This window comes from Hirundo rustica, chromosome 30 (genome assembly GCF_015227805.2).
Source record: "Hirundo rustica isolate bHirRus1 chromosome 30, bHirRus1.pri.v3, whole genome shotgun sequence".
Classification (NCBI taxonomy): domain Eukaryota; kingdom Metazoa; phylum Chordata; class Aves; order Passeriformes; family Hirundinidae; genus Hirundo; species Hirundo rustica.
In genome coordinates this window covers 381,695-438,259 of record NC_053479.1, presented here as the reverse complement: position 1 = coordinate 438,259, position 56,565 = coordinate 381,695, and the positions used below count along the sequence as shown (strand labels likewise).

Below are 56,565 nucleotides of genomic sequence, written 5' to 3'. Positions count from 1 at the left end.
TCCTCAGCGACTTCTGAGCCTCCGGGAGAGGTTTGGGACGGCGAGGAGCGGCTTGGACACGGAGCAGGAGCCCCTCCCGGAGCTCCCTGGCTGTCCGTCTGTCCGCGCAGGGGCTTTTCCTGCTGGCTTTTCCTCCCCCATCGCCGCTGGCTCTATGGGGAGGGAGGGGAAGGGTCCGGAGCCCTCCGCGGGGTCCCAGCCTTTGTCACTTTGTGCCGTGTCACCTCCTCAGCTCGGTTGTCCCTGCGGGAAGAGCCCGGCTGAGCCTCCCGGGAGCTCCCAGCCTCTCCAGGGCTTTTGGGGTTTGGGTTCCGCGGGGTGCGGGCGGCAGCGGGGCAGCTCCCGGGGTTGGGAATGCTGCTGGCAGGGCTCGGGGTAGAAAGGAGCGGGATCCCATAAACGCAGTGTTCAACGCTTGAGCTTGCAGCAGCGGCTGTGTGGGGGAAAAGGTGCGTGTGGGGAGCGGCCTGACCTGCCTGAGCCTCGGGGAGAGGAGGGGAAAAAAACGGGGAAAAATGTTTTTGTGGAAGCAGGAGCGGAGGGGAGGGGACAGGGGCTGCTGAGGTGGGCCCAGGGATCCATCCAGGGGCACCTTTGGGGTGAGGCTGTGACCTGCTGGAGTCCCTAATCCAGCCCCCGGGCCGTGCTCTAGCCCTGGAGTTCCCACCCCACATCCCAGCTTTTTAAAGGATCCCGTGTGTAAATATTCCCTCTGTTTTTACGTGGATGCCTCCTGCTTCACGCCTGGGGGTGCCGGGGTCGGTGCCACCCTCGCTGTCACCCTGTGCCACCGCAAATACAGCCCTCCCTCACCAGCCTGGCTGCTCTGGAATTCCCTGGGGAGCCCTGGGATCCAGGGGGGATGGCAGGGAACGGCACGGCGCCTTTTGAGGTGCTGGGGAGTGTTTAACGCCTCGCTTCCTCATCCGCAGCCACGCTGGGGTGGCTTTTCCCCTCACAAATCCCTTGGGATTCGGGGATTTCAGCCCAGAGGGGGTGCTGGGGAAGTGGTGGTGGTTTTCCATCCCTTTTCCCTGGAAGCAGGCAAGGGGCAGGGGGCTTCGGGGGGGCTGTGGGGCCAGCCCTGAGCCAGTTCCCGTTCCCAGCCCCATCCCAGTCCCACCACTGAGCGTGGGGTGGGGTCCAGGGGAGGGGACACCCTGGGGACACATTGGGGACACTGAGGACACATTGGGGACACATTAGGGACACACCAGGGACACTCGGGGACACTGGGGACACATTGGGGACACCCCGGGGACACATTGGGGACACCCGGGGACACTGGGGACACACTGGGGACACTGGGGACACACTGGGGACACTGAGGACACATTGGGGACACATTAGGGACACACCAGGGACACCCAGGGACACTGGGGACACATTGGGGACACCCGGGGACACTCTGGGGACACCCGGGGACACTGGCGACACATTGGGGACACCCAGGGACACTGGGGACACATTGGGGACACCCGGGGACACACTGGGGACACTTTGTGGACACCCGGGGACACTTTGGGGGACACCCGGGGACACACTGGGGACACATTGGGGACACCCCGGGGACGCATTGGGGACACTTTGGGGACACTCGGGGACACATTGGGGACAGTGGGGACACACTGGGGACACCCCGGGGACACCCCGGGTGCAGGGCCCGCAGGAGCCACCAGAGGGCGGCAGTGGCACAGCCCGGGCTTGGGGGGAGCGCGAGCGGGACCCCAAAAACACCGGGGGCACCCCAAAACCACACTGGGACACCCCAAAACCTCCTGGGACACCCCAAAACCACCCGGGACATCCCCAAAGCCGGGACATCCCCGTGCCCCGGGGCCAGCGAGGAGCTCAGCGTGGCCCTGCAGGGGTGACCCCAGTCCCCCCAGGAACCCAGCCCTGGGTGAGGTCTCGCTCCGAGGGAAGGATCCCAGCTGGAATTCCCGGCCCCTGGCACCGGGACGGGAGAGGACAGATGTCCTGGTGGCTCCAAACACTTCCCAGGAGACTCAAATCCGTCCCAGGAGACTCAAATCCGTCCCTCGCCCTGACCCCTTCTGTCCCCTCAGCCCCCACAAAGTCCCGGCCACCCCATCCCATTCTCCAGCTGCACCAGCCTTTTCCCAGCCCCATCTTTCATGGAATTGCCCATTTTTTTCCCCCCATGCAGCATTCCTTGCTCCCTGGTGCTGGGCGGCCTGAGGAATCTTCAGGAACTGGGGAGCCTCTGCTGGATTTTGGGGGTGTTCTGATGCTGGAGCAGGGCCCCCACTGTCACCAGCACCCCACTGGGGGGGACTCTGCCCCTCCCCGGGGTCCGGCCGCGGCCCCAATCCCGCTTTTCCCGCCCGTGGAGGGGTTCAAAGGCACCCGAAGGAAAACCACAGCCTTTTTGCATTTTCCCAATCTGCGCTCAAGATGTGGCGAGGGCGGAAGCGGCGCCTCAAAGGCTCCGGATGATCCCGGTGGGGCCGGGGACCCTGCAGGTGGCTTTGGGATGGGGACGTGCCGGGGACACTCTGGGGGTGTCCCTCACCTCTGGGCCTGGTCCCGGCGCTTCCAGAGGGTCCCACGGGTGGTGCTGGCCTTGGGGACAGAGCCGGAGGGACCTGCAGGAGGGTGACAGGTCCCCGTTCCCAGGGGAATCCTTCCCGTGGAAGTCCGGGCCGTTCCCTAGGAATGGGGGCCGGGAAAACGCTGGGCACGGGCACGGAGCGTGTCCCCAAGGCTGGCAGGACACGGGGATGTCACCACCCTGCTCCCTGCATCCGCCTGGCTCGGCCTGGAGTTGCCCTTTGTCCCCTGGCTGGGAAAAATCAGAAAATCCCCAAAATTCCACCTCGCTCCTGGCTTCCTGAGGGTCTGGAAAGGAGGGAGAGGGGTGGGGAAGAGTCCCTGAGGAAGAGCTTGGGTGGAAAAATCAGAAAATCCCCAAAATCCCACCTCGCTCCTGGCTTCCTGAGGGTCTGGAAAGGAGGGAGAGGGGTGAGGAAGAGTCCCTGAGGAAGAGCTTGGGGCTGGAGCCAGGAATCCCAAGGAGTGTCCTGGCTCCCAGGGGTCACGTCCAGCTGGACACACGGACACGAGCCCAGTCCTGCCGCCGTTCCCGAGGGAATGCTCGTGCTCCAGCCACGGGTTTGGGTGAGAAGCAGCTCTGGGATTAAAGATCCCCAGCCGAGCAGTTTTGGAGTCGGGATGAACTCACCGGAGCTGGGGGAGCTGGGCCGGAGCCAGGGGCTGGGAGAGGGGGGAGAACATCACACACAGAACTGGGAATGGTTATTTTTAGGACAATTCTCAGCTTGGAGAGCAACCAAGGGAATAAAACGGTTCAATATGGGCCGAGTGCTTAACGAGGAGGCTGAAAATCCCCAGGCTGGGATATCTGGGAAGAGCCTTCGGGATGAGCTTTGTGGAGAGCCCGAAGGGGCCAGGGCGCAGCTCGGGGTCATCGGGGGGTCCCGGCCCCTCCGGGGGTCCCTCTGCTCCCTGGAGCTGGGCTGGAGCCACTTCCCATGGCAGGGCCATTGCTTCCCTTCCTCCTCAGCCGGGAATGGGAGAGAGGGACAGGGCTGGGAGGCCAGGAATGGGCTGGAATAACGGCCGGGAATGGGAGAGAAGGACGGGGCTGGGAGGCCAGGAATGGGCTGGAATAACGGCCGGGAATGGGAGAGAAGGACGGGGCTGGGAGGCCGGGAATGGGCTGGAATAAACCCCCAAATTCAGCTGCACGGCCCCGAAATCCCGGGAGCTTTGAGCTGGTTCACGATCCCCATAAAGCCCGGCCCGGCCCGGCCTCCCCCCGCCCGCTCCGTGCACATCAAACGCTTTTTAATCGGAATAGAATTTCCTGGGACGAAATGAGGAAAATCTGTCGCTCGCATCCGCCCGCCAGCCGCTCCCCCACCCCGGGCTGGTCCTGAAGGAGCTTTTTCCCTCCCGGTCCCGCTGCTCCTCATCGTCCCCAGCCCACCGAGCATCCCGGGAAGCCCCTCGGGGAGCCCGGAGCCCTCTGGGGCCGCGGCCACGCCGGGAATCCGCTGCGAAATCCCTCTGGAAAGGCGGCGCAGGAAATGGGCCCCCGCAGCCCCGCTCCCGAGCACCGGGAACTCGTTCCAGCCGCCGAGGGAGAGTTTTCCTTTCATCTCCGGCCAGGAGTTGAGCCGGGCCTTTCGTCTCTCCCCAGACACGGCTTTGAAGGCTCCGGGGGGGTCCCAGATGTGCTGCGGGCAGCTCTGGCATCGGGAAAGCTCGGGGAGAGCGGGATCCTTCCCTCTGGGGCAGCCGGGGGTCCCTGCCGGGCACCCCCACCCTGGGGACACCCGGGCCTGGGGACACCCGGGCCTGGGGACACCCACGGGCAGTGGCTCTGGGCGTGCTTTGAGGCTCCAGGGGCTTTTCCGAGCCCACTTTCCGCTCCAGTTCGGCCCAGCAGAGAGGCAGGAGCCGGAGTCAGCTCCTAGGGATCCCAGAGCTGCTCCCAGAAAAATAACTGAGCGTTCCCTGGGATGTGGTTCCATCCATCCCTCCATCCATCCACCCATCCATCCATCCATCCATCCATCCATCCATCCATCCCTCCATCCATCATCCCTCCATCATCCGCGGCCTTGGACACTCCCAGGGGTTTTGATTCGCTCCTGAGCTGTGGGACAGAGGCTCCCGCTCCCTCCTCCCGGTTTCATTCCTGGCCTGCGAAGTCCCCTCGCTCCCATTTCCCGGGAATCCTCGTTTGTCACCTCCTGCACCCGGGGACCCTCCCGGGGTGGCTCCAAAGCCCTTGGGAGGGGAGACCTGGGGGAAAGGGGAAAAGCTCGTGGGCACCTTTGATCCCGAGCAGGATCCTGAGGGATCGATGCAGATCCAAGAGCAGCTCTGGGGGCCGGGAGGGGCCGAGCAGGGACTCACCCCAGCATTCCCAACATTCCCAACATTCCCAACATTCCCAACATTCCCAACATTCCCAGCATTCCCAACATTCCCAACATTCCCAACATTCCCAGCTCCGTGCTGGGAAAACTCGGGACAGCTCCAGCACCCCGATCCCGGCTCCTGGCTGCTTTGACGGCCAGATGGGAGCAGATGGGGAAGAAAAGGGGGGAAGAAACTTCCACGTGCCGGAATTAAATGGAACAGGATGGGCCCAGCCCGGGGGGATGGCCGCACCCTCGGGGTCCCTCCCGTGCCTCATCCCTCGGGAAAACGCCGGGATCGCTCCCGATCCCCCCAGGGCCGCGCTTCGCCTCCGTCTCCGAGCTCTGACGGATCCCGGCGCGTTCCAGGAGCGTGAGGTCACCGGGCCGGGGAAAAAGGATCGCGGGTCCATCCGTCAGCCCGGGATCAAAGCCCCCCGCGGGTTCCCGCTGCCAGCCCGATCCCCGCGCCCCAAATTCCCCGCGGTTGCCGCGGCAACCACACGCGGCGCGGATGCTCCGCGTTTTTTGGCCGCCCCGCAGCTGTTTCCACTCGAAGCCGCCGTAACTGGAAAAACCTGCGGGTCCCAAGGCGCTTCCCGGCCTCCAGGAGCAGCGGCTATTCCCGGCTCCCTTTCATGTTTCCCATTTATCAGCGTTATCCTTTTTTTTTAGTTTCTTTTTTTTTTTTTCCTTCACGCGAGATGAAACGGGGATTATTTTTGTCCTCCGGAACAAAGAAAAGGAACTCGGGAGGAAAAAAAAAAAATCCCGAAATGAAACAAAACCCTCTGAGGGCACCAAACGCTTCCCCGGCTCTGCCAAGGCCACCTCTGACCGTGTCCCCAAGTGCCACCTCCTCCTTTAAATCCCTGCAGGGACGGGGACTCCACCCCTGCCCTGGGGGAATTTTCCCAATATCCAACCTAAACCTTTGGTGGCTGTTTCCTTCTGTCCCGTCCCTTGTCCCCTGGGAGGAGATTCCCCCCAAAATCCTCCTGGGGGTGGTGGATGTGAGGAGGGGGGGGGAACATATCCAGAGGGGCCGGGAATTGGTGGGAATCGGGAATTCAAATCTCCCATCCGGTGGCTTCTCCCTGAGTCAAGTGAGCTGGGCTTGGCTGAGTCGGTTTTTATTTTCCTTAAGGCCTGAAATTTTCCCCGATGTGTCAAAAGCAGCACCAGAAAAAACCCCCAGCGAGCTGGAGGAGCTGTCGAAACCGCTCTGGTGCCTCGTGACCTTTCCATGAAAAGTTTGGATGAACATCCTCCCGAAAGGGAAAAAAAAAAAAAAAAATCCACTCACTGAAAGAACAAATTGAAATGTTTGAGGGAGAAGCCGCAAACCCTCCAAATGTGGGGACAAAAGCCCCTTGGGGTGTGGGGCTGCTCCTTCCTGCACTTCAAAGCTCATTGTGTTCCTCCCTTTGCTCCGGGATCCCAGCCCCGATCCCAAACCTCCCCTCCCCCGGCCAGAACCCCTCTCCCAGCGAAATTCAATTCCATTTTATTTTCTTTTAAAAGGAAAACAATAATAATAAGGGGAAAAAAAAAAAAAAAAAGAGAGGGAATTAATCAGGGAATAAAGGCCAGGCGCAGCCCGAGCCTCGGCAGCTCCCCAGCCCTCGGCGGCGCTGCTGGAGCGGAGGGCTCTGGATCCGGCCCCAATCCCGTCCTCCTGCGGGATTCTCAGCCCCGGAGAGCAGAGAGGTCCTGTCCTTCCCCTTCCCCTTCTTCCTGTTCCTCTTCCATTCCCTCCTCTTCTTCCTCTTCCGCCCAGGCGCGGCTGGATTTAATTGACAGGAGTTTGGTGATGGGTGAGGGTGATGAGGGCGTTGTGGGATGTCGGGAATGGAGGCAGGGGAGGGATGGATGGATGGAGGGATGGAGGGATGGATGGATGGAGGGATGGATGGATGGAGGGATGGAGGGATGGATGGAGGGATGGATGGAGGGAGGGATGGATGGAGGGAGGGATGGATGGATGGATGGAGGGATGGATGGATGGAGGGATGGATGGATGGAGGGAGGGATGGACAAATGGACTGGACACAAACTCAAGCTCATTTTGACTGAAGCCTTTCCTCAAGAGCCCTACAGATGCCGACCTCCCTTTGGCTGCCTCTTCCTTTGGATTTTGGGAGTTCCTGACTCGCTCCTGCGGCTCCACATCCCCGCCTGGGTCCCTCACAGGTGAAAGTCTCCTCCTCCACCCCAAACAACATTTCTTTGTGGGGTCAACTGGGTTGAAAAACAATTTAAAAAAAAAACCCCCAAAGCCACGGCTGAGCTCCATGGCTGGGGCTCCCTTGGCACCGGGAACGTATCCCGACATCCGGGCGGCAGCCGGAGCATCTGTGCCGGAGGGCTCGGGGTGGCGGTGGGGAGGGAGAGAGGAAATCTGGAACCCATAAGCTCCAGAGCCGCTGGCGTTCCCCTGCATTGGTCTGCGCCTGGTCCGCCCCCGCCCCGCTCGCCCTATCAGCAGGAGCCGCTCCCGAAGTCATCCCGGCGCCCTCCTCTCCTGGCCCAAAGGAAAAGCCAAGGAGCTCCTTGGAGGGAGCTTGGGGCGCCCGGGGGAGCCCCGAGGGCGAATGCTCCGGGCCTGGCCTGGGGAGCCACCGCCGGCTCCTCCTCGTCCCAACCGGCCGAGGAGATGAAGGAGGAAAACCTTTCCCCGGAGTCGCCCGAAGGCAGCGCGGCCACCAGCGAGGACGAGGCCGAGCGGGCGCCCAGGAAAAGCGTCCGCAAGCGCGGGCAGGGTCCCGGCGGAGCCCCCTCGCCGCAGGGCAAGCGCAGCCGGCGCAGCCCGGCCCCGCAGCCCCCCGAGGACGCCCACGCCCAGCGCGTCATCGCCAACGTGCGGGAGCGCCAGCGCACCCAGTCCCTCAACGACGCCTTCGCCGAGCTGCGCAAGATCATCCCCACGCTGCCCTCGGACAAGCTCAGCAAGATCCAGACGCTGAAGCTGGCCGCTCGCTACATCGATTTCCTGTGCCAGGTGCTGCAGAGCGACGAGCTGGACCACAAGGTGGCCAGCAGCTGCAACTTCCTGGCCCACGAGAGGCTCAGCTACGCCTTCTCCGTGTGGAGGATGGAGGGCGCCTGGTCCATGTCGGCGTCGCACTGAGACGGGTACGTGCGGCGGTGTCACCGCTGTGTCACACCGGGTCAGGTACGTGTGGCAGTGTCAGGTACGTGTGGCAGTGTCAGGTACGTGTGGCAGTGTCAGGTACGTGCGGCGGTGTCACCGCTGTGTCACACCGGGTCAGGTACGTGTGGCAGTGTCAGGTACGTGTGGTGGTGTCACCTCCGTGTCACTCTGGGCCGGGTACATGTGGCGGTGTCACGTAAGTGTGGCGGTGTCACGTAAGTGTGGCAGTGTCACCTCTGTGTCACACTGGTTTGGGTACATGTGGCAGTGTCACCACCGTGTCCCAGCTCGATCCTGCTGGGAGTCGCGGCCGCCCCTCCTGGCACTCCAGGGATGGGGGATTTGTAACCCAGAGCGGGAGGAGGTGGCGGTTCCCGAGCTGCCCCCGAGTGATGGATTCCCCTCCCGAGCTGCCCCGGAGCTATGGATTCCCCTCCCGAGCTGCTCTGGAGCGATGGATTCCCCTCCCGAGCTGCCCCGGAGCGATGGATTCCCCTCCCGAGCTGCCCCGGAGCGATGGATTCCCCTCCCGAGCTGCCCCGGAGCGATGGATTCCCCTCCCGAGCTGCCCCGGAGCGATGGATTCCCCTCCCGAGCTGCCCCGGAGCGATGGATTCCCCTCCCGAGCTGCCCCGGAGCGATGGATTCCCCTCCCGAGCTGCCCCGGAGCGATGGATTCCCCTCCCAAGCTGCTCTGGAGCGATGGATTCCCCTCCCGAGCTGCTCTGGAGCGATGGATTCCCCTCCCGAGCTGCCCCGGAGCGATGGATTCCCCTCCCGAGCTGTCCTGGAGCGATGGATCCCGCTCCGCAGGGGTGGGAAAGGTTTAAAAGGGGATTTTAATATTCCGATTTGTTCCCAAATGCTGTCCTGGCCTTGCTGGGGCTGCCCAGGTGTCGAACCCGCCCTGCCCCGGGGTGGCCTCGTGTCCTCCAGCCTGCCTGGCTTCCCGCTGTTCCTCTCCCGGAGCTCCACAGACAGGATGGGATCCGTGATCCCGTCGGATCCGCGGGAATCCTGCGCTGCGTGGGGAAGTCTGATGGACTCAGCTCCATCCAGCCACCACCTGGGCATCCCCGAGAGGGGAATAATCCGATTTTCAGAGTTTCGGGGCTGGGAGGAATCGGGAACGGGAGGAGTGGGGTCGATGAGGCGCTGGCGCTTCCAGCAGAGCAGGAGCAGAAAGTTCCAGAGGACATTCCCAAGCCAGGAGCTCGGTTCCCTTTCCCAGACAGGACCAGGGCTCCTCCCGGCTCCCCCTGGGCACTGAGCAGCCCCAAATTCGAGGCCGTGGAGGCGCCAGCGCTGGCTCAGGGTGCTGAGCCTCTCCCAAGGGGTTTTATTTAAGGGTGAACCACCCTGAGACTCCCTTTCCCAGCCAGATCCCTCCCAACCAGCAGGAAATTTCTGCTCCCTCTGCGCCGAACCCGGCGCGGCTCCGGGGCCGGCACCGACTCCCGGAGCTGTTTGTTTAAGCCGAGTTCCTGGCAGGAGCTGCTCTCCCGGGATGAACAGGGATTGAAGACCCCTCCAGTCACTTTGGAGAGCTCCCGTGAGCGCAGAGGGATCAGCATTCCCGTCAAAATTGATCCCGAGCGTGCATCCCCCAGCTGGGCAGGGAATCGCCCTCCCCGGGGCAGCCTGCGGCGTTTTCATCCCGGGGCAGGGAGGGAGAGGGAGGAGGATTCTCCCGGCAAAGCCCCAAAAGCAGGGAAGAGCCGCCAGGGAAGCGGTGCCGGGCTGGGAAGGCTCCGTCTCCCTCCCGGGGCTGAGATTCCCTAATGGAAAGCAGCCCCCGGATAGCGGAGCTCAGCCTGTTAAATATCAGACGGGGCTGGGGTAGCTGGATGTGGATGTGCCCCCGATAACCGGGAGACACCGGCCGGGGAAAGGGCGATGGAGCCCTCAGGCAACAGAAATCACGTTTGAAGTTCCCCCAGCTCCTCTCGGCAGAGTCTTGAGCGCATTAAAATGGTTTCTTTCCCTGCTGGAGGAGAAAATGAGGCTGGAAGCTGGAAGTGCCGGGGGGAGAGGCTGAGGGCTGATGTTCCTCGCCCTTCATTTGTCTCCCTGGATTTATCGCCTCTCTCGCGTTGCCCTCACTTAATTGTGTCTCCTGGAAGACCTTGGATAAATCTTCCCTTTGGGGACGGTTGCTCTCGCCTGGAATCGGCTTTGTCTGGCGGCTGCTTCATTTGCTTTTATTTATAAACACCGCTGGCTGCTCCGGGGCACTGGGGGAGCTCGGGAACAGCTCCCATCCCTGTTCCCTGTTCCCTATTCCCTGTTCCCTATTCCCTATTCCCTATTGCCTATTCCCTATTCCCTATTCCCTATTCCCTATTCCCTATTCCCCATTCCCTATTTCCCATTCCTCATTCCCCATTCCCCATTCCCTATTTCACATTCCCTATTTCCCATTCCTCATTCCCTATTCCCCATTCCTCATTCCCCATTCCCTATTTCTCAATTCCCATTCCCCCATTCCCATTCCCCATTCCCCATTCCCTATTTCCCATTCCCTATTTCCCATTCCCTATCCCCTATTCCCTATTCCCTATTCCCCATTCCCCATTCCCCATTCCCTATTTCCCATTCCCCATTCCCCATTCCCCATTCCCCATTCCCCATTCCCCATTCCCCCATTCCCCATTCCCCATTCCCTTTTCCCTATTATTTCCCTGCCCAGGAAATCCATCTCGAGCTCCTTTCGGGTCTCCCAGGTCCCTCTGCATCCCGGCAGGACAGCAGGATCCCTTCCCATCCCAAACCAGCCCTGGGTTAACTGGCCAGGGTGGTCCGGGACCCCCAGTTTGGGGCTGGCTTCTCAGGAGAGGCGAGGAGCTGCCGAAATCCCGGGAAATGTTTCGGGGCGATTTGGTGCTCCTGGGATTTTCCCCTGGAACAGAGTAGGGTTCCCCAAAATCTGCTTTTCCCGGAGCTGCTGGTTTTGCTGGGGATCAAAGGGGAGATGTTGGAGGGGCAGGAGGAGCCGCCCTGGTGAGGGATTTTTTTGGGGACATTCCCAAAAATCCCGGGCTGCCCGCAGGGAATTGTCACAGGCACGACCGGAGCCGCTGGATTCATTTTTCCAGCAAGAAACCTCCACATTTTCATTAAAAAGGAGAAAAAAAAAAAACCAACAACCACCCAGGGGGACCGAGCTGCTCTCCGTGGCACCGCTCAGGATGAGTTAAAATTAATCCAGACATAAAATCACGGATCCGGCCCTCGGGAATGTGGAAATATCTGCGGGTTTATGGCCCCTGCAAGGAACCGGAGCTCGCCGGAGCTGCCTGGGCCCCGGGAATGCCGCTGGAGCGAGCTCGTTTTTCATCCCGGCTGTCAGCGGGAGCGAGGAGCTGCGGGAGCGCTCGGGGAACGCTCGTGCCCGGCATCAGCTCCCGTTCCTGGGGTGAACAAAGGCTGAGGGTGCGGACGGGCCCGGGAGCTCCGTCAGCTTCCCCGTCCCAAATCCTGCTCCCCCGGCGGCTCCCGCAGCCCTCAGGCAGCCCCGAAATCCCCCCGAGAGGATTTTGGGGTGTTCATCCCTGTCCGAGCCGCCGGGAGCTCCGTTTTCGGGATCAGCCCTCGCTGGGCTCAGGGAGCGAGGGGAGCTGATCCGTTTTTCCATGGGCTGGGTTCCACGACTCCGGGATTTCGCTGCCCGTTGTCCTCGAGCCCCTGGATGCGCCCATCATCCGTCCCGAGGGCTCGGCCATGGCTCACATCGGCCCTTGGGGGATTTTCCCTGGATTTTCGCCCCTGTCCCCCACCCCTGGAATGACCTCAGCCCTTCCCGGCGGTGAATTCCTGGAGGATTTGATTTATCCCTCCCCAGGCTCCTCTCCAGACAGGGAAAGGCCTCGGCGAGGAGGAAACAGCCCGAGGCAAAGCGGGAGGGGATGGAATAGAGCTGGAATAAGCCCTGGGGGTGCTGGGATCCCCCCGGGATGGATCCCGGGGCTGCCGGAGCCGATTCCCTGCTCCATCCTGCAGCCCGGCTCCTGCCCGGCCCCGGCTCCGGGAGCGCTCCCGAGGTCGGATCTGCGGAAAAAGCCGGGATCTGCGCGGTTTTAACCCCCGGCCTCAGGTGTGGGGACGTTTCCCGGCACATCCCTCGCGGCCCCTGGGAAATCCGGGAATGCCAAGCTCCAGAGGCAGCGGCCCGGGGCGCCGCTTCCCCCGCTGGCTCCCAGGGGACGGATTCGCGGGATTTCGGGAAGCCGAGCCCGACCTGACCCCGCTGTCTCCCCCCAGGTCTCCGCCTCGATGGAAGCAGCTCCAGCATCCCAAAAAACCGCAGGAGCCTCCCCGGAGAGAGGAGGGAACGATCCCCAAGCCCCCCGGGAGCCCCAAAAACTTCAGGAATGGGCCCGAGGGAGCGGCAGCGGGAGCTGCTTTGGGTCGGTTCTGGCGCTGCCGGAGGAACTCGGGGCTGGGATTTATTGTGGGCTCGCAGGTAAGGAACGATCCCGGATCCCTGGAATCCTTCCCGGAGCCTCCTGGAGCTGCCTGGAGCCGGGACCGGGCAGGACAATTAAAGTTCCTCTGGGATGAGGGAAAGGGGAAGGGCTGGAGCCCCCGGCGCTGGCTCCGAGGACCTCGGGGATCCCCGCGCTTTTATCCCGCTCCGAAGGCTCTGCTGGGATTCCCATGGATTACTGTGTTCCCATGGATTACTGTGTTCCCATGGATTACTGTGTTCCCATGGATTACTGTGTTCCCATGGATTGTGCTCCCATGGACTGTGCTCCCATGGATGAATGAGCGTGGTGAGGATCCGGGGGGATTTGGGGGCTGCTCATCTCCCCCCCACTCCTCAAACTCCCCCCAAAATCCCTCGGAATTCATCGGAAATGGGGGATTTCGGGAACTCGGAGGGGGCTTGGGCTCTTCTGGGGGTGGGGAAGGGACGAGGGAGGCGTCGGGGTGCCCAAAACCACCCCAGCAAAGCCCAGGGGGAATTTCCAGGGCTCGATCCTGGCGATTCCGAGGGAAGCGGCGCTGCCGGGTTCCCCCTGCGCCTCCCTCGCCCGGGCCGCTGCCACCGGAATCAGGCCAAGGAAAACCGGGATTGTTTCTTTGCCTGTTAGGGCAGAAAAAGAAGGGGAAAATCCCTTCCAGGGAGGCTGCAGCCGCCTGAGCCCCCAAACATCCCACGGGAGAGGGCTGTGATCAGATTTGGGGCGCAGCAGAGAATCCACGGAGGAGCCGCAGGAAAGCCCAGAGTGACTCTTTGTACCCAGTTCCCAATTTTTGCGTGCGGAGGGAGCGGATTCCCTGCTCCGGGGAGTGGACTGCAGCCTTTGAAAAAATCTGGAGGTGCTTAAAAAAAATAAATAAAATCAAAACTGGGTTAAAAAGGGGGCGGGGGCATCGCTCGGCGCCTCTCGGGAAGGATTTCACAGCTGAGAAACAAAATCGGCGTCGGAAATTGAAATCTTCTTTCGAAAAATAATAAATTCTGCTTGAAAAATAAAGGGTGAAAACCTATCCGTGGAGTGAGAGTCCGGCTTCCAACCAATTAAAAAAAAAAAAAAAAAGAAAAAGGCTGAAATATATTTTTTAAAAAAATATTTTCAAGTATTTTGGTGCGTCATTAAAAAAAGAAAAAAAAATCCCTGCATTTTAAATGAGGAGAACACCCTTAAAATGAGAAAAAAAAACCTTAAAATGAGAAAAAAAACCTTAAAATGAGAAAAAAAAAACCTTAAAATGAGCAAAACTTTATCCTAATGATTCTTCTGACCTCTTTCTTTTGCGGGGGAAAAGCCCCTAGAAAGTCTGTGCACGGTGGATTCCTCGCTGTAAAATCCAGCAGGATGAGGCTTGGGAGGTCCCTCTGTCCCCCCCGGGACCCCCACCCCGGGACCCCCACCCCGGGACCCCCACCCCGGGTGACACCAAGGCTTTTGACTCCTCCAGAAGCATTTTTTTTTTTTTTTTTAATTTGTCCTCTTTTTTTGTTGTTTGTTGTTTTGTTTTGTGTTTTTGTTTGTTACAAAATCTCCCCCTGCAGCCGGAGCCGTCCCCACGCCCAGCTCAGCCGTGTCCCCTCCTGTCCCCAAAGCCCCGGGACATCGCTGGAAGCTCTCGGGGCGCTGCCCTGGGCAACGGGAAAAGGCAAAATCGGGATGGAGCCCTGGGCTCGGAGGCTCTGGCTCTGCCCAGGACAGGGACAGGAGGGGCCCGAGGGGCTTTGGGGACCTGGGCTGGGCAGGGGGCTGCAGGGACCCAAACCCCCACCCGGGGCTGGAGGCACCCGGGCAAAGAGCGGCACGGATCCCGGAATTCCCCGGGAAGAGGAGCCGGGCTCACATCGGCGCTGTCGGGGTCCATAGTGCAAATCGGAGCCCGGAGCGACCCCCGGGCACTGCCCGCGCTCTGCCCTCGCCGGGGACGCTCCAAAGCTTCTCTGGGATGCTCCAAACCCTCCTCAGGATGCTCCAAAACTTCCTCGGGACGCTCCGAACCTTCCTCAGGACGCTCTGAGCATTCCTCAGGATGCTCCAAACATTCCTCGGGATGCTCCTCGGGATGCTCCACACGTTCCTCTGAACCCTCCCGTGCCCAGCCAGCTCCCGGCCCCGTCCCTGCCGCCCCTGTTGCCCAGCAGGGCGAGGGCGGCCAGGGAACCTCTGGAGAGGTCGTGGAGATCCCGTCCCGACCGAGGAAATCCCGGGATCCTCCTCCCAGGCACGGGGGGAGCTCCGGGAGCCGTCCCCAGGGCGGTCCGAGCGTCCATCCCAACGTCCGGCCCTCCCCGGTGAGGAAGGGAATCCTGCCCGGGATCGGGGGGCCCGTGCCGCAGGGCTGGGGCGTTCCCGGGATCGGGGAGCGGCTGCGGGCACGGTGCGGGCTCGGGGCTCTCCGTGCTCCCGGCTGCTTGGATGGGGAATGTCCTTTCCAGGAGCCCAGGGAATGTCCTTTCCAGGAGCCCAGGGAATGTCCTTTCCAGGAGCCCAGGGAATGTCCTTTCCAGGGGTCCATGGACTGTCCCTTCCAGGAGCTCAGGATTGTCCCTTCCAGGAGCCCAGGGAATGTCCCAGGAGTGCAGGGAATGTCCCTTCCATGGAATGTCCCGTCCAGGGGTCCAGGGAATGTCCCTTCCAGGAGTGCAGTAATGTCCCTTCCGTGGAATGTCCCTTCCAGGAGCCCAGGGAATGTCCCAGGAGCGCAGGGAATGTCCCTTCCATGGAATGTCCCTTCCGTGGAATGTCCCTTCCGTGGAATGTCCCTTCCGTGGAATGTCCCTTCCAGGGGTCCAGGGCCGCGCCCCGGGGCCGAGGGGGACACACGGGAGCCGGACCCCGGCCTGTCACTGGTTCATGGGCTCCTCCTGCTCCATGGGCTCCTCCTGCGCCCTGCGGCGGGAACGGGACGCGTGAGGGGCTGCGGGTCACGGCGCGCCGCCGCGGGGACAGCGCCGGGAGGGAGGGGACCCTGCTGGCAGCAGCCGACACCCCCAGCCACAGGCAGGAGGATTTGGCCGGGATTTCATCGGGGAAGAGCCCGGCACGGAATTCCCAGGGTCCCACCCAGGCCCCGAGCTCCGGAACCTCGTGCAGGGTCGGGGGGACGCGGCGCCGCCACCCCCCGGGAGCGTCACCTCTTCTCCACCATGACGGCCACCGAGAGCGACGCCAGGGCCGTGACCGTCTCCACCTCGTCGGCCTCGTGGTGCTGAGCCTCCAGGAAGGAGCAGCCCAGCGTGGAGGCGCAGCGCTGCACGGCCACCCAGTATTTACCTGCGGGAGCGAGGGGACAGCGGCGCTGCGGGGGACACCGGGACACGGGGCACCGGGACACGGGGCACCGGGATTGTGGTGGCCCGGGACAGGGGGTGGCCCAGGATAGGGATATCCCAGGATAGGGGTGTCCCGGGATAGGGGTGTCCCAGGACAGGGGGGGCCCAGGATAGGGGTGTCTGAGGTTAGGGATATCCCAGGATAGGGGTGTCCCAGGATAGGGATATCTCAGGATAGGGATATTCCAGGATAGAGGCGTCCCAGGATAGGGGTGTCCCGGGACAGGGGGGGCCCGGGATGGGGGTGGCCCAGGGCAGGGGTGTCCCGGGATAGGGGTGGCCCAGGACAGGGGGGGCCCGGGATGGGGGTGGCCCAGGTCAGGGGTGGCCCAGGATAGGGGTGTCTGAGGTTAGGGATATCCCAGGATAGGGGTGTCCCGGGACAGGGGGGACCCGGGATAGGGGTGTCCCAGGATAGGGATGTCCAAGGATAGGGATATCCTAGGATAGGGATATCTCAGGGCAGGGGTATGTGTCCCAGGGCAGGGGTGCCCAGGGCAGGGATATCCCAGGATAAGGATATTCCGGGATAGGGGTGTCCCAGATTTGGGGTGTCCCAGGTCAGGGCTCTCCCAGGTTTCTGGGCTCCCACTGCAGTGAGTGCACACTTGAGGCACCCCCCTCCCGTGAGGATGATGATGATAATGATGATGATGATGATGATGATGATGATGATGACGGGGACCCCCCCCAGGCGGTCCCCAGCAGTGTCCCCCCCTCCCCGTGCCTGGGTCACTCACTCTGGACCTGGATCACGGCTTCCAGGGAGCGCACGGCGTTGGCGTTGGGCTTCTGCCTCACGCTCTCCTCCGGGAGCGGCTCCGGCTGCGGGGACACGGGGGGACACAGGGGGACACGGGGGGGACACGGGGGGACATGGAGGGACACGGGGGGACATGGGGGTTCATGGGGAGTGGTGGCACCAAGGGACATTGGGAGCTCCCAGTGGCTGTCCCCAGGATGGATTGGTGGCACTGGGGGCTCACAGGGGACATTGGGGGCTCACAGGGGACACTGGGGGCTCACAGTGGCTGTCCCCAGGGGACATTGGGGGCTCACAGTGGCTGTCCCCAGGATGGATCGCTGTCCCCTGGTGCCAGCCCAGCCCTGCCCCTCACCTCGTGGCCCAGCAGGACGGACACGCAGGCCTCGGACGCGTCACAGATGGCCGTGAGGTCGTGGCCCCCCTCCAGCGCCAGCACCACGGCTCCCCCCGCCAGGCTCATCAGCTGCTTGGTCATGTAGCCAAAACCTGCGGGGAGCCGGCGGCGTCACCTCCCCCTGCCCAAACCCAACCCCAAAACCTCCGGAACTCCCCCAGAGAGGACACTCCTCGGTGGGTAAATATCAAACCCAACCCCAAAACCTCCCGTGTGCCCCCGGAGAGGACACTCCTCAGTGGGCAAACATCAAACACAACCCCAAAATCTCTCAAACTCCCCCAAAGAGGACACTCCTCGGTGGGCAAACATCAAACCCAACCCCAAAATCTCTCAAACTCCCCCAGAGAGGACAATCCTCGGTGGGTAAATATCAAACCCAACCCCAAAACCTCCTGTGCTGCCCCCAGAGAGAACACTCCTCGGTGGGTAAACATCAAACCCAACCCCAAAACCTCCTGTGCTCCCCCAGAGAGGACACTCCTCGGTGGGCAAATACCAAACCCAACCCCAAAATCTCTCAAACTCCCCCAAAGAGGACACTCCTCAGTGTGCAAACATCAAACCCAACCCCAAAACCTCCCGTGCTGCCCCCGGAGCAGCCGCCCCTCAGTGGGCAGATATGGAACCGTGCAGGGGCTATCGAATGTTCAGCCTCACAAAACACAGCCGCCATCAGCTTCCTTTTACATAAATGTAGTTGTAAAAAAAAAAAAAAAATTAAAAAAAACCCTGTTGTATGAATTTGTCTAACCAAAGTCCGTCCGCAAACAACTTCCGAAGAGAAGAGATTTAACAAATCAAATTAAAACAAACAATAAATCACAAGAGGGGACGTCCCGCCCCGAGCCACCTCCTTACACTTGGCAGAGACTCTGTAGCCGCCCAGGGGGGCCGGGTGGCCCTCGGCCGCGTCGAACCCCGCCGACACCAGCACCAGGTCGGGACAGAACTCGTGGGCGATCGGCATCACCACGGTCCTGAGGGGAAAAGGGGACGGGGAGAGGGGTCAGGAGGGGATGGGGAATGGGGAAAAGGGGAAAAGGGGAAAAGGGGAAAAGGGGAAAAGGGGAAAAGGGGAAAAGGGAAAAGGGGAAAAGGGGATGGGGAATGGGGTCAGCCCCACACAGGGATAAGGGGATGGGGAGCAGGGTGAGCCCCTCACAGACCATGGGACATGGGGACGGTACCTGAAGGCAGCCAGGTACTCGGGGTCCCCCATGGGGGGGTCGAGGCCCCCAGCCCAGGCCACGTTGACGTTGAAGCCCTCGCCGGGGCCGGCGCCCACCTGGGAGGAAGCAAAAGGACAGGGTGAGGCCGGGATGTGTCCCCAGGGGGGTCCCCGGGCCTGGGGGAGGCGGGTGGGGGTCCCAACCCCTGTCCTGTGCCATGGGGGGTGTTTGGGGGTCCCTCCCCGTGTCCTGCTGTCCCCTCCATCCCCTCCGTCCCCTCCGTCCCCCTCCCACCTCGTCGGCGGCTCCGCTCCCCGGGAAGAAGTTCCCGTCGTCGTGGCGGTGCAGGGAGATGTAGAGAACCTCGGGGTCCCTGTAGAAAATCTGCTGGGTCCCGTTGCCGTGGTGAACGTCCTGCAGGGAGGGAGGAGGCCTTTCCTTCAGCCTTTTTATTGGATTTTATTTTATTTTATTTTATTTTATTTTAAATTTAGGGCACTCTCTTTTTCACCCTTAATTTCCAAGCAAATCTTTTGGCAGATTCCTTTTTCATGCTTTTTTGCAGAGGATTTTGGCAGCTGCGGCGTGGCCCCAGAACCCCAGGGAGCCCAGAGCAGCCGGGTCTGGATCCCCCAGCCCAGGATCCGCTCCTGCTCCCCCATCCCGACAACCCCAGGCGGCTCCGGCCGCGCTCCCACGAGGAGCTGGAGCGGGAATTGTCCCCGGGATGTGCTGGGGACACGCGGGGACTCACCCAGTCCACGATGAGGATCTTGCTGAGCTTCCCCTTCTGCTGCAGCTGCCTGGCAGCGATGGCCACCGAGTTAAAGAAGCAGAATCCCCTGGGAAGAGGGGTGGGAGTCACCTCGGGGCCCCTCCGGAGCGCCCAGCCCTGCCCCGGGACAGGCTCCGGGGGGTCGGGGGGGGTTGAGGCACGGAGCTGCATTTTGGGGCTCCCCAAAAGGGAGGGGAGGGGTCTCACATGGCCGTGGAAGGATCCGCGTGGTGTCCGGGCGGCCGCACCACGGCAAAGCCGTTCTGGGGACACAGCAAAGGTCAGGGGTCAGAGCAAAGGTCAGGGGGCAGAGATGCCACCGCCGGGGTGACACACAGCCCGTGTCCCCGGTGTCACACGCAGCCTGTGACCCCAGTGTCACACACAGCCAGTGTCACACACAGCCAGTGTCACACACAGCCTGTGACGCCAGCGTCACACAGCCCATGTCCCCAGTGTCACACACAGCCAGTGTCACACACACCCTGTGACCCCAGTGTCACACACAGCCAGTGTCACACACAGCCAGTGTCACACACAGCCTGTGACCCCAGTGTAACACAGCCCATGTCCCCAGTGTCACACACAGCCAGTGTCACACACATTGTGTCCAGTGTCACACGGCCACACAGCCCCGGGACCCCTGGCCATGGGGTGACATTACCCTGGGACCCCCCAGCTGTGGGGTGACATTACCCTGGGACCCCTGGCCATGGGGTGACACCACCCTGTCCCCCCCCAAGCCACCACCTACCTTCAGCTCCCTGGTGGCCACCTTGAAGGCCAGCTCGGTGACACTGCCAGCGGCCCAGCGGGCAGCGTTGGACGAGTGCAGCTCGTTCCAGATGGTGTCACTGTCCACCTGGGACGGGGACATCGGTCACACGGGGTCACACGGGGTCACACGGGGTCACAGCGCCAGGGGACACCCCTGGGAGCCACGGCCTCACCCCTCGGGGCTGGACACTGGACACTGTGCCAGCCCAAGGTGACGCTGTGCCAGCCCAAGGTGACGCTGTGCCACCCTAGGTGACACTGTGCCAGCCCAAGGTGACGCTGTGCCAGCCCAGGTGACGCTGTGCCACCCCAGGTGACGCTGTGCCAGCCCAGGTGACGCTGTGCCACCCCAGGTGACGCTGTGCCAGCCCAGGTGACGCTGTGCCACCCTAGGTGACACTGTGCCAGCCCAAGGTGACGCTGTGCCAGCCCAGGTGACGCTGTGCCACCCTAGGTGACGCTGTGCCAGCCCAGGTGACACTGTGCCACCCCAGGTGACGCTGTGCCAGCCCAGGTGACACTGTGCCAGCCCAAGGTGACACTGTGCCACCCCAGGTGATGCTGTGCCAGCCCAAGGTGACGCTGTGCCACCCTAGGTGACGCTGTGCCAGCCCAAGGTGACACTGTGCCAGCCCAAGGTCACAATGTGCCACCCCACGTTCTCCTCCTGCCCGCCTTTACCTGGTGTGATTTTAGCCTTTAACCAAACATCCCGGTTTGCTCAGCACTCAGAGGTCTCTTCTGACGGGGGCGGTGAGCCCGGAGCCCCCCGCGCCCCGAGGGGCGGCTGCACCCCGGGAGCAGAGCAGGGAAAGGGGGCAGAGCAGGGAAAGCAGAGCTGGAGCCCAGCGCGGGCCGCAAGGAGAGGAGCAGAACCAGAAGAGGCAGCAGGAAGGCGCCGAGGGAGCCCCTTCCTGAAAGAGAGAGACAGGACAGGGACAGGGACAGGGACAGGGACAGGGACAGGAGGAGAGGAGGAGGCAGTGAACGCAGAGAAACCAGGAAGGAAAGCTGCGAATGGAGAGGGCTCGGAAGGGCTGGAGAGGAGGGGTGAGCTGCTGTCCCCGTGTCACCGCTGCCCACCCTCAGTGGGGACCCCCGTGCTGCCAGCCCCTCCTGCTGCCCTCGGGGGCTCTGGATCCAGGATCCATTCCAGAGCAGGATCCCCTTCCCCTCGGGGGGCTCTGGATCCAGGATCCATTCCAGAGCAGGATCCCCTTCCCCTCAGGGGGCTCTGGATCCAGGATCCCATTCCAGAGCAGGATCCCCTTCCCCTCGGGGAGCTCTGGATCCAGGATCCATTCCAGAGCAGGATCCCCTTCCCCTCGGGGAGCTCTGGATCCAGGATCCATTCCAGAGCAGGATCCCCTTCCCCTCGGGGAGCTCTGGATCCAGGATCCATTCCAGAGCAGGATCCCCTTCCCCTCAGGGGGCTCTGGATCCAGGATCCATTCCAGAGCGCTGCTCAGACCTCCCCAAGGACCGGGAGCAGCTCGGATCCAACAGCTCCATCAAACAGCCCCAGCCGGGCAGCCCAGAGGCTTCGGGAGCTGCCCTGAGACCCCCGAGGGGCCAAAAAGGAACGGCCCTGCCCAAAACCTGGAGCAGGGATGGAGCAGTGACCCCAAAACCCAGAGCAGGGATGGAGCAGTGACCCCAAAACCTGGAGCAGGGATGGAGCAGTGACCTCAATCCCCCAAAACCTAAAGCAAGGATGGGGAACTCACCCCTACCCCTCCCAAACCCCAGAGCAGGGACGGAGAACTCACCCCAACCCCTCCGCAGGGCAGCATCACAAACGTCCTCTGGGACAGGATCCCTGTGGAGAGAGGGGACAGGGCTGGGAAAACGGGGCCGGGCTGCGCCCTGCACCCCGAGGAGCCGGCGGGAGCCCTCCCCAGGGTGGGGTGGCAGGGGGCAGGTGGCAGGGGGCAGGGGGCAGGGCGGGGACCCCACCTGCCAGCTTCCCGTTGTCCAGTTTGAGGCGGTTGAGGGGGTTGGTGCCGTAGAGCAGCACGTGGCGCTCGCTGTGCACGCACTGCAGCTCCTCCAGGGTGGCCTTGCGGCCCCGCAGGCACTGTGGGACACGGGGGGGGTCGGGATTCCGGCACCCCCAGAGCGCGGCCGCGGCTCCGGAGCCCGGAGAGGGGTTTCACCGGGCTGGAGCTGGCGGTGGGCTGGTGAAACCCCAGCTGGTGAAACCCCCCCGGTTTGGAGGGAGCAGCCTCTCCCCGTGCCCAGCTCCCGGCACGGCCAAAATCCCGGGTGGGGATCGGCAGAGCAGGAAAAGGGGGGATGAACAGGTGAGGAGGGGTGGGATCAGGGGGGATGGAATGGGATCGGGGGATGGAATGGGATCAGGAGAGACAGAATGGGATTGGGAGGGACAGAATGGGATCAGAAGGGATGGAATGGGATCAGGAGGGGTGGAATAGGATTGGGAGGGATGGAGATGGGATCAGGGGGGATGGAAAGGGATCAGGAAGGGCGGGGTGGGATCAGGAGGGATGGCATGGCATGGGGTGGGATGGAGGTGGGATCAGGAGGGACAGAGTGGGATCAGGAGGGATGAAATAGGATCAGGAGGGACAGAATGGGATCAGGAGGGATGAAATAGGATCAGGAGGGACAGAATGGGATCAGGAGGGATGAAATAGGATCAGGAGGGACAGAATGGGATCGGGGGGATGCAGACGGGCCCAGCCCCTCGCAGCTCACCTCGCAGCGGCTGCGCAGGCCCCGCTCCTGCAGCCGGGACCAGATGCTCTGGATCCTGCCGGCGTGCTCGGGGTGGTTGCTGTTGTCCCCGCAGGAGCATTGGTGCTTCAGCATCACCGAGTCGTACACCAGCCCTGCCAGGCACCGCCAGAGCTGCAGAGCTGCTCCCTCAGCTCCCCTGCAGGGGCTCCGAGACCCCAGATATTGACGAAAACCCCTCCCAAACCTGCGAGATCCTGCCCCAAACCTGGGAGGAGATCCTGCCCCAAACCTGCGAGATCCTGCCCCAAACCCAAGAGATCTTGCCCGAAACCCGAGAGATCCTGCCCCAAACCCCCAGGGCCTCTCTCCCACACCTGCTGGAAGCTCCCCGTGCCTTGCATCCCCAGGAGAGGTGTCCCAGGAATGCAGCCAGGGGCCAGGTGGGCAAACCCTGCCTGGAAAAGCCCCCTGAGCTAAGGAGAAGTGTCCCCTCACCCCCGGCTCTCTCCCAGCGCTCCCAAGAGTCCGGGAACGACCAGGATCGATGTGGAGCTGCCCCAGGACATCCCCGGGTCCCCTCCTGCCCCCAGCCCCTCGGGTGTGGCCGTACCTGTGGTGAAGTGCGGCTTGGGCGGCTGCTCCTGCACGGGCAGGGCCAGCGCCTTGGCGTCCTGGGCAGGGAGGGACACGGTGGCCGTGGCCGGGGACGACTGGGCCCTGGACAGGGGCCGGTGGCCGGGGGGCACCACGGGGGGGTCGGCCAGGGGCTGGCGCTTGAGGAGCTGCTGCTGCACCCGCTGGAAGGAGTCCCAGAGAAAGGCCTGGGGGGACAGGACACCGTGAGGGGTGAGGGGAGAGGGGCCTGGGCACGGTCACAGCTCCTTGGGCATGGTCACAACCCCCTGGACATTGTCACAGCTCCCCGGGCACTGTCACATCTCCCCAGGCACTGTCACATCTCCCCGGGCACTGTCACAGCCCCCCGGGCACTGTCACATCTCCCTGGGCACTGCCACATCTCCCCGGGCACTGTCACACCTCCCTGGCTGTGCTCTCCCTCCCGCCTCCCTCAGACCCATCCCCACTAAACCCCGCTGGTTCTCTTGTGACAATGACATCGGAGGCGCGGGTGGCACCGAGCTCGGGGACACTTCCCAAGGGCCAAGAGTCCCCAGGGTGGAGCAGCAGGGGACAGGGACAGGGGACAGGGACAGGGACAGGGGACAGGGGACAGGGGACAGGGGACAGGGACAGGGGACAGGGACAGGGGACAGGGGACAGGGGACAGGGGACAGGGGACAGGGACAGGGGACAGGGGACAGGGGACAGGGCCCTATTCGGCATGTCCAGAGCCGGATCCAGCGGCTGCTCCGGGCTCAGAGCAGGGACGGGACAGGACGGGACAGGACGGGACAGGACGGGACAGGACGGGACTGTCCCAGCATCTGCTGCTCCCTGCCGGCTCAGCCCCGCAGTGACAGCAGCGATGGCACAGAGCCGGCAATCTGGGGACAAACCCGGCAATTTGGGGACAAAAACCCGGCAATTTGGGGACATAACTCGGCAATCTGGGGACAAACCCGGCAATCTGGGGACAGAGCCGGGCAATTTGGGGACAAAACCCGGTAATGTGGGGACAAAACTCGGCAATTTGGGGACAGAGCCCGGCAATTTGGGGACAAAAACCCGGCAATTTGGGGACAAAACTCGGCAATGTGGGGACAAAGCCCGGCAATTTGGGGACAAAAACCCGGCAATCTGGGGACAAACCCGGCAATCTGGGGACAAAACCCGGCAATCTGGGGACAGAGCCCGGCAATCTGGGGACAGAGCCCGGCAATCTGGGGACAGAGCCCGGCAATGTGGGGACAAAACTCAGCAATCTGGGGACAAAGCCCGGCAATCTGGGGACAGAGCCCGGCAATTTGGGGACAAAACTCAGCAATCTGGGGACAAAACCCGGCAATCTGGGGACAAAGCCCGGCAATCTGGGGACAGAGCCCGGCAATCTGGGGACAAAACTCAGCAATCTGGGGACAAAGCCCGGCAATCGGGGGACAGAGCCCGGCAATTTGGGGACAAAACTCAGCAATCTGGGGACAAAGCCCGGCAATCTGGGGACAGAGCCGGCAATCGGGGGACAGAGCCCGGCAATGTGGGGACAAAAACCCGGCAATCGGGGGACAAAGCCCGGCAATCTGGGGACAGCACCCAGCTGCGCTGACACCAGGGGCGTCCCTGTGAGCTGCAGCGGTGGCACAGACGCTGTCCCCGTGTCCCCACCCGTGACAGCGTGTACCTGCTGCAGCACCAGCTCCTCCTGCGCCTGCCCCATCCTCGGCGTCCTCTCGGGCTCCTTCCCGCTGCTGCCGGGCCGCGGCGGCTCCGCCCGCGTCCTGCCGGGGTCCCCGGGCTCGGCCGCGACCCCCGGCAGCGGCCCCTCGGCGTCCATGTCCTCCGAGGACGGGATCTGCCGCAGCCGGGGCTTCTCGCTGGACTTGGCCATGCGCTGCAGCCGAGGGGACAGCGACAGGGGAGGTGGCAGGGTGCGCACACCCGAGGTACGCTCACACCTGAGGCTGTGCACACCTGAGCCTGCGCACACCTGAGGTACGCTCACACCTGAGGTACACTCACACCTGAGCCTGCGCACACCTGAGCCTGCGCACACCTGAGCCTGCGCACACCTGAGGTATGCTCACACCTGAGGCTGTGCACACCTGAGGTACGCTCACACCTGAGGCTGCGCACACCTGAGCCTGTGCACACCTGAGGTACGCTCACACCTGAGGTATGCTCACACCTGAGGTGCGCACACCTGAGGCTGCGCACACCTGAGCCTGCACACACCTGAGGTATGCTCACACCTGAGGTATGCTCACACCTGAGGCTGTGCACACCTGAGGCTGCGCACACCTGAGGTACGCTCACACCTGAGGCTGTGCACACCTGAGGAATGCTCACACCTGAGCCTGTGCACACCTGAGCCTGCGCACACCTGAGGCTGTGCACACCTGAGGCTGCGCACACCTGAGGTACGCTCACACCTGAGGTATGCTCACACCTGAGGTATGCTCACACCTGAGGCTGTGCACCCCTGAGGTATGCTCACACCTGAGGTATGCTCACACCTGAGGCTGCGCACACCTGAGGCTGCGCACACCTGAGCCTGTGCACACCTGAGGCTGCGCACACCTGAGGTATGCTCACACCTGAGGCTGTGCACCCCTGAGGTATGCTCACACCTGAGGTATGCTCACACCTGAGATTTGCTCACACCTAAGGTTTGCTCACATCTAAAATTTACTCACATCTAAAATTTACTCACATCTAACGTTAACTCACACCTGAGGTTTGCTCACATCTAAAATTTACTCACATCTAAGGTTTGGTCACATCAAATTTACATCTAAAATTTGCTCACATCTAAAATTTACTCACATCTAAAATTTGCTCACATCTAAGGTTAACTCACACCTAAGGTTTGCTCACATCTAAAATCTGCTCACACCTGAAATTTGCTCACACCTAAGGTTTGCTCACACCTAAATAAACAACGTAGATGTCACCGCACCTAAGATCAACTCCTCGCTCGGTTTAGGGAATGAGCATTTTGGGTTAAGCACAAGCAGAGGTTTTTATCTGACCTCTGTTTGCTTTTCCAAAATCCTCCGCTCCCCTCTTTTACACAAGGGGAGGAAAGGCGGTAACGAGGAGTTTTTTTGCTGGTAGGAAATGGTAACTGTGTTATTTCTTTGTAGCAGTAAAGAGGAAGCGTGAAAATAAAATATCGTGATTATAAAGGGATTTTTTAAGGAAAAAAACCAAAGGGAATTTTTGTTGCGATCACAAAAGGAATATTTCAGGTGAGTCTGGTGTCAAAGTTTATCTGACATTTACTGGGTCACCTGGCAGCGGTGGCAGCGTCACCCTGCACCCCCAGCGCGGGGTTCTGGTATTTTGGATTATTCCTTACTGCTCCAAGTTCCTAACATTGTTCTATCCTGACGTTCCCTCCATACTCGTAACAAAAGACATGCATCCCATTAAAAAAAAAACCAAAAAACCCAAAAAGAAGGGGAATTTAACACCTTAGAAACATTCAAATAACTCCTACATCAAAGACCAAGACAATAAACCAATTCGAAGGAGGCGATATATTCCCACTTAAAATTCGGGACAAAAAGAAGACGGTTAAACCTAAACCCCAATCAAAAGTGCGCCAGGGCACAGCCGGATTTGGCGATTGGGGGCCGTCGGGCACCTCCCGGGGTCGCGCCTCACCTTGCCCAGGTGCGTCTGCTGCTTGAGGCGCTCCAGGAAGTGCGCGTGGTGCTGCTGGAAGAGCAGGTGCTGCTGCACGGCGCCGGGGCTCTGCGGCAGCGGCTCCGAGCGCGTCCTGCCCAGCGGCTTGTGCGGGCCGGGCAGCGCCAGGCGCTCCGCGGGCACCAGCGACGGCGCGAAGGAGAAGGGCACGGCGCCCAGGCCCGGCACTGCGGGGACAGGCCACGGGTGAGGGCTGGGGCTGCGCGCGTGTGTGAGCGCGTTTTCTGCTCGGTATCAAGTGTTTGGGACGGGGCTTTGGGTCTGGAGTTGGGCGTTTATTAATTATTGTTTATATTACTTATATTGTTATTTGTAATTATTTATTATTATTTATATATTATTATTCATCTATTAAATATATTATTTCTATTATTTGTTTTTTCTATATTATTATATATTATTTCTATAATTTTCTATATAATTCTATATTATTATATATTATTTTTATATTAATCTATAGTATTTTTATATTATTTCTATATTTCTATATTATTCTATATTATTTCTATATTATTCTATGATGTCTATATTATTCTATAGCATTTCTATATATTCTATAGTATTTTTAATTATTCTATATTATTTTATAGTAGTCTATATTATTTTTATAGTATTAATATTATTTATAGTCATTATTAATATTATTAATATTATTTATATTATTTTCATTACAGCTATTATTTCTATTATTATTTATTATTAAGAATTATTTTGTGTTATTATTTTATATAATTATCTACGTTATTTATCCTATTCATATTCTTTATTATTTTTATATAAGATTCTTTATATTCTTTATTATCTATTATCATTTATTATTTTTGTATATGACTTTATTATGATTTATTACTTCATAATGTTATTTATATTATTAATAATATTGATACTATTTATTTTTGTATATTATCGTCTATATTACTTATATAATATATATTATTATTTATGATTATTTTCCAATTGGGTGATATTGGTCGGCATTGCTGAGCTTGGGCGGTCATTCTTGGGTTAAAAGCATAAATAATAAAGGTGTCACCTCATTATTAGGTAATTAGCACTTAAAGGACTTTGGGAAGAGTCACAGCTGCTGGACTTTTCCACCTCACAGCCAGAGCTCAGGGCTGGTGAGAGCGTAATGCGGGCAAGAATTAACAAATCAAATTAACAAACTCCGAATGCCAAACCGCGCTCATCCCGCGCCTTAACCCCGGCTCCAGCGGGAGGAGAAGATTGAACCCCAAACCCCAAACCCCAAACCCCAAACCCCGAACCCCGAGGCTGACCTGCCACCAGCGGCGCGTGCGTGCCCGAGGGCTCGAGGATGATGACGGGCTGCAGGCGCGGGGGCGGCGCGCCGCCGGGCTCGCGCTGCTCCAGGCCGGCCGGGATGAAGACGGGCGAGTGCGCGGCCGGCAGCACGCGGTGAGCCAGGCCCGGCAGCGCCCGGCGCTCGGCCTCGCCCTGCGGGCACGGGCACGGCGTCAGGGACGCGGCCCCGGGGCCGGCCCCGACGACTGGAGGGGGGCTCCTCCAGGGAAGGAGAGAACCCTGGAGAAAATGCCTTGGGAAGCTCAGGAAGCAATAAGCGAGGAGCTTGTTCGGGCGTGAAAGCGACACTGGAGGGTTCCTGGGTCTCTGCGTTATCCCGAGTTGATTTTTTAGCGCAGGGATTTTAACATTCCCCTCCCTCAGAGCCCACCTTAGCTCCCACCCAGGTCTGACCCTGGCCTCCTGCCTTTTGCCCCTTGTCGTCGCCTCGTTCCAGTTTGACCCAACACAGCCGACGCCTCATCCTTTGTTATTTTTGTATTATTAAGATTCCAGACGACTGGATCCAGGCTGCCATCGGGGCAGAGCCCCGAGGAAACTCAGAAGCTCTGAGCTCGGAGCCCCAGAAGTTTCCCTGCCACGCCCGTGGGCAGCACCGGGAGCCCCAAACCCCAGGGAAAACCCCGCGGGAGAGGGAAGGAGCCCCCGGCACCTACCCTGGCGCTGGTGGTGGCCGGCAGCCCCAGGGTGATGGCCGGCAGCGAGGCCGCGCTCTGCAGGGCGAACTGCGCCAGGGAGCTCTCCTGCATCATCAGCCGCTGGGCCAGAGGCGTCTGCACCGAAAACCGGCATCAGGGACACGCGTGGGGACAGCACGGGGACACCCACGGGACAGCGCGGGGACAGCCTGGGGACAGCGCGGGGACACCCACGGGACAGCCTGGGGACAGCGGGGACAGCCCGGGGAGAGCCTGGGGACAGTGGGGACAGTGGGGGAACAGCCCAGGGACAGCGGAGGCAGCCCGGGGAGAGCCTTGGGGACACCCTGGGGACACCCACAGGACAGCCTGGGGACAGTGGGAACAGCCGAGGGACAGCCCGGGGACAGCCCAGGGACACCCACAGGACAGCCTGGGGACAGCCCGGGGACACCCATGGGACAGCCCAGGGACACCCACAGGACAGCCCAGGGACACCCACAGGACAGCCCGGGGACAGCCCGGGGACAGCCCAGGGACGGCGGCGCTCACCTCGTGCGCCGCGGCGGGCAGCGCGCCGTGCTCGGCAGGCAGGCTGTCGTTGGGAGAGCTGCAGCCCGACACCGGCGTGCTGCTGCTGCTGGGGGACGAGTCTGGGACGGACGGACGGACAGACGGACACCGGGGAGGGGATGGACGGACACCGGGGAGGGGATGGACGGACACAGGGTGAGGGGATGGACAGACACCGGGGAGGGGATGGATGGACACGGGGTGAGGGGATGGATGGACACGGGGTGAGGGGACAGTCACAGGGTGAGGGGACAGACAGACACCCACTTTACTTCTCTCCTCATCCTACCTCACAACAAAACCCTAACGAACACCCAAATGTTAAATTCAACAAACAAAAACCAAACCAACAGAAAGCTGTGATGCCCAGGGATGCGGTATCAGAGCAGAGGGGACACAGGGACCCAGGCAGAGGGGACACAGGGACCCGGGCAGAGGGGACACAGGGACCCGGGCAGAGGGGACACAGGGATCTGAGCAGAGGGGACACAGGACCCCGGGCAGAGGGGACACAGACCCCAGGCAGAGGGGACACAGGACCCCGGGCAGAGGGGACACAGACCCCAGGCAGAGGGGACACAGACCCCAGGCAGAGGGGACACAGGACCCCGGGCAGAGGGGACGCAGACCCCGAGGTCCCTGCAAGCCCCTCCAGGCGCTGCCCTCACCGATGGCCTCGGGCGGGCGCCTCTTGAGCGACGGGGGCGCGCTCTCCTTGCGGGTCAGGGGGTTCTTGCGCCGGTCCAGGCACTTCCTGGGCTTGCACCGCACCTTCAGGTTGGGCTCGGACGCTGCCGGGACGGGGGAAGAGTCCTGAGCCCACCTGGACGGGCTCCGTGCCGCCAGCGCCCAGCTCCGGGCAGGCATCGGGGACACGGGGACATTCCCGAGGTTTGAGGGACACGGGGACATTCCCGAGGTTTGAGGGACACGGGGACATTCCCGAGGTTTGAGGGACACGGGGACATTCCCCAGCCCTTACCTGTTTTCCGCAGTGGAAAATGCTCGGGTGGGTCGAGAGAAGCACAGGGGGACAGGAATGTGCTGAGCACGGCAGGGGAGGGACCCTCGGGCTCCAGAAGCTCCTGAGACCTGCGGGGAGAAGCCAGAGCCTCTTCCCAGCTGCTCCTGTGCGGGGACGGGGACAGGGACAGGGACAGGGACAGGGACACAGGGACAGGGACATGGGGACAGGGACACAGGGACGGGGACAGGGACAGGGACAGGGACAGGGGACAGAACAGGGACAGGGACAGGGACAGGGACAAGGACAGGGGACAGAACAGGGACAGGGACAAGGACAGGGACAGGGGGTGCCAATGCTTTACCTGTAGGGCAGGGCAGCAGCCGGGGCGTTGCTGGTCCTCTCCAGAGCCGCCTGCTGCTTCTTCAGGATGACCTCGGCCAACTTCTGCTTCACCACCGTGCTGGCCACAGCACCTGCGTGGTGACCGCGGTGACCACGGTGACCCCAGGGACCCCCACGACCCCAGGGACCCCAGTGGCCCCGCGGGGCTCACCGCCGCTCCGAGGGGTCCCTGCAGGCACCGTCCCGACCCCGGGGCTCCAGGAGTGACAGCAGGACGGCTGGAGCCCCCCGAGAGGCTCGGCAGGGTCCGTCCCCATCCCATTCCCGATTTCTCTGGCCCAGCAGGAATGCCCCACGGTCGCCCCACGGATCTGCACCAGCGTTCGGTGCCCTCGAGCACGAGTTGATTAATGAATGAATCATTAATTAGGTGCGATGCTGAGCCGTGTGCATCCCAAATTCGGGAGCGAGACCCCGGCAGCTCCTCGAGCGCCGGCACCAGAGGGCGCCGGGAGATCGCGGCTGGGTGCGGGCTGCAAACCCAGCCCGGGGGGCTGCAAACCCAGCCCGGGGGTCCCGCAGGGGTCTGGAGGATGGGTGGGGGCTGCAAACCCAGCCCGGGGGTCTGCAAACCCAGCCCGGGGGTCCCACAGGGGTCTGGAGGATGGGTGGGGGCTGCAAACCCAGCCCGGGGATCTGAAATCCCGATCTGGGGGTCCCAGCAGCGTCTGTCACCTGAGTGGGGTCTGTAACCCAGCCCGGGGGTCCCAGTGGGGTCTGCACATGCTCTCCCAGCCGTTTCCCCCACAGGAAGGCAGAGCTCAGCCCGGGGAAGGGCGGAACCCCCCAAGCCCCCTCCCAAAAGCCCCTCTGGTCCCCCCCGGGTCCCCCCTTACTCCGCTTGCTCTTGTCCTTGTTGAGGATCTGCCGCAGCTCCTGCTCCTGCTGCCCCGGCTCAGCCTCGCGGTGCGGGGACTCCATGGCCACCTGCGGGACCAGGACGTGGGCACAGGACCCCAGCCCCGCCCGAGCCCCCCGACCCCTCCCAAGGCAGGGGCAGACGGCAGAGCACGTTTGGGACGGTCCCTGGTGTCCCTCGGGCTGGTGGCAGCGTGTGAAGTCGCTCCATCACAACAAACAGGACACGTTTTGGTCTCCAGGGACGCTGCGCTCTCCCCGGGGACATCGTAAAACCCAAAACCTGTCTGTTCCCACCCGCTGCCTCCTCTCAGGGTGTTGGGACACATCCCGGCCGTGTTGCAAAACAAAAATCTTTGTTGAGTAGTAGGGAAGGGCGGAAAAAAGGAAAAAAGTGTCTGTGGTAGGAGGGAGATCCCAATTGATCCGTGGGACTGAATCCTGCCCTGAGCCTGGAGCAGCCCTGGGGAGGCAGGGGGATCTCGGTGCCTGAATATGGTCACAGCACTCTGGGCATGGTCACAGCTCCCTGGAAATGGTCACAGCACTCTGGGCATGGTCACAGCTCCCTGGAAATGGTCACAGCACTCTGGGCATGGTCACAGCTCCCTGGAAATGGTCACAACCCCCTTGACATGTTCACAGCTCCCTGGACACAGTCACAACTCCCTGGACACAGTCACAACTCCCTGGACATGGTCACAACCCCCTGGACATGGTCACAGCACTCTGGACATGGTCACAGCTCCCTGGACACTGTCACAACCCCCTGGACACTGTCACATCTCCCTGGGCACTGTCACATCTCCCCGGGCACTGTCACATCTCCCCAGGCACTGTCACAACCCCCCGGGCACTGTCACATCTCCCCAGGCACTGTCACATCTCCCCGGACACTGTCACAGCTCCCCGGGCACTGTCACAACCCCCCGGACACTGCCACATCTCCCCAGGCACTGTCACAACCCCCCGGGCACTGCCACATCTCCCCGGGCACTGTCACATCTCCCCAGGCACTGTCACATCTCCCCGGGCACTGTCACATCTCCCTGGCTGTGCTCTCCCTCCCGCCTCCCTCGGAGCCATCCCCACTAAACCCCGCTGGTTCTCTTGTGACAATGACATCGGAGGCGCGGGTGGCACCGAGCTCGGGGACACTTCCCAAGGGCCAAGGAGGGGCAGCTCCCGGCCCGCGGGGATCCCCCGCACACGGAGCACGGCCGGACACCCTGGGAGGCTCCAGCCCCCCCCCGGCCTCGGCAGGACCGGGATTTGGGCTGGAATTCCAGCCCCCCACCTGCCTCCCCAGCAGCCTCCTTGCGTCACAGAGGTCCCTGGGCTGGCTGGAAACCCCTCCAGATGTTCCAGCTCAGGGAAAAGCAGGAATTCACCTGGGAGTGTTATTTTGGCACTGGGATTTCCAGCCTTTTCCTCTGAATCCCTGCCCGGAGAGGGGAACTCAAAGCCAGCCCCGATTCTGCTGGACTGCTGCGCGTTCCAGGGGGGGAAAATTCACCCTCCGGAGCGCCCAATCCCGCCCCAAACCGTGCCAAAAGCCGGGCGTGGGGCTCCCCCCGCCCCAAACCGTACCCTGACGTGCTGGTGGGCGAGCTGCTCCACTTGCTGCTGGTGCAGGCTGGCCAGGAAGAGCTGGTGCTGCAGCTGCTGCTGCTTCAGGGCCAGCAGCGCCGTGTCCTGGGGCTTGACCACGCGCTGCCCGATCCGCAGGTCCATGGGGACGGCCTGGGGCACCCGCGGGGAGGTGCACGGGGTCACGGCAGCTGTGGGGACACCAAGGGACACGGCTCGGTCACGGGGAGGGCACCGAGGAGGGTCAGGGACGGCAGGGACCTGCCCTGCCCACCGAGGGGGATTTGCCAGGGAACATCCTGCAGAGCCTCCCCTCTCAGCTGGGGAAGGAGATTCCTGTAAATCCCACTCCTCTGGAGAGGCTCCAGGGGCGCCTCTGCCTGACACCGTGGTGGGAGGAGGGCTCTGGAGTGAAGGTGTTCCCTGCACAAGCTCCCTGAGGGGTGAAACCCGGCCCCTGGGGCACCAAAACAGAGCCAGTTACACACCAAAAACAGTGCCAGTTACACACTGAAATAATCCATTACACCCCCAAAACAGTGCCAGTTACACACTGAAATAATCCATTACACCCTCAAAACGGTGCCAGTTACACACCAAAAACAGTGCCAGTTACACACTGAAATAATCCATTACACCTCAAAACAGTGCCAGTTACACACTGAAATAATCCATTGCACCCCAAAACAGAGCCAGTTACACCCCAAAACAGTGCCAGTTACACACTGAAATAATCCATTACACCCCAAAACAGTGCCAGTTACACACTGAAATAATCCATTACACCTCAAAACAGTGCCAGTTACACACCAAAAACAGTGCCAGTTACACACTGAAATAATCCATTGCACCCCAAAACAGAGCCAGTTACACCCTCAAAACAGTGCCAGTTACACAATGAAATAATCCATTACACCCCCAAAACAGTGCCAATTACACCCCTGAAACAATCCATTACACCCTCAAAACAGTGCCAGTTACACATTGAAATAATCCATTGCACCCTCAAAATAGTCCCAGTTACACCCTCAAAACAGCCCGAATCACACACCTGAAACCAGCCCAAAACAGTGCCATTTACACCCCTGAAATTGTCCAATATACCCCCAAAACTGTGCCAGTTACCCCTGAAATTGTCCCTTACCCCTAAACCCACCCCATTTTCACCCATCACGGAGCTCCCGCTGCCTCAGAGGATTTTTCCACCCCCAGCTCCCAGAGCTCTGCTGAATTTACAGAAACACGACATTCCCAGGAAACCCCAGCAGAGTTTGGGATCGGGATGCAGAGTTAGGGATCAGGATGCAGTTTGGGATCGGGGTCACAGTTTGGGATTGGGATGCACAGTTTGGGATCGGGATGCACAGTTTGGGATTGGGGTCACAGTTTGGGATTGGGATGCACAGTTTGGGATCGGGATGCAGTTTGGCACTGGGAGAGCCGTGGGGCCAGCAGCCCGTTGCCCAAACTGTGCCCGGGCCGGCAGCTGCAGGTCCGGCCCGTGGCTCCTCCACGGGAAGGGGAGGCTGTGACACGGAGTCTCCCTGCGGTGCTCGGGCAGAGCAGCGGCCGCGGATGAATGAGGGCTCTGTGCTCCAGCCCCGGCACGCGTTACCAGCATTTTCCAGGCTCCCGGCACAGAACGGAGCAGGGAGCGCAGCCGAGGGGCCACGGGCTGAGCCACGAGGTGGGACAGACACAGAGACAGACAGACACACAGACAGACAGACACAGAGACACAGAGACACAGAGACACACAGACACAGAGATGCACAGACACACAGACAGAGACGCACAGACACACAGACACACAGACACACAGACACACAGACACAGACGCACAGACACACAGACACACAGACACACAGACACACAGACACACAGACACACAGCTGTGGGACAGCCCGGGGCAGCGTGGGGAGCCCCGCTTGGCACCGCAGCACCTCCCCGAATCCCGAGGAGCTTCGGCACAGGGTGAATCCTGGTGGCAGCCAGCTCCCCGGGCTGGGGTGGCAGCGCTGGGCCCGTGTCACTCGGGCCACCAGCGGTCATGCTGCTCCCAGCCAGACAGCCGTCCCGGAAAAGAAAAGAAAAGAAAAAAAAAAATCCAGCACAGAAATCTTTGCTTTGGCATTTCCTGATTGTTTTTAAAGAGGCAAATCAGTCGTCAGCAGAGCTGGGCTTATATAAGAGGGGAACAAAGCAAGAGGCGAATGAAGCGGGGCAGGGAGATTATTGAGGAGCAAAGCAGCGGCATCCCAGCTCTGCTGTTCTGTGCATCCCTGCCTGCATCCCTGCCTGTATCCCTGCCTGAATCCCTGCCTGAATCCCTCTCTGAAACCCTGCCTGCATCCCTGCCTGCATCCCTCACTGAAATCCTGCCTGCATCCCTGCCTGTATCCCTGCCTGCATTCCTGCCTGTATCCCTGCCTGAATCCCTGCCTGCATCCCTGCCTGCATCCCTGCCTGTATCCCTGCCTGAATCCCTGCCTGAATCCCTGCCTGTATCCCTGCGTGTATCCCTGCCTGAATCCCTGCCTGTATCCCTGCCTGAATCCCTGCCTATATCCCTGTCTATCCCTGCCTGTGTCCCTGCCTGCATTCCTGCCCTCATCCTTGTCCTCATCCCTGTCTATCCTTGCCTGTATCCATGTTTACCCCTATCTATTCCTGCCCTCATCCCTGCCCTCATTCCCATCCCTGTTCTCATCCCCATCCCCATTCCCATCCCCATCTATCCCTGTCCTCATCCCTGTTCTCATCCCCATTCCCATCCCTGTCTATCCCTGTCCTCATCCCCATTCCCATTCCCATCCCTGTCTATCCCTGTCCTCATCCCTGCCCTCATCCCCATTCCCATCCCCATCTATTCCTGTCCTCATCCCTGTCCTCATCCCCATTCCCATCCCTGTCTATCCCTGTCCTCATCCCTGCCTGCCCATGGCTTGCTCTGGGGTGGAGCAGCAGTTAAAGCCAGGCTGTTTTTTGAGGGTTATTTTAAATTTTTTTTCCCAATAAACCATCCCTTCTTATCAAAGCGTTTCCCATCTTTCTGCTGATTTGCTGTGAAAGGTTCAGAGTTCAGGCGGGTTGAAGAATGCGGGTGATTAAAAACATTCCTCTCTAATAAAAGGGAAAAGGTCTTCTCCGGAGCGCGGAACGAGCTGGAGGGAGTTCGCTCAAATTAAAAACACTTAACTACGAAACCACACCAAAAGCACGACGCTGAAAGAACGCGAAGATCACAAAGGGAGAGCTCGAGAAATAGGAAATCCCGGAGCTGGGGTACCTCGTTTAACCCCGCCGGGCCCCGGGGCGCCGCCTTTAATTAGGGAACAAACGCTGCTCCCCGCAATGACGAGAGAAAAAATCACCAAACCACCCCGAGCTTTTGGGGGGACAGTGGGGACCCCCCCACGCGTCCCTTTGTCCCCTACCTCCATCTGCTCGTGCGTCCCCGACGGGTTTCCTCGCAGGATCCCGCAAAATCCCAGTGTTTGGGGCATTTTCCTCCTTTCTCTCCTTAGTGCAGAGCGCCGGGGATGGGAGCTTCAGGGATGGGAGCTCCAGGGAAAGCAGCTCCAGGGAAAGCAGCTCCAGGGATGGGAGCTCCAGGGATGGGAGCTCTGGGGATGAGAGCTCCAGGGATGGGAGCTCCAGGGAAAGCAGCTCCAGGGAAAGCAGCTCCAAGGAAAGCAGCTCCAAGGAAAGCAGCTCCAAGGAAAGCAGCTCCAGGGAAAGCAGCTCCAGGGAAAGCCCTGCACCGCCTCAGCTGTCCCCGCACGGAGAGAGCGCCGGCCGCGTCCCGCAGGAGCCATAAGAGAGCAGATGATGCTCAGGGAAGATGTAATGTTTGGATCAGCCGGGTGCCAAGTTCTGATAACTCTTTCTGGAGCTCATGGGCTGGGAGTTTCTGGGGCTTTACGCCTCAGCCAGATGCGGGTGGATCCCTCCCCTCCCCGCCAGACGCCAAATTCCCGCTCCAGAACGAGACGAGGCTGGTGCTGCTCCAAGAAAAGCCCCCCGAGAGTTTTTCCACCAGGGTAAACCCAAATTTTTCTGCTCTGATTCTTGCAAACTTCCTTCTGCAGAAAGTTTCCAGAACCAGGGGGAAAAAAAAAAAAAAAAAAATTTGAGACAGACGATGATTAAAGTTTGGCAAAGTCACCAGAGCAGCACAAAACCCTTCCCACAAGCAAAGGCACGAACCAGGATTCAGCCACACACCCAGCCACGCCGTGCACCTGCGAGCAGCGCGGTTGTTCAGGCATTCCAAGCACAGAAATGGGGATATTCCCTGCTGGAGCCTGGAGAGGAGCCCCACACCAGGCCTGGGGAGGCAGAGCAGGGCGAGATGCTCCCCGTGATTGCTCTCCCCGGTTGTTTTCAACTCGTGACCTTTGAGTCAGACATTTAATAACCCTCCCTGGAACTTTCTCCCCACAAACGCGCACATTTCGTTTTGAAACTCACAGCTCTGGGACCCGAGAAACCTCAGGGCCAGCCCAGAGTCCAGGGACAGGGAGGAAACCCCTCTGGAGCCTGGAGGTGCTGCTGGTTTAAAGCTGTTCCAGCCCAAATCCCGGTTCCGCTGCTCCCACAGCACCCACGGAGGGGACGGGGCAGGATTCCTGCTGAAGGGAGAGGGGCAGGGAACGCTTCAGGGCTAAATCAGACACTCCTGGAGGTGACCCAGGTCTGTGTTTCACAGCAGCTCTTCCACAGGCTCTCAGATCCATGTTCAGATTGGCCCTGGAAGTGTTTTGCCTCCAGGGCCAGGGGGGTCCAGAGGATCCCGAGGTGACCCCGCATCCACCGAGTTACCCCAGACCCCAAACCTTAACAGCAGACACGAAATTCACCCCGGGCACTGCCCAAACCTCCAAACAACTTCATTCCTGTTCCCTCCTGCTCCGGGAGGAGCGGCAGGAGCTCCCTGGGCGCTGCCCCTCTCCCAGGGATGAGCTCTGAAAGCCCCCACAGCTCCCAGCCGTGAACGCGCTGGGGCAAAACCCCGCGGCAAAAGCTTTCGGGCCGAAATTGGAGCTCTCAGGTGCCAAACCACAGGAAATCCCGGGCACAGGCAGGACGGAGCCGCCTCAGGGGTCCCACAAAACGCGGCCGGAGCGTGGGCAGCAGCAGGGAGAGAGGAGCGCCGAGGGGCTCATCTCCTGCAGCCACAGCCGGGCCACGGGAGCGGCTCCATCCCCACCGCAGCCCTGGCACAGCTGGAAACCTCTGGCAGCCATTTCCTGCCCCCTCCCACCCCCGCGGGTCACCGAGCCCATCCCGAGCAGCCCCCGCGGGAGAGGCTGAGCGGAGGAGGGAGAGGAATCCCCAGGAAACCTCGCAACAGCCGCGGCTTCCTGAGGAGCACCGGGATGGCCGCGACCGCAGGGCTCTGCTGAAGGGCAGCCAAGGCGCTCCCCAGAGCGGGGCAGGCGGCCTCAGATCACTGAGACCCACGACATTCGGGGGAAATCGCTCCCTTCTCGGAAGAGAAACATCCCCCGGAGCGCACCGTGCCCCTCACCTGCCTCACCCAGCCCGGCCGGGATCTGCCGGCTCCTCCCTGCTCAGAGCCCCGAGCGTCACCCCCAGCCCAAATCCGCCCCTCCGGCTCCTCCCTGCTCAGAGCCCCGAGCATCACCCCCAGCCCAAATCCGCCCCTCCGGCTCCTCCCTGCTCAGAGCCCCGAGCGTCACCCCCAGCCCAAATCCGCCCCTCCGGCTCCTCCCTGCTCAGAGCCCCCAGCCCAAATCCGCCCCTCCGGCTCCTCCCTGCGGCAATCGCCCCGCGGGGAGCGGCTGCTCCCCCGCACCGCCCGGCTCCTCTCCTCCAGGGGCTCGTGGGTGAAAAATCCCCGACCGGGCAGGGACGGACCGGGACACAGGCGGCACCTGCAGTTGGGCAAAGCCCCGGCTCTGGAACACCCCCGAGCCCTCCAGCAGCCTCGCCGCCCTCTCCGGGCTCCCGGCAAGGAGCACCGGCCCGGCCCGGCGCCCGGCATCACCTGCTGCCCGCGGATCCGCTCCGTCCTGCCGCCAGGACGCTGCCAGCGCTGCCGGTGCCTCGGGGCCGGAGCTCTGCCCGCAGCAGCCGCGGTTCCATCGGCACGGGAACCACAGGGGGGGATCAAAGGATCGCAGAACCTCTCTCTCCTGCGTTGCCCAAGCGCTGGAGAAACGCTCCCAACCGGTTCTGGAGCGAGAGCTCTGCGGCTCCTCCCGCCGCGCTGCTGCCCTCAGCCCTGCCCGGGGCATCCACCGGGCACCGGCCCCGATTGATTATTTTAATTGCTGCCTGCAAGAGCCCAGCTCGAGTCACAGCCCCCGGGGGAGGCTCAGCGCTGCCCGAAGCGGCTTCGTGCTCGATCTGGGAGCGCTGGGACAAAACGAGCCGGGATCACTCGATGCCCACTCCCGGCAAGCGGCTGCTCAAGACGAGCTGCCCGTTAATTAGGAGCTGCTCGTTAATTAGAGCCGCCCATGAGCCGCGGGGAAGGAAATCCCTTCGGCAAACGCTGCTCGAGGTCCGGGGCTGGGTTGGAGGGTGGAAAAGAAAATTTAAGAGCAAAACCCCGGGGTCCAGGACAAGCAGAAGGAGCTGGGAGAAGCAGGGGCAGCCCCGGCTCCACGGGCACAAAGGGAAAGAGGCACAAACTCAGTTCCCTGTGCGGTCCCAGGAGGGCTCAAGCACCACAGCCAGGGCCCAGGCGGGGTTCACCCCAAACCTGGCCCGTGCTGACCCCTGGGTGAATGAGAAGGAGCCACCGAGGAGCTCCCCAGGGCAGACCCGGCGCCCAGGGTGAGAGTTATTTCTGTCTCGGGGAGGAAGCCACAGCATTCTCAGTTTCCTGCACAAACACACGCGGGGTGCCCTTCCCCACGGGCGCTGCCTCCCCTCCCGGGGAAGAAGCTGGGGAAGCTCAGGGCTGGCACCAGCGAAGCCGGGAAAGGTGCAGGTGTCGAATCCTCAGCGCAGGGGAGGACGAAACCTGCCCCGATCCCAGCAGCCACACCCTGGGGACAGCGGGGACAGCCAGCGTGGCACAAACCTGGGGACAGCCCCCTCCTGGGACAAACCCGGCCTGGAGCTGGGGCTTGCAGACAGCTGTGGGGAGATGCTGGAGCGCTGGGGAATTCCAGCCGGGATTGAGAGAAGCTACAGGGAAGGCACCAGGCAGGATTTCTGCCGCGAAGAAATGCCAAGAGCGCCCGGATTGCCGAAGAGGAGCCTTGGAGGAGGCCGAGGCTCCGGCGGAACGCAGGGGCTGAGGGCGCAGCTGGGTGTGTGAGTGCTCCACACGCACGGAGCAGCCCTGCCCCGGGGGTTTAACCCACAAAGAGGAGATGCCGCTGCTGCTGAGCCGCTCGGAAACGGGGGGGAAAAGGAAAAGGAAAAAAAGAATGAGCAGAGAGGCTCGCGGTGAGCCCGGGGCAGCAGCAACAACCCGGACACGAGGAATCAGCGCTCACGGCGGGGACTGAGCCCCCAGAGCCGCTCAGGATCAGAGAATCCCGCACACATCCAGGCCCTCAAAGCCCACCTGGCACCCAAACGCCGGGGCACACGCCCGGCCCCAGCCCACGGCCCCCGCTCCGGACGGGAGACGCTCCCGGTGCCCCCCGCAGGAACCGCTGTGCCCCAGCCCCCCGTGCCCGCCTGGAGCACTCACCCACGGCTGGCATCGCGTCCCCGCGGCTCCTCGGGGTCCCCGCGGCTCCTCGGGGTCCCCGCGGCTCCTCGGGGTCCCGGCGCCCACCGAGGCTGTGGGAAGAGCAGCCCCCGGCAGCTCTGGGATCCCCGATCCAGGGCGCGGCCGCTGCCACACCCCGGAGTTCTCACGGGCGCGTTGGAGCCTTGGCAGAGCCCTCGCTGGCAGCCGGCCTCATCGGGCTCATTAAGTGCAATTAAGGCAGAGCGGGCATCCCTCCTCCCCCCGCTCCTCTGGGGGATATTTTGCTTTTAGACAAAATAAACAGGGAGGTTTTGCGTGGGCTCGGGCAGATGCTGGCACCGGGCGGCAGCAGGTGGAAACGCCGAGGTCTCCCGGGGGAAGCCGCGGTGAAGCAGCGTCCAGACACAGTTCCAGCCCTCCTCCTGCGCCCAGGGGTGCCCACTCCAACCCCCCCCAGCCTGCAGAAGAGCACCGGAGCCTCTCCCCTTCGCAAGCAGGAACGTGGAACAGGATAAACTGTAAGGGAGCTGCCCCCCGGCTCTCGCCGGGGTTTTAAAAACCTGGGGGAAAAAGCTTCCACCCCAAGCTAAAGTGGGATTTCATTGCAGCAGCTCCTCCAGAACTCTGCTCCTCTGCCTCCCCCACGCTCGCCGGGAGAAGGGAGAGCACAGCAGAACTGCCCCATCCCCTCCTTCCACGCCATCCCTCCTCCCTCGGGGACCCCAGGCGAGCGGGACACACCTTGGGGGGGCTGAAACCAGGCGGGGCAGGCGGGCAGGACGTCACCCCAAACCCCGTGGGACCCTCCCAAGGCCGCAGCCCATCCGTGATTTGTGATTCTCCCTCGCACGCAGAACCGGCCCCGACAGCCAGGTCGTGGCTCCATCGCCCTGGCGCTGCCGGACACCTCCGGGCAGCAGAAATCCGGGAGCTGCCGGTGCTCCTGGCAGGTTCCAGGGGCTGGCCCTGACCCTGGGATGTGTCAGGAAGCTCCGGAGCGGGGTAGGGAGCGAGTCCCAGGAGCGTGACGGGGACCGATGCTGCTCGAGGAGGACAAACCAGCCCCAGCTCCATCCCCACCCACCGCGGCACAAAGGAAAAAGCCAAAAGGGATCCTCAAAGCTTTCTGCTCCCCCATGGAAAAACCAGCTGGAGCTGTGCCAGGGCGGACTCCACGCCAGCACCTGTGAGAGCTGGCTTTGGGCTCCCGTGGCTGTCCCAGGACGATCCCGGCTCAGCGGGGATCCAGGTCACTGGGAGAAGGGCATTTCCCAGCCTGGCTCCTGCAGGGAAGCACCAAGAGCCCCGGTAAAACTGGGAAGGCTGTGCCAGACAAACCCCCAGGGATGTGTCCCGGCCACCCCTGAGCGACAGCAGAGATGCGGCCGTGCCCCGACCCAGAGCTTTGCTTCCGATATTTGGGGTTTGCTGTTGCTAAAGGGATTTAGCCAGAACGAATTAAGATCATTTCCCGTCTTAATTAATTCTACTTTCACTTCCTGGCACGTGGGAGCTTGGCCTCCTGCGCCGTAGCGAGGAGCCTGAGCTCTGCCGGGTCACAGCAGCAGGAGCTGTGCAAAAACACCGCAGGGACTTTGCAGCATTCCCCTGTCACCCGAGCTCTGCCCACGCTAAAACCACCCCCAAAAGCCAGGAACCCTTTTTGTGGCTGCATTTCTCCATCCCGAAGCAGGAGGAGACTTTCCCCTTCCCTCCTCCCGACCGCCTCTTGCACAACAAATCCCCTCCTCTCCCTGCCCCACGTCCCTTGGAGGCAAAAAGGAAGAAGGCTGGAGACATCCTTCCTGCGCCGCGGACAATGCGATGGAAATAGCCCGGGAGGAGCAGCAGCGGCCGCGGGAGCCGTGAGCGCTCCCGGCTTCCGGCCATTGTCCGGCCAGGGCAGTCCCAGAGCCAGAGCCACCTCTCTGCCCCAAAGGAGCTGCCCCAAACCCAAACCTGCCTCCCCAAACCCAAACCTGCTGCCCCAAACCCAAACCTGCAGCCCCAAAGGAGCTGCCCCAAACCCAAACCTGCCTCCCCAAACCCAAACCTGCTGCCCCAACCCCAAACTTGCTGCCCCAAACCCAAACCTGCAGCCCCAAACCCAAACCTACCTCCCCAAACCCAAACCTGCCTCCCCAAAGCCAAACCCGCTGCCCCAAACCCAAACCTGCTGCCCCAAACCCAAACCTGCAGCCCCAAACCCAAACCCACTGCCCCAAACCCAAACCTGCCTCCCCAAACCCAAACCCGCTGTCCCAAACCGAAACCTGCTGCCCCAAACCCAAACCTGCCGCCCCAAACCCAAACCTGCTGCCCCAAACCCAAACCTGCTGCCCCAGACCCAAACCTGCAGCCCCAAACCCAAACCTGCAGCCCCAAACCCAAACCTGCCCCATCCAGGGCTCCAGCATCACCCAGCACCACGGCAAATCCTCTCCCCGTGCAGGGTCTCATCCCCTTTCTCTGCTCATCCCTGTTCGCTGCCAACCTCTGCAGACACGGCAACCCTTCAGAGCTTGGACCTGATGACATCTGAGGTCTTTTCCGACCTTAATTCCATGAATCCCCCCTGGCTGCCAGAGCTGCAAACCCTTTGGTGGCCGACGGCTGCGCAGCGCCAGGTTCAACCCGAAATCCCGTGGACACACCGGGGTCGCTGCTCGGCCTCGGCAGCCAGGGACTTCACAGCACCACGAAACGCAGCACAGAGGACTGGCAGGATTTTCCACCGCAGAGAAAAACCCGGGATGGCAGCAGCCGCCTTCTCCGGACCCAGCCCTGAGGGTGAAACGGAGCCCCCCGGGAGCGGGTCCCGCCCTAAATCCCTGTTTTCTCCTCCAGATGGGAGGTGCACGGAGTTCAGCTGCTCCAGCTCACGTCAGCAGCTGGAAAACCCCGCAAGGAGCCACGCAAAGGACGCTGCTGACGGCAGCTGAGCGGGGCAGGGTGGCAGCAGCAGAACCAGAGTCACCGATCCGTCCCCTAATTCGGGGTGGCCACTCGAGTCGGTGCCGGTTTTGGAATTTGCCTCCCATTTCTGAGGGCTTTGGAAGGGCAAGTTACCGCTTCTACACGATGGAGGTGGCGACAGAAACTGCTCTTCTTTAAAACCACCCCAAAACCGTACATATTTTAAAGGTCTTGAGGTGCTTTTAGGGATTTCAGGAGTGGCAGCACCTGGATGAGCACCACGGAGCTGGAAACACGCCAGAGGCACGCTTCCAGAGGGAAGGAAACGGGAGGAAGAGGGGGATGGATGATGCCACTCGTCCCTGCTCCTGACACCCCCGGAGCCCCCCGGAGCAGGGGGATCATCCCAGCACAGCCTGGCCCCTCTTTACCAGCCCAGAAGTGGGGCCAGGCCCTCCCCGAGCTCCCAGAGCCCGGCCGGGCCGGGGCTGCTCCGCTCCCCGAACATTCCCAAGTGCATTTCTGCCCTGGGTTAAAAATAGAAACCGTCAGTATTATTGTCCTGCAAGCAAATATAGAAAGATCACATCCTCCCCGCTGCAAAACGACGCAGCAGGGACCTCTTCCAACACAGGGGAGAGCTCTATTTCGGGAGCGGGGAACTTGGGAAGCCGGGACAGAATCCTCAGATTTGCGATGTTGACGCACTGCAGCGTTAAACATCCATGGAAAAGTCGCCTTCCCCCTCCTCTCCCGGCTCCCCTGGGGTTGTGTTCGGGCTCGAGGACGGGCGTGCAGGGCTCTCCCGGCGAGGAACGCGCTGCCCTGGCAGATGGGAACGGCCCCGATCCGCTCCGGGAGCGCTCTCGTCACCGCCGTCCCCACTCGACGCTTCCCAGCTCCCAGGGAAGTGCTGCAGCAGGAAAATCCCATCCCTGCTGCGCTCCCCAAAGCTCGGGGCACATTCCCGTTCCAAAGGCAGCTCACAGGGGTCCCCAGAAGGAACAAAGAGCCACTGCTGACCCCGGAGCAGGAGACGCCCTGAGCCTCCCTGAGCCTTCCCTGCTCCATCCCTTTCCCTGCTCTATCCCCTTTTCCTTTTCCTGACCCCTTTCCCTGCTCCATCCCCATCCCTGCTCCATCCCTTCCCTGCTCCCATCCCCTTTCCCTTCTCCATCCCCATCCCCTGCTCCCATCCCCTGCTGGCTCAGGAGGGAGAGGAGCCTCAGCCTGAACCTGTTTTTTGGAAAGGGAAGATTTTACACAGGCCTTTAAGCAAACCAGAACAAACCAAACCAAACCAAACCAAACCAAACCAAACCAGACCAGACCAAACCAGACCAGACCAAACCAAACCAGACCAAACCAAACCTGCGCCTCCCAGCAGGCCTGGGAGGAGCTGGGGAGGAGAGGTCTCCCCACCACCCCGAACATCTCCCCCTGTCCCGCCGAGGCCGCCAATCCCCCCGGACAGGGGCAGGGAATGCACAGAGCGTAACTCACCGCACCCCCTCGCCTCCTCCCCACAGCAAAACACACACCCAGAAACAGAAGGGCACCGGGCACAACTCTGGGCACAACTCCGGGCGGTCGCATTCCCGGGAGGAGGCTGCTCTGCCCTGTCCCAGAGCCCCTCGGTGATCCCGGGCCAGGTGCCCCCGGGGCCATTCCCTCATTTCATTCCGTGCACATCCCAGCTGGCATTTCAGCCCCCAGCCAGCGCCAGATTTCTCTCTGCTGAGCCAATGCACTTGGAAATACATGACGACTTCAGCAGATTAATTGGAAACACAGCCTGGGTGTTGCAATCCCAGGAATGACTCCAATTTCAGGAACAAATGTTTTCATAGAATCACAGAATCACAGAATATTCTGAGAGGGAAGGGACCCACAGGGATCATCCCCAGCACAACCCCTGGCCCTGCACAGACACCCCAACAATCCACCCCGGGCACCCCGGCAGCGTTGTCCAAACGCCCCTCGAGAATTTGGCACAACTTCTCCAGCTTGCTGAACATTTCCAGCTAAACTGGGACAGACTCCACTCACACCTGGGATTATCCTTTTAGTGTGGTGTGCTCCATTCAAAAACCTTCTCAGGAAGATTGAAGACATGGAAGAAGAGGCAAGAAGAACAATTTTAGTCTTCTCCGTAAATCTCCTCTTAAAACCTCGCTGGCTTTGAGCACCCCAGGGCTCCTCTCAGCCCCTCCAAAAACCAGACCCAAACTCTTCCCCCAAGATCCTGAAAAGCCACCAGGGCTGGGAGCGGGATGATGATGGAGGAGGGTTCCCTGCATGGAAACCATTCCAGTGCTTCCCTATTTTCCACCCCTCCACAAAACCTCTCCCCGTGCAGGGGTCTCAGCATCCACCGGCCCCTTCTCTGCTCACCCATCCGCTGCCAACCTCTGCAGCCACTGCAACCCTTCAGAGCTTGAGCCTGATGACATTTGAGGTCTTTTCCGACCTTAACAACTCCGTGAATCTCCCCTGGCTGCCAGAACTCCAAAGCCCTTTGGTGGCCCCCGCTGCCGAAGCTCCGGGTGATGAGGGAAGGGGAAAAGCTGCTCTGATCCACGCTGAGAGCCTGGCAGCGAGCTCTGCCTCGGCATCCCGCGGCCAGGGCTCCCCCAGCCCGACAAACTGTGGGATGGGGAAGGAGCCCGAGGAGGGAAAACGGGGAGCCGGGAGCTGGCTCGGCTCCGAGAGCACCCGAGTGTCGGTGACACCAAAGAGGGGGGCTCTGGGGGGGCTGTGGCTGCTGCCTCAGACCCCCGTGGCTGCTGCAGGGGGAAGGGGTGAATTCCTGGGTGAATTCCTGCTCCGGCAGAGGTGGAGGGGTCTGCAGCGAGGAGCAAGCGAGCGCAGCCCCTGCCCCGCGGGCCCCCGTGGAGGCCACGATTCCAGCGAGATAAAACACATTTGCATCTTCCCAGAGAAATGAGCTCCCACAGGCCCGGCTCCCGGGGCTGCACCTCCTCTCCCAGCTGTTTGGCTCCCGCTCTGAGCCCAGCCCTGCCAGAGCCGGAGCCCCAGCCAGGAGCAGCACAGGCTGCACAAACCCTCCCCGGAGCCCCCCCTGCCCCACTCCAGGCTTAAATCCACCGACCCAGCCCCAAATCCGATTCCCTCCTTAGCCTTTGCCTCACGGAGCTCTTTTCTTCCTGCCCAAAAGCCACAATTCCCAGCCAGACCTCTGGGGTGTGATTCCTCCTCCCTGCCATGAAGTCAGCGTAAGTCAGAGCGCTCCTGCCATTAATTTGGACAATCTGACAAAACAAAAACCACCGGGCTCTGTGAGGAGAGGTCACTTTGGGAGCTTTGCTCATCCCAGAGATCTTTCTTTGGGGCGTCCCCACCCCCACGGCCCGGAGATCCACGGGCTGGTGCTGAGCACATCCAAAAAGCGCCCAGCACGGGAACGGGAACGGGAACCTCTCCTGCCCGCCGGGCTGCCGGGGTCAGGCAGCGGGAGAGCTGCGGCCAAGCCCCGTCCCTCATTCCCAGGGTCAGGAATGCGCGAGAGCCGCTGCGAGGGGATGACCGCAGCGGCCACGTGGACGCAGGGAAGGCGGCGGGGTTTTGCAAGGACCCGCTCCAGCCTCCCCCGGCGAGCCAGGAGGTGCAGGAGGAGCAGGGAGGACGCACGGATCCGTGCAGATCGGGCACACGCCCCAGCTCCAACGGGGCCGAGCCCGCAAATCCTTCTGCAAGTTTCTCTGTCCCACCCCCAGATGTGCCAGCACCCGGTCCCACACCCTGCGCCCCTCCCAGGCACACCCCGCACCCTCTGGGCTCTCCTGGCACCGCGTCCCAGACACCTCCGAGTGGGGCTGGGCCGGCTCAGGCTCGGCTGGAGCCGACGTCCCCGCCGTGCCAGCACCCAGCTCCCCCATCCCTCATCCCCCATCCCTCATCCCTCATCCCCCATCCCTCATCCCCCATCCCTCATCCCCCATTCCCCATCCCTCATCCCCCATCCCTCATCCCCCATCCCTCATTCCCCATCCCTCATCCTCCATCCCTCATCCTCCACCCCTCATCCCCAGCGCCGATCCAGCGCAGCCCCAGCAGCCTCCAGCCAGGCGCAGGCGAGGGCAGACGGACACCCCGGGGATCCATCAAGGTCCCACCAAGGCGAGGACGACACAAACCCTCCCAGCTCCCCGCTCCTGACGGAGCTGTCAGGGGTTCGTCATCGGCGCTGATACGGATCCACACATCCGAGCACAAACAAGGAGGCGGCCAAGGAACTCCTCAAACCCGTGGAGCCCTGGCCAGGCCCGCAGCCGGCTGCAGACGTTTCTCCAGGGGCTCCCTGCGCCGTGATTTGCCACGGGCGCCGATCAGGTGAGGCGTCACCGGGATCGCGCGCGCAGGAGGGACGAGGCCGACGCGCAAACCGCAACTCAGCCCCTGCCTCGGGCGCGTCCCGCTCTGCTCCAGCCGCCGAAGGAGCCGAGGCTGGAGCGTGCCCTGCCCAACCGGCCGGCCTGGGCTGCACCATCACCTCTCCCTGTGAGGCAGAGCCTCCTCTGTGCCGCTTGGAGCCTTCTTGGGTCGCTGCCCCTGCTGGAGCGGGGAGTACAGTGCTGACACTGCAGCACGAGCACCAGAGAGTCACGAGTCCTTACTCCCACCTGATGTCCCATTTCCTTACTCCCACCTGGTGCATTTTGGCACCACCCAAAAGCACAGGCTCAGCAGAGCTTCAGTCCTGCAGTGATTTCGGAGGGCTCCAGCACGGCCACTGACGAAAATCCAAATAAAAACACACAGCCGAGTGAAAACACAGAGCCAAATAAAAATACACAGCCAAATAAAAACACACAGCCAAATAAAAATACACAGCCACAGCACTGCACTGCCTGGGTGGGAGCAGGTGCCCCACGTCCTTACAGGAGCTCTGTGTCCCTATAGGAGCTCCGTGTCCCTCCAGGTGCCCCGTGTCCCTCCAGGTGCCCCGTGTCCCTCCAGGTGCCCCGTGTCCCTCCAGGTGCCCCGTGTCCCTGCAGGAGCTCCGTGTCCCTCCAGGTGCCCCGTGCCCCTGCAGGAGCTCCGTGTCGCTCCGTGTCCCTGATTTGGGTGTTTATCCCCGGGCTGTGTCTGCACACAGCCGTATCTCCGAGGGGACGGAGGGCTCTGTGCCTCCTGCACACACCGAGTTACCTCCAGGGAGCCGGCCCTTCCTCCGGGGGAGCTCACCCTGCAGGGGTGTCCCCGCTCTCCCGTTCAGAGCTGACAGGTCACCCAGCTCTTCCTAACACCCTCTAACACCCTCCAGAGAAATCTCCCAGCCCATCCGTGCTGGACCAGGTCCCTGCTGCAGGCCCAGGCCACCTCGGCTCCTGGGCAGGGAATGAGCCGCTCTCACACCACCAGAGCATCCCGAGATCTCCACCTTCCCAGGTGCCCTCGCTGCCGGCTCAGCTCTGTGGGAAACCTCGGCTTTGGAAAGGCTGCAGCTCCCTGTGATGCAACCTGGGAGAATTTTGTCATCCCCGGCTGCTTCCAAGGGGACGAGGTGGAGGAACCAGCCTGGTTTAGGAACCGACCCTGGATCCGTAACCCCACCTCCCTTCCCCTCCCTCCCCCGGGGCCCTTTGCTCACACGGTTCCTGCAATTCCTGGCCCTCGGCTTCGAGGCTTCCGCCACCATCTGGGCTCCATTTAGGGGAGCTGATGTTTTTCACAGGGCTGTAATCTAAACTTTGGGATTGAGTTTACATCTCGCATACCAGCGTCTCACCGCCGGGCCTGGCTACGCACCGGGGGCTGGCGGCTGCCGGCCCTGTGCCGGCGGCTCCGGATACCTGGGAACTGTGCAGGGATCCCGGGTCAGGGATCCAGCCACAAACCCCCACAAACCCCTCTGGATCCGGCCAGTGGGTGCGAGCTGCGAGAGCCCAAGGAGCTGGGGATCAGCTGGGAATCAGCCCAGCTTCCCCCGGGAGGCTGCCACGGGAGACAAAGCCCGACATCGGCGTTATCCATCTCCAGCAGCAGGAAATTCCCCAGCCCGGGCGGCTGGAGACGCGAGCACAGCAAGGAGAAGCAATCTGGGAGCAGGGAGGAGGAGCGGCAGCTCCAGCCCCGCGTGCGCTCAAAGCCCAGGGTGACTGAGCCACCTCAGGGCGCAGCCAGGTCCTGACCCAGCTCAGGTGACACCTGGCACCCCCAGGCACCCCCGGACCCCTGCCAGCCCCTCCTCATCCTCCCCAGCCTTCCTCCGCCCTCCTCGCCGGCTGCACGGTGGGCAGAGCCGCAGGCAGCGACCAGAGGCAGCCAAGGTGGCTCGGTCCCAGCAATCCACGAGGCTCGGCCAAACCCAAAAAATAATGTTTTCATACTTTGACTTTTCAGGCAGGATTTAGTCATTTGTGGACACGAGGCCTTGGCAGGGCCACGCCGCCGCCGCTCACCGACCCCAGCCCGCGGCTGTTTACGCCTCGGAAGGAGAGGGAAGAGCTGTGGTTTAATCCAGGTGAATTATTCCCTGCTGCCTTCAGCCCGCAGCTGGTGCAGAAGGGGGGATTCAGCATCCCTGCACAGCCAGGGATGGACCCAGCCCAGGAGAGGAGGCGTCACAGCGCAGCCCAACCCCACAGCCCCGCAAACGCTGCCCGGACAAACCCAGCAGGAATTCCACCCTGTCCTAAAACCCGAGTTAAGCCAAGGCCTGGCTGGGCACACTCGTGGTAGAAGGCTGAGAGCTGCTCTGCCATACGGGAAAAGCAGGTTCCACCCCAGCCTGGTGGGGCTGTGCAGGCTCTGTTTGCTCAGCCCAGCACCGGGAGCTGCCAGGGAGAAGGGGAGGGGAGACGGATCCAGCTCCTGGCGGCTGCCAGGGTATCCCTCAGGAACCCTCCGTGCCCAGGATCCAACAGGAGCTCCGGCCAGCTCCTCACCTTGGTGTCAGATCCGAACTTCCCAGGCACGAGCCCAGGGCTTTATCTGCCATCCCCTCCCTCCTCCCACATTTGTTATTAAACAACCACAGCCACGTACCTGCAAACGCTGCCTCTTAAACCAGCAAAGGCTCACCACAGCTCCGGGGTGCCACGCCGTGTCCCACAGCCCGGGGGACACCAGGAGCTCGTCCCCACATGGCCTGTCCGCCTTCACAGCCCATCCACCACCAGGATCCCACCACCAGGATCCCACCACCAGGATCCCACCATGATGTGGATCCCACCATCACCAGGATCCCACCATGACCAGGATCCCACCACGAGGATCCCACCATGACCAGGATCCCACCACCAGGATCCCACCATCACCAGGATCCCACCATGACCAGGATCCCACCATGACCAGGATCCCACCACCAGGATCCCACCATGACCAGGATCCCACCATGACCAGGATCCCACCACGAGGATCCCACCATGATGTGGATCCCACCATGACCAGGATCCCACCATGACCAGGATCCCACCATGATGTGGATCCCACCATGACCAGGATCCCACCACCATGAAGATCCCACCATTACACGGATCCCACCACGGCGCTCCTGCATTTTCACCCGGCCACCAAACCACCCAAAGCACCCGGGAGGCTGAAGCAGCCAAGTGGATCAAGCCTTTATGGAAAAGGAGCCATTCCAGAGCGGAGCTTGGCAACCAAGCGTGGGACAGAGCTCGGAGACACGGAAGGATTCGCTGAGACAGCCGGGATCAGCAGCACAGCCCCGCTAAGGCCGGAGCAGCGCAGCGTCCGAGGAGCCTCCGTGCCCCGCAGGCACTCCAGAAGTTGCACAGCTGTCCCGACTGGGAAGGACAGATAAGGCTCCAATGATTCATTCAGTGTAAACCTTTATTTGTTCTCGCTTACCCAGAGGAGCCAGCAGCTGCTAACGCTAAACTGGGCCGGCTCCCAAGCGCAGACAAAGGCCTGCAAAAATGGCTTTAAGGAGGAACTGACTGTTCAAAAAAGCAATCCTAGAAGAGGGAGTTAGAAAGAGGGAGTGCAGCGCGGCGCAGGAGGAAGAGGAAGCCAGAGAGCACCTAAAAATAAATTTTAAAAAAAGCAGCGAGGCACAGGACAAAGGCCTCGCGCGCACGTGACCGTTCCCCGCAGCGTAGGCAGGATGCGAGCTCGGAACACAACACTCCCTCCCCAGCAACCCCACGTACGGAGCCCCAGCCACCTCCCAGCCCGGCCAAAGTCACTGCCAGCACATTTCCCACCCAGGACGGGCTTTTTCCCCCGTGCCACAAATCCCCCCGGTGCAGCTCTCCGTGCCCCAAGCTGGGCATGACCCGCTCCGGGGTGGAAATGCACCTAACCCAGCAAGGCTGGAGTCAGACAGAATAGATTGAAAATGTTAAAGGAATTGAAAGCAAGTCTGGAAAATGAGGTTCTTCCCAAGAAGCACCCTCAAAAAGAGTCAAAGTCCTGTGGAAGCACTTCCCGGGGGTTCCCCTGCCCTCCCAGGCAGTGCCATCACCAGATCTGGGCACAGCTCAACTCGTGAGTTCGCTCTGAAACAGCCAGAAAATGCAGCTGCCCAAGGGGCCTGTCCCGTGTGTGCTGGTGCAGCTGGCAGCGACACGGGCACTTCCCTCCCGTGGCTGCAGAGCGGCCGGAGCTGGGACCCTCCTGCAGGACACCGACCCTCAGTGCCCTGAGCTTCTCCTGCAGGACACCGACCCTGGGTGCCCTGAGCTTCTCCTGCAGGACACCAACTCTGGGTGCCCTGAGCTTCTCCTGCAGGACACCAACTCTGGGTGCCCTGAGCTTCTCCTGCAGGACACCGACCCTCAGTGCCCTGAGCTTCTCCTGCAGGACACCGACCCTGGGTGCCCTGAGCTTCTCCTGCAGGACACCGACCCTGGGGGCCCTGAGCTTCTCCTGCTGGTGGCCACCAACTCTGGGTGCCCTGAGCTTCTCCTGCAGGACACTGACCCTCGGTGCCCTGAGCTTCTCCTGCAGGACACCGACCCTCGGTGCCCTGAGCTTCTCCTGCAGGACACCGACCCTGGGTGCCCTGAGCCAGCCCCGCTGGTGGCCGTGCCCTCTGGACACCGGCAGCAGCTCCACCCCAGGCCCAGGAGCGGCGCCGGCGCTCCCTCTCCGTGTGCATCCCGTGATGTTGTTCCCCGCTCGCCTTCCCGCAGCCCCGCAGGGCAGGAGCAAATCCCCAGGGATGGCAGAGGCACTTACAGGACGGGCTGAACATCACCAGCGTGGTGGAGATCTCCAGCCCCTGAGAACATCCAGCGAGTTCCTCTCCCGGGAAGCCGCGGCTCCGCATCCCACGTTCACTTCTGCTTCATCCCTGCCGATCCTCGGCGCAGCGGGACAGCATCCGAGCCGTGCCGAGCCGGGTCAGGCTCAAACCGAGGCCGCGGAGCAGCCGCTCAGAACAGACTCATCCCGTCCCGGAGCGGCTCTGCAGCGCTTATTTGGTGTCTCGGGGTGTCTCAGAGCCGCCGCCGATCCGCGCCGCGCCCGCAGCGTCCCCTCGGAGCCGGCCCGGGCCAGCGGCAGGAGCCCGGCATGGCACTGGCTGCTGCTGCTGCTGCTCACGCCGCGGTCCCTGAGCTCATGACTGAGCAACGCCGGCGAGCCAAGAATAGAGACCTTGAAGTGAAACCTCCCGGGATTGGCAGCTATTTCGGGCGCGCTCAGCCGCCGGGGCTGCGTGACATAAGAGGATATAAAAGAGGAAACTCTGCACAACAACTCTCACCTCAGCGAGGGAGGCTCGGGCAGCAGCAGGTAGGGCAGCTGTCAGCGCCCCCGGGGCGAAGCCGAGCTGTGACAACCCCCGAGGTCACCCCCGGCCTCCCAGCCCCAAATCTCGGCGTGTCGGGACCCGCAGCGGGATGTGCCCGGCCCCAAAAGCGCCCCGAGCATCCCCAGGGCTGAGCCCAGCAGGAAGTGCAGAGCTGCAGCCCGGTGTGACCACGGCTTCTCTGCGCTGGGATGGGGCCAAACCCCGGCAGAGACCCGGCATAAACACGGCATAAACACGGCACAAACCCCAGCACAAACCCCGGCACAAATCCCGGCACAAACCCCGGCACAAACCCCGGCACAAATCCGGCACAGACCCGGCACAGACCCGGCACAGACCCGGCACAAACCCCAGAACAAACCTGGCACAAACCCCAACACAAACCCGGCACAAACCCCGGCACAGACCCGGCACAAACCCAGCACAAACGCAACACAAACCCTCCCGCGCTGCCCACGGCGGGCCCAGCCTGTTGCCACAGGTTCAGCCTGCCCAGGCACCTCCGTGGAGCAGGAATTGCACAGATGCTGCGGTGGCCGAAGGAGCCTCAAAGGGAGCCGACAGGACCGAGGCAAAGGGAGCCCCCCAAACCCCAAATCCCCGACCCCAAAGCCCAGCTCAGCCCCTCGCATTCCCGGCTCACTCACCCCCGGCAGGAGGGGCTGGGACTGCACCCAGCCACCAGATGTGGGGAGGAAAGGTCTGGTCCTGGTTAACAACCAGTGTCAATATTAACGCAGGGAGATTTAAACGGCAGTTCTGGGAGTTCGGTTTGAACCCTTAGACACCGGGAAAACAAACACACGAGCTGCAGTTCCTGCAGATCAGACTCAGCACCTGAAACCAGCCCCTGCCAGTTCGCAGCGCGTCCATCCCGTCAGCAGCTGCATTTGGATACTCGTGATGCCAGCGCGCTCTGCCAGCTCACTCACATCCCAGAAATGTGCTTTCTCCTGGGTTTTTGGTCAGGAGTAAGTCATCAGCAGGGATTGACAGAGTCTGCTAATTAGGAAGAAATCCCTGGCACAGCCGGGGCTGCCCCTGGATCCCTGGCAGTGCCCAGGGCCAGGCTGGACGGGGCTTGGAGCAGCCTGGGACAGGGGAAGGTGTCCCTGCCATGGCAGGGGTGGCACTGGATGGGCTTTGAGGCGCCTCTCAACCTAAACCACCCCACGATTCCATGAAATTCCCCAAACAGCTTCATCTGTTCTAAAAACCCCCTCCAGAGCTTACACAGGGCATGAGGGGGAACGGGGCACCTCTGATCCCATCCCTCGTGCAGACAGCAACAGCCAACAGAGGCTCTCCAGTTAAACCCAGCTTTCCAAAGGCTGAATGACGTGCCCCAGGCACAGATCTGCTCAACGTGCAGTTCAGTTGTCCCAGCCGTCCCCGTGCCAGCAGGTGACAGGGACTGTCCCCAGCGTGGGGACGCTGCCACCTCCGCTCTGCATCCACCACGGCAGCCAGGGGTTGGAGCAGCCTTGGGAGAAGGGAGCAGCCGAGGCAGGGGTGAGCCTGAGCTCAGCAGAGGCTCCTGTGGTGCCCCCGTTCTGGGACAGCAATGCCAGGCCCTGCCTCGGTCCCCACAGCAGGACAGGGAGACCAGGGGTGACACGCAGGTGACAGGAAGGAAAACCTGGGAGCCAGCAAGGCGAGGGACGTGGGAGAAGGAGGGAGCAGGGACACAGCCCAGCTCTGCTGTGAATATTCCCACCCTGCAGCCACTGAAGACAGCCCCAGCTTCCAGCAGCCTCCCCAGAATTGCTGAAGAGGTCGAGGCAGGAGCAGAAGAGACAATTTTCAGGTGGAAGCTGCACCCCCAGGCTAGGTATGAAAGTTATCGTCAGTGCATCGAGCCCCGGGCAAACCTGGGGAATTTACATAAGCCTTGAAGTTTAGGAAAGAATAAAGGAAGAAAGAAATTGGGAGAGCAATCCTGGCTTTGTCTCCAGCATTGCGAGGAAGTTCTCCACATTTTCTGTGCCGCCCAAGGCTCCCCTTACGCAACAGCGGCTTTTGAAAAAGCAGCCTCAGCATCAACAGTTTTCCCCTCCCTTTGGTGAGAGATCCTCCTTCCACAGGAGATCCTCCTTCCACGGGAGATCCTCCCTCCCCAAGGCTCAAGAACATCGCCAGAGCTCCAATCCCAGCACCACATCCCAACTCCTTCCTGCAGATTCTATCCCAGCACATCCCGACTCCTTCCTGCAGCATCAGGGGCTTTCTCCTCCTGGGAGAACTGCCCGGCTTCCACCTCCTGGAGCTGAACTCCCAGGCACTTCCAGGCCTGCAGGATGCTCCAGAGGCTCCTTGGACACGCTGCTTTCTTTCAGGGCAGCAGATGACCCAAGTGGAGCAGGGGAGGACCCAGGGAAACAGCGGGAGGACGCTGCAGGCCGCTGACAGGGACACAGGGACTCCCCACACAATTAAAAACCCTCTCCATGAAGAGAAACGAGTCTCTCTCTCTCTCTCCTGGAGACCGGTGTGAGCCGCCCCCAGCTCCTGCATCTCTGCCCTCCTGTTCCCTGCCGTCGGTGCCACCTCTCCAGCACGGAGCCGTGAGCGTGCCCGGCTCAGCAGGGTTTGTTTTGCACTGCTGTGAGCCGTGTTTTGATCCAGCCCCGCACCGCAGCCCCGTGGAAGCGCCAATCCTCCCGCTGGCAGCGTTCCTGCTCCGGGATACCAGCGGCTCACGGGACAAAGCCCGACGGAGCCGGGTGTCGGGGGCGGTTTGTCGCTGTGTGAGGGGCAGCCAGGCCCCGAGGAAAACCCCACAAACACCATCCTCATTCCTCTGCCAGCACACCGTACACACACCTGGCTCGAGAGTGAAGTTTTAGCTTGGGACAAACCCAAAGGTGGGGTGGATGTGTGAGGGGATCAGATGTGACAGACGGCCTCACTCCAGCCCCTCCGTGGGGCTGGGACCTCCAGGGACACCCACCCTTGGGATGTCCCCTCCCTGCTGGAGGCTCCCTGGGTGGCAGCGTGGCACTGACTCAAAGCTCTTTCCTCAGCATCCCTGGGTGTTGCCCAAGAGGCGCCGCGGTGACGGGGACGTGCGGCTGTGCCG

The 56,565-nt window shown here is 61.5% G+C and overlaps 2 protein-coding genes across 2 annotated transcripts; one reads left to right on the top strand and one right to left on the bottom strand.

Moving 5' to 3' along the window:
• Window positions 1-7,569: 7,569 nt before the first annotated feature.
• On the top strand, window positions 7,570-8,043 carry LOC120764507 (twist-related protein 2-like). Its single transcript, XM_040088499.1, has one exon. The coding sequence runs from the start codon at window positions 7,570-7,572 to the stop codon at window positions 8,041-8,043; it is 474 nt and encodes a 157-aa protein (XP_039944433.1).
• Window positions 8,044-15,295: 7,252 nt separating this feature from the next.
• Window positions 15,296-33,332, bottom strand: HDAC7 (histone deacetylase 7). Its single transcript, XM_040088407.2, has 24 exons — window positions 33,142-33,332; window positions 31,530-31,620; window positions 30,653-30,764; window positions 30,307-30,416; window positions 29,993-30,115; window positions 29,304-29,404; window positions 28,770-28,886; window positions 28,068-28,245; window positions 26,746-26,954; window positions 24,761-24,970; window positions 23,072-23,282; window positions 22,480-22,613; window positions 21,718-21,838; window positions 21,531-21,580; window positions 19,739-19,846; window positions 19,192-19,247; window positions 18,964-19,051; window positions 18,504-18,623; window positions 18,228-18,325; window positions 17,899-18,017; window positions 16,996-17,129; window positions 16,618-16,702; window positions 15,680-15,818; window positions 15,296-15,434 (listed from the first exon to the last, which is right to left on the bottom strand). Exons 1-24 carry the CDS (start codon window positions 33,283-33,285, stop codon window positions 15,389-15,391), a joined length of 2,904 nt encoding a protein of 967 aa, XP_039944341.2. The 5' UTR covers window positions 33,286-33,332; the 3' UTR covers window positions 15,296-15,388.
• Between the last annotated feature and the right edge of the window lie 23,233 nt (window positions 33,333-56,565).

Excerpts from the sequence above, each read along its gene's own strand:
- HDAC7 (XM_040088407.2), bottom strand. The coding sequence starts at position 33,285 with ATGGACCTGCGGATCGGGCAGCGCGTGGTCAAGCCCCAGGACACGGCG. Across the intron at positions 24,971-26,745 it reads AGCAGACGCACCTGGGCAAG|CGCATGGCCAAGTCCAGCGA; the intron begins GTGAGGCGCGAC and ends CCTCGGCTGCAG. Across the intron at positions 18,326-18,503 it reads GGAGCGGAGCCGCCGACGAG|GTGGGCGCCGGCCCCGGCGA; the intron begins GTGGGAGGGGGA and ends GCTTCCTCCCAG.
- LOC120764507 (XM_040088499.1), top strand. The coding sequence starts at position 7,570 with ATGAAGGAGGAAAACCTTTCCCCGGAGTCGCCCGAAGGCAGCGCGGCC.